Source organism: Equus asinus, chromosome 8, assembly GCF_041296235.1.
Source record: "Equus asinus isolate D_3611 breed Donkey chromosome 8, EquAss-T2T_v2, whole genome shotgun sequence".
In the NCBI taxonomy this organism is placed as follows: domain Eukaryota; kingdom Metazoa; phylum Chordata; class Mammalia; order Perissodactyla; family Equidae; genus Equus; species Equus asinus.
The window spans coordinates 25,521,702-25,591,063 of NC_091797.1; the positions used below are offsets into that span (position 1 = coordinate 25,521,702).

General features: G+C 54.2%; 3 protein-coding genes across 5 annotated transcripts in view; all 3 read left to right on the forward strand.

The window, feature by feature from the left end:
- KIF6 (kinesin family member 6) overlaps positions 1-13,153 on the forward strand; it is a 377,323-nt gene extending 364,170 nt beyond the window's left edge. The window contains exons 20-22 of one of the 2 annotated variants that reach the window (XM_070514982.1): positions 2,308-2,397; positions 4,258-4,364; positions 10,251-13,153. In XM_070514982.1, the coding sequence (XP_070371083.1) occupies positions 2,308-2,397; positions 4,258-4,364; positions 10,251-10,261 (208 nt within the window). In that variant the 3' untranslated portion in view covers positions 10,262-13,153. The remainder of the gene's footprint in view (positions 1-2,307; positions 2,398-4,257; positions 4,365-10,250) is intronic. The other variant, XM_070514983.1, reaches the window with a different exon arrangement.
- A 9,095-nt stretch (positions 13,154-22,248) lies between these two features.
- KCNK16 (potassium two pore domain channel subfamily K member 16) lies at positions 22,249-30,067 on the forward strand. Of its 2 annotated transcripts, XM_070516831.1 has the most exons (6): positions 22,249-22,638; positions 25,678-25,792; positions 26,850-27,016; positions 27,861-28,026; positions 28,338-28,478; positions 29,675-30,067. In XM_070516831.1, the coding sequence occupies exons 1-6, from the start codon at positions 22,426-22,428 to the stop codon at positions 29,785-29,787; spliced, it is 915 nt and encodes a 304-aa protein (XP_070372932.1). In that variant the 5' UTR covers positions 22,249-22,425; the 3' UTR covers positions 29,788-30,067. The 2 variants fall into 2 exon arrangements, with proteins under 2 accessions (XP_070372932.1, XP_070372931.1); XM_070516830.1 differs by having other exon boundaries at positions 28,338-30,067.
- Positions 30,068-30,207: 140 nt separating this feature from the next.
- On the forward strand, positions 30,208-43,889 carry KCNK17 (potassium two pore domain channel subfamily K member 17). Its single transcript, XM_014831021.3, has 5 exons — positions 30,208-30,709; positions 33,730-33,844; positions 37,568-37,728; positions 38,202-38,376; positions 43,124-43,889. The coding sequence occupies exons 1-5, from the start codon at positions 30,329-30,331 to the stop codon at positions 43,432-43,434; spliced, it is 1,143 nt and encodes a 380-aa protein (XP_014686507.2). The 5' UTR covers positions 30,208-30,328; the 3' UTR covers positions 43,435-43,889.
- The last annotated feature ends 25,473 nt before the right edge of the window (positions 43,890-69,362 follow it).

Genomic DNA, 69,362 nt, shown 5'->3' on the forward strand with positions numbered 1-69,362 from the left:
AGTAGTCCAAACTGACTGACACGGAGATTAGTAACAGAAGTGGGGTGCAGTTATAACAAATACCTAAAAATATAGACATGGTTTTGGAACCAGGTAATGGGTAGAGGCTAGAAGAGTTTTGAAGTGCATGCCGGAAGAGCTGAGATTGTCTTAAATGGACATTTAAAGGCAATTCTGGTGAGGGCTCAGAAAGGAAAGAGGAGAGCTATCGAGAAAGCTTCCATCTTCTCAGAGAATATGTGAATAATCACGTAGAGAAGGTTGGTAGGAATATGAATGGTAAAGGCCATTCTGATGAGGTCTCAGACAGAAATGAGGAACATATTATTGGACAATGAAGAAAAGGTGATCCTCGTTGCAAAGCGGCAAAGAACTTGGCTGAATTGTGTTCCTGGTCTAGCTTTTCGTGGAAGGTAGAACTTGGATGTGATGACGTTAGATATTTAGCTGAGGAGATTTCTAAGCAAAGTGTTGAAGGAGCAGCTTGGCTCCGCCTGACTGCTTAGAGTAAATATGAGAAGAGAGAAATGACCTGAAGATGGAATTATTAAGCAAAAAGGAACTAGAACTTAAAGATTTGGAAAATTCTCAGCCTATCCATATTGCAAAACGTGAGAAAACATCCTCAGAAAAGAACACTAGGGGTGTCACCAAGTGACCATTTGATACGGAGGTTAGTGTGGGTGTGAACCCCAGACTTCATCAGCTACCTCAGCTGGCAAACTGACAGACTGAACTGAAGGAGAAGGGGACGGGAAGGAATGAGGAGGGCTGTTGGACTTCTTGGATTCTGCAGGATGGGACCATAGAGTTCTTTTGCCGTGAACATGTACTCTTCTTCAAGACAAGGGAAGAATGGCCCCAAAGGTGATTCAGAGATCATCACAGTTGCCTCCTTCATTTCCAAAGGGGGGCCCCTAGCCTTACTTTCATCAGGTCAGACGGCCTCTGCCCAAAGCTCTAGGGGTGGGGCCACCCAGCAGAACCATGATGGCATGACCCCTGCCCAGCAGAGTCCAGCAGGAAATCCACCTCAGTGTGTCCAGAACACAGGACCTTCACCCCAGTGGGTCTGGAGGCAGAGCGTTGAGCCAAAGAGGATTCTTCTCAAGCCTTAAGATCTCATGGCGTTAGCATTGCTAGATTTTGGACCTGCTTGAGGACCCATCACTCTTTCCTTCTTTCCTCTCTCTCCGTTTTGGGTGGGAATGTCTCTCCCTATGCCTGTCCTGTCGTTGTATTTTAGAACCACGTAACTTGTCTGGTTTCACAGGTCCACAGCTGGTGAGGAATTTCTGTCTCAGGGTGAATTTTACCTTGACTCTCATCCATATCTAATTGAGATGATATTTAGATGAGACTCTGGAATGTAGACTTCAGAGTTGCTGCTGGAACAAGTTAAGACTTTGGCGGCTGGCGGAATAGGCTGAATGTATTTTACACATGAGAAGGACGTGAAGTTTTGGGAGCCAGGGGCAGAATGTTATGAGTTGAATGTATCCTCCAAAAATTCCTGTGTTGACATCTAAGCCCCAATGTGATAGTATTCAGAAGTGGGGCCTTTGGAGGTGGGCCTTTATGAACTGAGGGTGGGGCCCTCATGAATGGGATTAGTGCCTATATAAGAAGAGCTCAGAGAGCTAGCTTACTCTCTTTCCACCATGTAAGAACACAGTGAGCACTTGGCAGTCCACAGTCCACATGAGGACCCTCGTAAGAACTTGAGCATGCTGGCACCCTGCTCTCAGACTTCCAACCTCCAGAACTGTGAGAAAGAAATTCCTGTTGTTTAAGGCACCCAGTCTTTGGTATTCTGTCTAGCAGCCTAAAGACCACCCATGACAGAGGATTCTCAGCCCCTGTCTTAGTCAGCTTAAGCTGCCATAACGAAACACCATAGACTGGGTGGCTTAAACAACAGGAAATTATTTATTTCTCACATTTCTAGAGGCTAGGAAGCCCCAGATCAAGATCCAGCAGAATCAGTTTCTGGAGAGGACCCACAACCTGGCTTGCAGACTCACTGTGTCCTCACGTGGTACCGAGAGAGCTCTGGTCTCTCCTCCTCTTCTTATAAGGGCACCAATCCCATCATGGGGACCCCACCTCATGACCTCATCAAAATCCAATTACCTCCTAAAGGCCCCTCCTTCAGATACCATCAAACTGAGGGTTAGGGCTTCAACATATGGATTTTCGGGGGGACACAAACCTTCAGTCCATAACAGCTCCTAAATATAAACCCTAAATTTCTCTTCTGTCAACCTCCTCCCATACGTTTTGCTTTTGTCGGTTTGTCTTTTGCAGTGATGTGAGTGCCAGGAAAATCCTGCCCTCGCCCTGCCCCGTCCTGCACAGCCAGCAGCAGAGCGGCACCGGCGCCTTCCTGGAAGACAGGTCTGTGGTCTCCTCCTCCCTCTGACACCTGTGACAGCCCCTACAGTAGGCGGAGTGGGCCGAAATCACCAGTACACTTCCCCCACGACTAAAGGTGCCCCTTGTCCTATGGCTGCACAAATAGAACCCAAGGCCAGCCTCCACCCTGGAACCTGGGAACTCCCTGGGATTCTCACCGATGCTGACCCGCGGAGCTGGGGAATTTCCTCCCAGGGTTGCTGGGACCCTTTGTGGGCAGAGTTGCTTCCCATCTCCTTGTGAGCGGGTGTACCTGGGGCCATTAAAGGAAAAAGAGCCAGCCCAGGGGCAGGTCCAGCATAGCCCACTAGCCCCACCGCTGAGACCCCAGGCAGGGAAGGACATGGCATTGACAAGCCTGGCCTCAGGCCTGAGAGCCGTTCACTCCGGCCCTCTGACTAGGTGCCTGCACGCCCTTCTTCACCTGGCCCACCCCACTCTTCCCCCAAGGCTGTCCTAGGGGCAATTGCACCTCCTGCCCCTCCCCAACCACAGACAGAGTGGACAGCTCCACGCGGCGCCCTGCCTCAGTTCTGCTGTAGCACTTCTTGCTGAGCAGCAGCTGAACACCAATACAAAACCCTGTATTATATGCAATGCTCCCTGCCTTCCAACGGAGTGGGTGTTGTCCCCTGCTGTGTGGAGTCTCGGGTGTGAGGATGGACGCTGGGCAAAGTCAAGAGAGTACATTGCTCTAAATTTTCTTAAGGGGGATTTTATATGTACAGGAGTTGATGGAGAAAGAGGAGAGAAAAGGGCGCAGACATCCCTCCCTTTTTTTGTGTTTTTGAGGAAGATTAGCCCTGAGCTAACTACTGCTAATCCTCCTCTTTGCTGAGGAAGACTGGCCCTGAGCTAACATCCGTGCCCATCTTCTTCTACTTTATACATGGGACGCCTACCACAGCATGGCTTTTTGCTGAGCAGCGCCATGTCCACACCCAGGATCCTAACCGGTGAAATCCGAGCCACCTAGAAGCGGAACGCACGCACTTAACCACTGCGCCACTGGGCCAGACCCCATCCCTCCCTTTTTAAGGAGATTTCCTGGAAATTGCACACAACACTTCTTATAAATCTCATTGGCCAGAACTTGGTCACCAGGCCACACACAGCTGCAAAGGAGGCTGGGAAATGTAGGGGCTTTTTAGCTGTGGCAACTTACTCAGCTAAATATTATAGTTCTGTTTTTAAGGAGAGAGTGGAGAATAGTTATCTCTGCCTCAGGAGCAACTAGCTAAGCATGGTGGGGGATGGGGACACCCTGGGGAGATGTCCTAAAGGATATGACATCTAAGTTGAGTGCTGAAGGAGAGACAGTTAGGCCCCAGCTAGAATGGGCTTGGGTGGGTTAAGCTGCAAGGGGGTAGGGAAGCATGATGGGGAGGGGGTAGAGAAGGTGGTGAGAGAAAGCATGTCCAGCCGTTTAAAGGTCTGGGGGAGAGCAGCCTGGGGGGAGGGGACAGCAAAAGCAAAGGGCCTGAGGTCGGAAGGAACTTAGTGTATTTGACTCACAGAAAGAAGGTCAGGTGGCCAGAGCATAGTGGATGGGGAGCCAGATTGCTGTGGGATGGGATCACCCAGGGGTGGAGTTTGAATTTCATTCCAAGAGCGATGAGAAGCCACTGACAGGTTTAAGCCAGGGGAGGACATGACTCATCTGCGTGTGAAAGGATAGCTGAGGCTGCTCCACGGAGGAGGCGGAGGGAGAGAGGAGGAGGCAGCTGCAGTGGCCCAGCTTCCTGGGTGAGACGCAGTCACCGAAAATGGGAAGCACTTTGGGAAGGTAAGCACTGAGTCCAAAGGGAAGGAGTAGTAAGAGTGATATGTGGTTGTCCCCAGCATCCCTGCAAGGCCGATGTCATCCATCCCTCTCACTGGGGACAGCCAGACGGACTCCGACATCTTGGCATTCATCAAAGCCAGACAGAGCATTCTGGAGAAGAAATGTAAGTGTGCCTTCCTCCAGGGCCACCGGCACCCCGCTCTGCTCACCAACACTTGGCTGGGGAGGCGGGGGAGGGGTCTGGAGTGAGCAGTGAGGTGAGAAGGAAGTGGGAAGCTTCCCAAAGCCACAGGACTGGCCTTGCGGCCACTTCACATGTGCCCAGCCTCTGCTTCCTCCCAGAGAAAGCCTCAGAAGGCAGCATCAGAAACGCCAGGATGGGCCCAAGGCACGGCTGTGCCCGGCATAGTGTCTCTCCCTCCTCCAGATCTTCAGCTCCTTTTGTCCTTGTCCCTGAAGCCAGCTCTCCTTTGCTCAGCCTCTCCAAACAGGAAGGGATGGAGTGACGGTTTGGAGACTTGTTGAATCCCTGGCTGGAAATCTCGCTCTCCTGCCGGAGCGTGGTTCTTGCCAATGAGCTGTAGCTGGAAGGGCCACTTGAAGGCCCAGGCCTGAGGACACCGTAACAGTCGCAGAAGAAATATGTGTGATGTGTCAGACACCGGAAGAGAGACAGAAGGCCCTTTCCAGCCTTCATTGCTGACCTCCCCACTCTTCCTCTTGGCAGCTGCCCACATGCCCTTCTCCTGCCTTCCTCTCCCCAGAGAGCCACAAGAAGAGCCCAGGACCCCTTCCCCAGCCCCGCTTTAGTCTTAGCCAGGAATCCAAAGGCTACTAGACAGGCTTAGCATTGCTTTTACATGTCAACAAGGCCCCTTGATGGTTGAAACGGCAGACGGGGTCCTATAATGATGGACACCTGCCCTGCGGGCCATGCTCAGCTCCACGGCCTGCTCTCTGCAGTGTAGGCAGCAGGGGCCTTGCGCATGGGTGGAGCCCCCCCAGGGAAGGATGGCCTGTGCAGAGCAGGCTCTCTCACTGGGATGCCAGCCTGTTTACTGTCCTCTCTTCACCACCAGGATCAGCCACATCAGCACCATTGTCAGGGCTTCTCTGAGGCCTGAGACAGCTGCCACCGACTTGCTGTCACACCTTGACCACATAACTTGCCCTCTCTCATCCTCAAGTTCCCTGTCTAAAAAAGATATAGAGAGAGAAAATTGGATTCGGTGATCTTCAAGGCCCCATCTAGCCCCCAAATACTCTAATGATATGTATTGGACACGGAACAGCCAATTGGTGAACAAACACTGTATTTATTGGGCACCTTCTGTATGTCAGGCACTGTACCAGTACTAGGGCCCTAGCAGTGAACAAGACAGAGTGACATCCTTGACCTTCCAGGAGGAGGGAGGAAACAGATGATGAGCACGTCAACAGATACATAAGATCGTGAGAGGTGCTAATAAGTGCTATGAAATGGCTAAAATGAGTAGTGTCGTGAAGAGCAACTAGGAAGACTGCTTTTAGCTGGAGCTCGGGGGAGGCCCCTCTGGAGAGGAGAACTTTCAACTGATAGCAGAGAGATGAGAACGGAGCAGCCGTGCAGCGTTGTGTGCGTGAGCAGAAAGTGACGAGCCCTGAACGGGAAGGAGCTTTGCTTGGTCACAGGGTGGGAAGGCCAGAGTGGCTGGAGGGCTGAGTGAGGGAGCAGGGGCCAGACCACACAGGCCTGTGGGTGAGGGTAGAGGGCCTGGCTTCTGTTCCAGGTGCAGCAGGGACTCGGTGAAGAATTTCAATGACGGCGTGATATGGTCTGATTAGTGCTTTCAAGAGCTCACTCTGGCCTTTGAATGTGGTGTGGGTCGTAGGAGACCGGGAGGAGCACAGTTGCCGGGCTCCTGGGAAGGTCCAGGCAAGGGGTGAGAGTAGCCTGGACTTGCCAGCAGATTGGATCTGAGCTGTGAGGAAGAGAGGAGAGTCAGAGGGCTCCTGGGCTTCTCCTCTGAGCAGTTAAGATGGTGGTGCCATTTCCTGAAAGGAGAGAGGCAGGGAAGAGTAGACATCAGAGGAAAGGAGCTGGTGGAGTCAGGGTTCTGGCTGGTCCATGCGAAGCTTCAGATGCTAGTGGAGATCCCGGGAGATGTGGAGTCGCCAGCTCACTGAGTCTGGAGCTCAGCGGGGAGGGCTGGATGGTGTGTAAAGCCATGGTACCAGGTAAAATCCCCTTCGAAGAGAGCAAATAGGGTTTCCAGTGCTGACAACAGATCCCTGAGGCACAATGACATTGAGGGAGACGGGCGGATCCAGCCAAGGATGCTGAGAAGGGGAGACAGGCTGGCAGAGTCCAGTGCTGCTGAGAGGTTGCATAAGTAAGAAAGGACAAAACCTTGCCCATCGGCCATTTTGCATATCATGTTGGTCCTGGACCCTTTTCGTCAGGGGACTGGGAGAATGAAAACTCCATCGGACTATCTGAGGAGAGAAAGGGAGGAGAGAAAGCAGAGACAGTAAGTGGAGACAATTCTTCCAGGGAGTTTAGCTGTGAAGAGGAGCACAGAAATGAGGCGAGGCTAAAAGGAAGTCAGGACCGAGGGGAGGGGTTGGGGTTTTGTTTTAAATGGTTAAGAAGACATGTTTCTATACTGAAAGGACTGGGCCAATAGAAAGAAGGAAACGGACGATGTGGAAAAGCAGACCAAACAGAAGGAGAAAATTCTTTGAGGAAGTGAGAGGCAATGGTGTCTGGGACACAGACAAGGGAGCGGTTGGCCTTGGAGCTGGTAGACCCCCTCCCCTGTAACATATTCATAAAAATCAACCATCATTTCTCCTATCAAGAAACCTCCAAGTAATCAGTGTTTTTAAGTTATGCTTCCTCAGCTTTTGTACACACAATAGAGACGTTATCATCCAACCCTCTCAGCAGAGAAGCAGTGTAAACCCATGGTCTGTGTCAGGATGGCATCTTCCTGCTAACACCGTGCCCGATGGCGCAGAGAGCGGGGCTGCAGGGCCTGTGTGAAACGTGGATGGCACGTTACCATGTATACAGTTTTTTCACTGATATTATTTCATCTGAGGCTCTCAACACTCCTGTAAGACGTACAGAGCCAGGAGTATGATCCCCCTTTTGAGAGGTGAGGAAACTGAGTCACGCAGAGATTGAATAACTTGCCCAGCTTACAAACAGCAGAGGCCGGATAACCCAGGCTTTCTCTCTTCACTGAGCCACACTGCCTTGAAAAGCCACTCTGCTCCTGTCCTGGCCTCCACCCTCCGTGCAGCTGGGGAGCTTTGTTCTCCAAACAAACGGCAGCCTGGAAGTCATTCATCAAAACAAACAAAAGTTTGAGGGTTCCATTTTTATTCTGAAGGGAAGGAAAATAATCCTGGGTTCTTAGTGACCATGGGGCTGCAAAGGAAGCTGAAGACAGGGTGACAAAGTGTCCCTGTCCTGCTAGGTCAGGTGCAGCCTCTCCGGGCAGATGCGCGGCAGGTGGCCCAGCCCCAGCACACAGCACTTTCTACACAGGCCACTTATGAGGCCTCCCTGGCAGGCAAACAGCAGGCCGGCCCAGCACCTTCCCCAGCCAAAGCAAACACTTCCCTCACCCGCCCTGGGCCCCCTCTGCTCTTAATTTAGCAGTGCTGTCTGTCTGGGCTTCTTCAGGAGTGCTCATTATGGGGGATTTGTGACTATGGGCCTGGGAGCCCGAGCCCAGAGAGGGTGATTTAACATAAGCCGGGCCCACAGGCTCTCAGACTTCACCCAGGGCCAGGATGACTCTCCTTGATTTAGGATTCACAGAAAAGCTGTGGAAAGTTTAAGTCCCTGCCAGGGGCACGTGTGGACAGGTATATATCCCCCGTAAGGGGCGTTCGTCATCCATGGTGTCAAATCCGCTATTTCTAACTGCCAGGGATGGTTTTTAAATCTGAGAAAATGAAGTGAACCCTCTTCCAGAATGCTTTTTTTTTTTTTTTTTTTTCCCCAAATCTTCCTTAATCCCTGAGTTTGAAAATATTTCTGTCTGGACAGGAGCCTTGGTATGACCCCCATGACCTCGAGGCCCTCTTCTCCAGCCAGTGCCAGGAGAGGCTCTGCCAGAGTGTCCCCGCGGCGCCTGCTGCCTCCACTCTGAGGAACCCCCCCAGCTCTCTCCTCTGTTCAGGAGCCCTCCCAGGGAAGCAGAAAGAACCCAGCACTCAGGGCAAGGGCTGCTTCCGCCCCTGTGACCTTAGGCAGGTCACCTCACAGAGCCTCCCTCTCACGTCTGTTGACTTCAGCTTCCACCTTTGCCCGGGTGGTCAGCCTCTCCTGAGATCACGTCCATAAAAGTTCCTTGTAAACGGCCAAGCGCCAGGAGCTGTCAGCGGGAAAAACTGGCCTCCGCAGATAGAACCGGTTCAACACGGTGAGGTGTGAGATTTTCTGGATGGTCTATTTATAGCAGTACCTTCTATTCTGGGAATCCACAGTCACAAAAATCCCAATATAGATGACAGCTCCACGTGACTGGGGTTCATAAAGTAAAGAATGAACTGGAAATGGCACCCTTTATTTGGGGGCGAGATCTGTGCATGTGAGGAACCGTGTCTTGGAGCACTGAATACTCTGAGCCCTGCTCTGTGGCATTTCTTACCAGCTTCCCCCACCCCTCCCCTAGTCATCACTGCATGCAAGAGTCTGGGGGGCAGTGACAGTCCTGGGGTGGGAGCCGGTTCAGACTCTGTGCTCCTTCCATTGGCAGCACTAACTAATCCTGGCCCAGCCTGCTTAGCAACGGTGCAGAGGAAACTCCATACCTATGACTTAACCAGCAGCCCTGTGCTTGGTGGTCCCCAGGGCCTGCCCTCACCTAGCAGAGCTGTGAACCCGGGTCCAGAGTAACTGGAACACATCGCCTTCATATGCTCTGGTGTGCCTGATGTCCTTCCTTCCTGTCCTAGGATTCAATCAGGACAGCGAGCAGTGTCTTAAAAATAAGGACCATCTCTGGTTTACCAAACAGCAAAGCCAGCCGGGGGTCCTGCACACAGAATTAGATCTGAAGGACCAAGGGCTCCTAGCCTTGAATTGTTTTTGACCTCTTCCTTCCTGTCACCTTTCACATTCAATGTGTCACAGAGAATTACTGATTTTTCCCCGGCACGATCAAGCAGACTGCACCCACACTCCCCACCCACTGCCAGGTCCCCAAGGCCACGCTGGATGGCTACAATGCCTCGCCCGAGAGATCGCTGCCTGCTGCAATTTTTTTAAAACATTATGCTCATTACTCCACCCAAGAATCTTTAGAAATGTCCTTTTACTTTTATTTGATAACCAAACTTTGAGCAAATTAACTGCATGTCACTCATAGCAGTTCACACACTTTAATGTGCCAGTGAATCTAGGGGTTTTGTTAAAATGCAGATTCTGATCCAGTAAGTCTGGATGGGGCCTAAGATTCTGCATTTCTTAACAAGCTCCCTGGGGATGTCAATGCTGCTGGTCCAGCTTTGAGAAGCAAAGAGGCTTGCTGGTAACCTCGCTTTGTCCAGCACCTCATCCGCCCCAGTGACTGGGAAATGAGGGAAGTGAGGACCAGGGCGCTGACACGATTTGCCAAAATCACATCACAGTAGGGGATCGTCCTGGCTAGAACTCAGGGGTCCTGGTTCTTAGTTCAGAGAACCCTTCTCAATGCCCAGCCATGGGAGGTGACAGGATGGGGCCACATGGTCAGGAGGAGCCATCCTGGGATATAATGAATATCTGGAGCAAAAAGCAAGGAGAGACTCTCTTGAAGAATGAAGTAGCAGTGTCGGTTGGAAAATGAGTGCTGATCCTGGCTCAGGGAGATGAAACTTCTGCAAAGGGCAAGGGAGGCATCTTCCTTCAGAGCATGGGGAGTGAATGCAGCCCCTGGGAGTCAGGGCACTGAGAAGCGCACAGCCCAGACCCAGGAGGGGCGGCCTGCAGCCTCCTCCCCTGCCCTTCAATCCAGGGGGCAGTCAGTGCCCCCAGGCACAGCCTAACCAAGAACGTCCTGTCTCCTTTCAGGTCTCCAGTAAGTGTCCAGCTGTGCATTGTGGCAGCATCAATGAGTACAGATGAAGACGCCTCCTCTCACTCTCCCTGTCTTCAGAAGTGATCTGTGCGCTTCTGGGAGCAACTAGTGGCTTTGATTCCAATGGGGGGGGGGGGGGGGGGGGCGGCTGTGTTTCTTTAAGGATGGTGTCCTGGAGGCTGCCAGTGAGGCTGGGGCCTGGGCTTGCAGTGACATCCTTGTTGCAGGCGCTGGAGCTGTTAGCTGCTAAGGGCAAGACGAGGGCTTCAGTACACTCTTGTAGTGGTGTTTCACCCAGATGATTATAAACCTTTGCGATTATAAAGTAGTGCCGTCATAACGTAGTGGCAGAGGAAGCTCACCCTGGTAGAATGCAGGGGAAATGAGAATAGGTTATTTTTAGCTATTTACCAGCCGACTCCTTTGCCCCATCCCCTGGTTTAGAAGCCCAGGAGTGGCTGGGGCAAGCCAGGCAGGAGGTCGGAGCTGAAGACAAGGCAGTGGAACGCAGGGCAGCTTGATGACCCATCCCCGTCTCTTAGACCAGACCCTCCACCATCACCCTCGTGGCCCCGGTGACCAGTAGGCAGTGCCTGAGTCTGCTGTTTCTCCAGGGAGCTGCCCACCCTGCAGGGTCGAAGGACATTGCAGCACCCAGAGAGCGGTGGGCGGCTCCCAGGAGCTCTGCAGGGAGCTTGAGAGGGGCAGTGTGGGCACCTGGGGCCTCACACCCTCACCCAGCCACTTGGGGCTCTGCAGGATTTGGACCGAAACTCCTTGCTCCCACAGGGGAAACCCAGCTGCCTGAGGTCTTGCCTCAGTGAGCCCTCTCAGTGCTCCAGGCCCTGGCTCTGTGATACAGATCTGGGGACATGGGCCTCAGGAGGCCCTGGAGAAGCAAGGTTCTAAGCCAGCTGCCATCAGGGGAGGGGGAATGGGGGGTGGGAGAGGAATGCCACGTGGAAATGAGGCTACCTGAATACAAGAGATGGCCCCTGCTCCTGTCATCTCCATCCTATACGTACAGGACCTCCCCCCTGGAGAGAGGACATGGAGATACTGCAGTATAATTCGCTTATTTTTTATTACCCCCTTTGCAGGACTGGGTAAAAGGATCATGCAGAAGATAGATCACTGCCTTTCAAAGCTAGACAGACCCATAGAGCTCCTGTAATCCACACCCTCATCTGTACAATTAGAACTAAGGCAAAGAGGGGACCCGGGCTCGCTGATATACAGCTACTTAGTGGCAAGTGTCCCCTCCTCGGGAGGCTTTCCCCGACCACTCCGTCTAAAGTGACCCCTAGTGACTCTCTATCCCATTGCTCTGTTTTATTTTCTTCATCACTACCTGACACATCATCTTTCTCTATTGGCTTATTTTTTTATGGCCTGCAACGCCCCCACCCCACCCCACCCCAACAAGACTAAAAGGCCCATGACAAAAGGGATCTATCTGTCTTGCTCATCACTGTGTCCCCAGCACGACTGAGTCAGCACTCAATAAATACTCCTTCACTTAACGAGTGGCAGAGCCAGAGCTCAGATCTCCTTCTCAGGCTGGTGTCGTTCCCATGACCTCACTCTGGCTCTGCGACTGAGGGCCATCAGGACAGGGCCTAGTCTCTCTGGTTCACTTCTGGCCCTGACAGTTCTATGGCACATAGTCAGTCCTCAATAAAGTCTGTAGAGCCAGTGGAAGGCCAGATGGAGTCCCTATAGCCTGGTTCTCTTGGTTCCCCAAGAGTCCATGGGGCACACATGTAAATACACACAGACACTCTCAAGAATCCGGAAGATGGCATGGCATTGGCCAGAGTCCCTTGGAAACAGCGTCAGTGACCTGGCACACCTTGGCCTTCTAGAGTTCGTAAGAGTCTGTTGACTTTGGATCTCCTGCTGAGAAGGTCATCTCCTAGGTCCAAAGGCCTTATTGACAGAGATGTGTGTGCCAACCTGCCTCCTGGAGCAATCACTAAGGCAGGAAAGAAAATGAAGACGAGATAGAAAGGAACAGCTGGGACACTGGTGTCCTGCTAAGAGGATCATGTGCAAAGTGTGTGCAGCAACTGGGGAGGGAGCCTCCCTCTCCGAAAGTCCCCTCCCAGTGAAAGCTGGCCTTTGATGTAGACACGTGCTTGACTGCAGTGCATCTTCCCCAAAGTTTGTTGGCCTCTGAAAATGGAAGAAATGGACGAATCTTCCAAAAAGACTCTCCAGCAACCCACCTGGGGTCAGTGGAACCATGGAGGTCCAGAGTATCCATGTTCACTCCAAAATGTGGAGCTTCCCAAAATATCTTCTGGAAAGCAGCCTGCCAAGTGACTCTAGCCCAGGCCCTCCTCGAATTCAACTGGCTCTGCCATTCCCTTGATAGGAAGTGTTGGGGGGAGGGGAGGTTAGACGGTAGCTTGCTTAGATCTTGCAAAAAGGGATTTTCAGAAAACAGATAGAGAAACTGTGGTACACTGAATGACTAGTCTTAATTCTTTACCCTCTGTAATAGAATTATACATCCAAAACTTGGTCATGGCCTCATGGGGCAGAGGATGCTTTCGTACCCCTTAAATTTGCCTTGGCCCTGTGACCTGCTTTAGTCAATGGAATGTTGGCAGACACGATGCAAGCAGAAGCTTGAAAGGTGCTTACACGGTTGAGCTTGCCTCTTGTACTCCAGTGATCCACCTTGAGAAGAAAATGCCCTGGGTAGGGGCTGCCCCTTCAGTTTATATCCCAGAACATACAGAGAACAGACCTGGGCCCAGCCTACAGCCTGGAGCCACGCCCAGCAGACCTGGAGACTGGAGCTGAGTTTCCCCATCGAGCCTAGCCCAGGTCGGAGGAACCCTGGCAGACGGCTTATCATGAGAATAAATGCTTCTTGTCGTAAGCCACTAAGCCTTGGGGTGATTTGTTATGAAGCATCGATCGTAGCAATAGCTAACTGATACAGAAATTGAAACCCAGAGACAGTACTTGACTAGATGCAGAATTTCTCAGAGTTCATTCTGTCCCTCCATGCTGCCTGTTAAAGGCACCTGAGAGTGGGCTGCATATGAAAAAGGGAGACTGCCACGTATGGCCATGCTGGAGCAACAGGGACGTGATTTACCCTCCTGCTTTAAACAAGTGAAAAGTAGACAAAATGCATAAAACAACGGTTTTTGGACAGTGGATAAAAGCAGTACAGGACATTGCTGCCTAAGAGAAGAGAAACAAATGAGGTGAGCCCTACCATTGCCTCGACTTCCTGCCTGCAGAGAGTGTTTGGGCTGCAGCTCAGGAAGGGGGAGCCAGGTGGACCTAGTGGTTTCCTTGAGTTGAGGAAATGGAGCTGGGAGTCCAGGGAAGCCAAGGTGGCTGAAATTTGCAAGGCAGAGTACCGGAGATGAGTGAGCTCAGCTGGAGAGGGAGAATGCACTCCAGCATCTGCAGAGTCCTCTTGAGTCGTCAGCTAACTGCTGAGCAGCACATACATGTGAGGGAACCACCCAAGGCCCAGGGAAGAACCACCAGAAAGGAGCAAGCAGAACAACTTCCGGAGATAACACAGGGCTGGGAATAGCTCACGCTCCCAGGGGCCACAGTGCAGAAATCGCCTCCCAAAAGAGTCCTTGAATAGAAAACACAGGAGGGTATTGCCTGGGCACTGGGGCCAAATGAGCCCTACCTAGCAAAATGTGCAAAGTAAACCCCAAAAGAGTCAAACTGTTTCCAGTAATTTTCCAAGTAATTTCACTGAGTCCCAAAACAAAGCTCAAAAGTATTTAAGAGAATAAAAGAAAATGCAGTACCAAACAACGTAGAAGTGGCATCCAATTAAAAATTACCAGGCATGAAAGAAGCAGGAAAATATGGCCCATAGGAGAAGAACCAACTGAGAGAAACAGACCCAGGAATGACACAGATGACAGATACAGAACACAGGGACATATTTTTATTTATTTACTTTTTTAATCATTCATCATCTGACCACATTGACAAGTAAGCTCTTTTTTTTTTTTAGAGATTGGTACCTGAGCTAGCATCTGTTGCCAAACCATTTTTTTTTCTCCTTCTTCTTCCCCTCAAAGACCCCCAGTACGTAGTTGTATATTCTAGTTGTAAGTGCCTCTGGTTGTCCTATGCAGTGCCATGTCTGCGCCCAGGATCTGAACTGGTGAAACCCTGGGCTGCCGAAGCGGAGCATGTGAACTCAACCACTCGGCCACAGGGCCAGCCCCTGGGACACATTTTTACATGCAGTGGGTGTGTGTGTTAAAAGAGAGGCAAGAATTCCCCTTGTAATGCCTTAAATATAAACATGACTCATACCTCTAGTCATTCTGTTAACAAGGATGTGTCATCCACTGTGCAAAATTCTGATGATCAGAGGTAACCAAGACAGAGAAAGTGCCAGCTTTCCTGGAACTTTCATTCAAATTCGGGAGACAGACAATAAAAAAATAAAAGGGAATCTGAATTAAGAAGGAGTTGGGGGTGAGGTAGGATGAGGCCAGCCCTGGGCTCCCTGTCAAGGCTGGTGAAGAGTGTGAGCCAGGGCGGGTGTGGAGAGGCCCCCAGAAGAGGAGGGCTCAGGATGGGGATGGCAGGCTAGGGGCTGGGTGAAGTGAGGAGGCCGGGGGCTGAGCTGTTGAAGAGGAACACAGAGCATGGCATATAGGGGTGTTGTGGGGATTTGGGCCGTGTCAAACTGTGGGGGAAGGAGTATTCCATGATGTGTGTGTGTGAGGGCTGCCAGGGCTTTAAGGCACAGCAGGTGTGGAAAGGTTGGCTCTGACTATTGGAAGCTGAACATGTACGTGTGAAATGTGGGAGGGGGAAATGATGTCTCCTTTGTTTCACACAGGCTCCAACTCCTGTGTGAAATGTGGCCTTTGGATCCGGCCCTGGCTGCTTCTCTCCTGGCAAGGGAAGAGGCAGCAACCTTCCTTAGGGCTAACTGCTTCGTGTTGGGTTTCCGTGGCCGAGTGCCGGCCAGCAGGCTGAGCCCACTGATGCACATTGAGGGGGAACTCACAGCACAGAGCAGGAGAAAGCCAGTCAGGCTCTACTCCCTCTCAAGTCACTCAGCTCCTTGTCTCAAGGAGGCAGCCCTTTCCCGGACCAGCCCCGTTCCCCGTCTCGTCCCAGGTCTGAGGGACTATTGTCATCTTCCCTTCTCTGAAATATCTTTTGATTTTGCCTTTTCCATCACTGTCCTTAGACCCAGACAAGGAGATCTCCTCAGCCCCATGCCTCAGAGGGCCCTGCACTTGGAAGCGCCTTGCTAGAAACTTTCTACGTCTCCCTCCGGTGGTGGGACCTGCCATGGCCAACAGTGTCATCCATGCCAACCACCGCTAGCCCAGACCAGGTCCCATGTGAACCTCGGTTCCCTTTTTGCCCTTCAGAGGGCTCTTCAACTCACGCGTGGGGTTGGCCACATGCCCCAAGGTGCTCCAGGATTCATGCCTGTGGAGTGGTCCTGGGGCCTCTTGGTCGGTCCCTGGTTCCGGGAGAACAGCCTGATGAGCAGAGCATTCCTGTGCATGGTGCAGCCTTCCTTTGAGGGCATTGCTCGAGATTTCCTTTGAGGGCATTGCTCGAGCTCGGGCCACCACAGTGGTGCTGACATGCTGACTGGAGTGACTCTCACAGTCAGACGTAGGACAAAGAATCTTCACGTGCACTAATTAGACAACAAACAAACCCGTAAGTCGCTCTTCTCTGCCATATTCTAAATCTTCACCAATAAATCACTATAGCTCACATGGACTCGTGAATTTGGTACATTTTTTAATCAAATTGCTTATATAGACAAGGGTCCACAGAAAACATTTGCCAGGACCCCACACACCCAGGAGCAGCCGTGGCCTCTACTCTCAGCTCCTCAGTTCATTGTCTCTCCCAGGCCCTGGGGAGGCTCTGCTCCTCCCTGGGGCCAAGGTGAAGTCCGTCTTGGTCACCATCCCTCATCTACCTGCTGGCCTGGCTCTTCCCAGGCTTCTTGCTGCTTTAGCTCAGTGCCTCTTGCAGCTCTGAGTTTTTTCCTTAGTAGTAGAGGTAAAGAAAAGCTTCTTTAATGTGGGGTGTCCTGTGGATCCCCTAACAATCCTCTTGCCTTTTGCAAATTTAGGGGCTATCGAGAGATATGGGCATGGACCTCCCACTCCTGTCCTTCTCCGAAGGGCGTCTGCCTGATGCACCAGGACAAGCTGACCCACTCCTTCATTAAGTTCCACAGAGGAGCTATTTCCCTGCAGGAGTTACAACCCTGGGGCCTCAGAAAAGGGGGAGAGAACTAAAAGTGCCAGACACTGGCAGTGCCTTGCCCATCTCCCGCTGGCCCCCAGGAGGTCACGTGCGGCTGCAGTGGACAGTGCCCATCCACACCAACAGCTTCCAGTCTCCAGCACCTTCGTATCTCTGCCTGAAGCTTCTCATGGGCCACAGGAGCACTATCAGCCCAGGGCAGGCAGGCGGGCAGTGCAGGAGTTAACCACCCAACTAACAAGGGGCGGGACTTGGTGGGTAAACACCCCAGCTTCCTTGCCGCCCTGTGGGACAACTCTAAAGTGTGCCCTAGAGGGTCTCCCAGGGGTCCCCAGCGAGGTCAAGCCCCAGTGGCCCCCTGCAGTCACCCCCTCAGTAACGCACCCCGTATGGGCCGCCTTTCCTCCCCATCTCGCTTCCCTACTCTCTTGGATCCTTCTGAGGGTCACCCCCCAAATGAGCTGCTCACACCCACATTTCGCCTCAGGGTCTGCTCTGCGGCAAGCGCAGCTCAGCAAGGGCACTACTTCAGAGTCCTGGGTGGGCGCTCCTGCAGTCAAGCCCTCTGGGCTGGTGGAAATGAGAGCCCCCCAATTTTAACCAGAGCCCCGCTCTGACCTGCATTCACCTCGGGGCTTAGGGAAAGATTTCGTGTGAGAATGGAATCCTGCCTCTCCAAAAAGCAAAGGAAATTTCTGAGCAAAATCAATAAGAGATGTGGGGGGGGGGGGGGCGGCGTGTGCGAGTGAGTGAGTGTGTGTATGTGTGTTTTGAGCCTTTCCCTCGGGTCACCCTCAGCTTTCCCCATCCTCTCTGCTGATCACACAGTTGGGCTGGACATCCCCTGAGATCATACTCCTGGCCATGAGGGCAGACAAAGACCCCTGCAGACCTGCCCCACCCCTGCCTCCACCCAGAATGCCCTCCTGTACCCTCCACTGTGCGGACACCTCCAGGAGCCCAGACAACCCCATGCAGAACTTGTCGCTCTGGCCCCGTGGTGCCATCTCTTAGGTGGACCCGGTTAGGCGGCAGGATCTGAAACCAGGCTCCCTCTCTCCGCTGGCCCTTTCCCCTGCAGATGGCGTACCCAGGCCAGGTGAGCCTTATCTGCTCCCCTTAGTTCCGGTTTGGAAGGGGCCCCCTCTCATTTGTGCCTATTGAGCGACTCCCTAAGCGAATACCGATGTTGGACGGTGGGGTGGGCAGCCTGTCCTTTCCTTATCTCAGGGCTCATTCGCATGGAAAGGGGCCCGTGCCCAGCTCTCTGTTTACTCTGCATTCTCTGCCCATTGTACATAAAATTGATCTGGGGGGGTTTTGTTTTTCTTCTTTTTCCTCCAATCTCCTTATTAGTTCAGGCTCAGAAAGTCCCTTATCACTGCCGGATGTCAGGCCACGCTCTGCCATCAGGCCTGGCCATGGCAGACTCTCCATTAATTGATTTTGCCCTCCCACCTCGGGAAGCACAAATTGGCTCTGCCCATTAGCAGCAATAATTCCCTGAAAGGGATTATAAATCATGCCCCGTGTCCATCCACAGCTCACAGTGGGATGGTGCCCCCATGGGGAGGTGTCAGGAGGGCAGATGGAACATCTGATGGGCAGGGAGGCCCCTGCGGGCCTGCAAGTCCTCTCCTGAACCTCACCCAGTGAGGCCGCCGCCAACCCGGAGGAATAGCTGGAACACGTCCCAGGGCACAGAGGCGCTGGATTCGTGGGTACTGACTGAGCAAAGGCGGGAGGGAGGGGACGGGGCTTCCTCCAGGTGCAGAGCGCTTTGAGGACCTCCTGAGTTGACCCCACCCACCAATTCCACCATATGTTACCATTCTTTGGCTCTGCAGCCTTGAGGTTTTCAGAAGCCCCCCATTAAACTGGACATGCTCCCCAGAAAGACTCTACCCTAAACTCTAGTCCAGTAATGCCTTGCCAGCCTCCAGATGGTCTGTAAAAACCTGAGCGTGAGAGGAGGAGACAGGGGCGAAAGCAGAGCAGAAGGAGCAGCAAAAGAGGGGAGCAAGCGTAGCCAAGAGAGGTGGGAGGAGGCCCCAGTTCTGGCCCGCTTGGCCAGCATGTCGGAGCTTCTCAGTGGGTCTCTAAATGAATGGAGCACTTGGCCCACAGGGAGCCTGCCTGCGACCACTCCATGCCCAGGGCCTGAGGAAGGGAGGGCTCCAGTGATGGCTGATGCAGCCCTCCCTCCACCCCAACAGGTCGCACATGTCCCCCTGGCCCACTGCCTCCGCCCTTTCTCCCATGCAGATAGTCCATTCTCGCTCCCTCTCTTCCTTCCACCGTAGAACAGCCACTATTACCTGTGGACAGAGTCCAGACCCGTCGAGGGTACTAGGGCTAAGAGGTTGCTAAGACCTGCCTGAGATCCTCCAGACATCAACGGATGAGCTTTCTAAATAGGACACAAGAGAAACCTTCACATATGGAGCTTCTCCAGGGCAATAAAATAGGACTTGGTTATCACATGGCCTTGCAGGTAGAACTGCAAGCCCAGCTTATAGCCAGGAACTAGCGGGTCTGCAGGGCAGAGATGACGGCCGGCACGCTTGCCCACTCTCGCCAAAGCACGAGGAAAAACCAGTCAAGGGTGAGTTCTGTGACTCCAGGTGCTTTCTTGTTCCTCCAAGACAAGCCCGCATCCCAGCATGGTGCTGTCTGGGAAAGCTCTGGGTGTGAGGAGGGCCTTGTACAGGACGGCTTCAGACCTCCAGGGGTCTCAGGGATCCCAGAGCCAGCAGGATTGCAGAGAAGGCAGGTGCCACCCCAGACAGGGCCCCACCTCAACCCCAGGATGGGTGAGGCACCATGGAGGGCCCCTCGGCCTGCCCTTGGCCCTTCTGACAGCATCAGGGTTTTCCTAACACATAGCCCCCACTTCCTGCTTGCACCTCGACTCCCGTTATTTGTTGCTGTTCTGGTTTGCACCTAAGAGCAGATGAAGAACCCTATGTCACCACCACTCCCTTGAGCCCCCTTGTTTTTATTTTCCATAAGACCTCCCCCTCATTACAGAAACCATTGTCACTTGTCCCGGACATACTAGCCACATGTCTGCCTCCCCATCACCCCTTCCAAGGGACACCTCTACCTGTGATGCCCCCAACCCCCAGCTAAGGCCCTCGGCTGAGGGCGGGCCTGACCCAAGGACAGCCCATCCTCAGCCATGAGGTGGCCGCATGAAAGGGGGCCTTGCACTCTCAGCCTCTGAGAGGACTTGAGCCAAGAAATACCAAGAGAAAGAAGCAGAGGGCAGTGGGAGCTGAGGCTGACCAGATGTCAGGGTCAGCCTGGGGCAGAACTCCAAGGCAGAGAGACAGGGGCAGAGCAGAGGGATGAGGGGAGGGGCGCCCCTGAGGAGAGCAGGCAGGCACACTGATGGCGGGTGGCTAAGAGTAAGGACACAGGCCCGGATGTACCAGAACTCTGGCTGCTCCTGGCTTCCTGTCACCAATTACCTGAGATAACTGGAGTGTGTTCCTATTCCTTCCAATTCCAACAAGCCTTGAACAATTGAAAAAAGCCAAAACTTATGTAACTATTGGGAAGCGACAGAATATCTAACAGCGGCTTAAACAAATAGGGTTTATGTTTCTAACATTTTTGAAATCTAGAGATAAGTGTGTGCAGGAATCAGCTGAGCATCTCTATGATGCTCTTGATCTTTCCCTCACCGGCACGAGACGGCTCAGCAGGTCCCATCACCTGTGCATTCAGGGCAGACAGAGGGGGAAGGGTGGGGCTGGCTGCCCTGAACCCTCTGTCAGGATGGAACAATGCTGCCCACACCACCACAGCCCACTGCCCAGCTCTAATTGGCCAGAACGGGGTCACATGGCCACCCCAGCTGCAAGAGAGCTTGGAAACTGGGTGCAAGGGAGACTGTCAATCTTCTGATCCCCTCCCCGTTTCTGTGCCCGTCTCCCCCTCTTTAATATATTGTTGCTCCCATGGCCTCGCCTGCACCTGGGACTCCTCAGGGGACTGTCCACAGGCTACTGGAGTCATTTTGCCTGCAGGTGCACAGAGCCAGAGATACCCTAGTGACTGGCTGGTCTGGGCCTATGAAAGCCTGGCTCCCCTGCCTCCACTTCGGACTAACCAGTGTGCTTTAGCCACCAGGGCCCCCAGGAACCAGGCTGAGCTGGGACTGGGGTGCCTCATTTGGCCTGCTTGCCCCACGCCTCATGGGTCTGCACGCACTCCACTGCTCCTACACAACGCCCCTCTCAGGGCTGCTCCTGGGGGCCTGGCCTAAGGCAGCACAGAGCAGGAGTACCAGATGGGCGAGACCGGTCATGCCCACTGCCAGCAGCTGACGTGTACAAAGCGGTGTTGCAGGCAACTCCTGGTGTCCACTGCCACAGCTCATTACAGGTGATGTCACCAACACAAGCAGAGAACCAGGAACCCCACACACTGCTGGTGGGTCTGTCAAATGGCACGGCCTCTGTGGAGAACAGTCTGGCAGTTCCTCAAAAAATTAAACGTAGAGTGACCAAATGACCCAGCAATTCCACTCCTACGTATATACTTGAGAGAAATGAAAACTATATCCCACAAAATCTGGCCCGCAAATATTCAGAGCAGCATTATTCATAATAGCTGGAAAGTGGAAACAGCCCAAATGTCTATCAACTGATCAATGGATAAATAAAATGCAGTACATCCAGACAATAAAACATGATCAGCCATAAAGAGGAACAAAGTACTAATCCATGCTACGAGATGGATGAACCTTGAAAACATTATGCTAATTGGAGAAGCCAGACACAAAAGGCCACATATTGTATGATTCCATTATATGAAATGTCCAGAATCAGGAAATCCATAGAGACAGAGCAGGTTAACGGTTGCCAGAGGCTGAGGTGGTGGGCCAGTGGGTGGAGGTGATAGCTAAGGGGTACGAGCTTTCTCTTTGAGGTGATAAGACATTCTAAAATTGATGGTGGGGATGGTTGCACGACTCTACAAATACACTGAAAACCATTCCATTGTACACTTTAAGTGTGTGAACGATATGGTATGTGAATTACATATCAATAAAGCAATTGCAAACACATACACACACAAGCAAAGAAAAGAAAGACAGGAAAACCCCCCCATTCTACCCATAGTCACCGTCAACCCAGGCCAGGATATACTGTTAGCCCTTTTTGATTCACCCATACGTCTCCCCAACGCATTCTCCTCTGAAGGGAACTGCTAAAGCACTTCAGGCAAAGAAAATTATCAGCAAAAGCTATGAAGCAAATGCATCTAATTTATTAGGCGCGTCAACCTGATCCCATCCCTGATGGAGACGGTCGTTTCTCTATTTGCTTTGCCCTCATTTGTCACCCAGCCTACTCATCCTCGGGTTCCCCCAGTCGGCAGGTCAATTCTCCTGGCCCCATTTCGTAGCCAAGGCAACTGAATACAAGGTTTATTCACACCATTCTGATTTCTTCCCAGCTCCGAAGGTTGGGGGCTTGAAGCCTTCCTGGTGAAAAGCTGGAGGCTGTCTAGGGGTCCCATTTGGGCCTGCAGAGCAAAGGGGAGCATCAGAGTTAGCCCAGAAACACTCACCCAACTTGAAAGGCAGAGGGTGAGACACAATGACCTCAGGAAGACCCGGTAGGTCTCTTTGAGGGGTCTGTGCCTCTGACTTGCTGCTCTCCATGGAAAAAAAAGCCGGGTGGGTGGGGGGTGGCAGGCCTGTTTGCGCTCAGTGGCACTTAGTGCAGCCAAGCTGAGCCGCACTGTTCAAACAGACTCCCCAGCCTCCAGACACCTGTGCCGAGGAGGGCGAGGCAGGCAGGAGGCTGGGCGCAGGTCCCTGGGCGCTGACTCCTCACCTTCTTCCCGCCTCTCCTCCCATAGCCAGCCCCACAGCCCTGGCAGAGTCCTGGCTACACCATGCCCCGCGCTAGGCTCTTCAGCTGCTGGGGTAGCAGGCTCCTGCCCCTGCTGCTGGCCTATATCTGCTACCTGCTGCTCGGCGCCACCATCTTCCAGGCGCTGGAGAAGCAGGCAGAGACTCAGTCCAGGGACCAGTTACAGTTCGAGAAGCTGCGCTTCCTGGAGAACTACACCTGCCTGGACCAGCGGGCCCTGGAGCAGTTTGTGCAGGTGAAGGGGAGATGCTGGCGTGGGATGGCGGGCAGAATGGGGGTTCTCATGGCAGGTGCAGAGCCACCCGTAGGGCTGATGCCCCATTTGGAAGCAGAGTGTGGTGGGAACAGGGAGCCAGATGAGACCTAGTGCTGGATTCTAGCCCCAGGTCTACAACTGGATGGCTTTGTGACATTGGGCAAGTCACTTAACCTCTCTGGACTCAACTTTCTTCATCTATAAGATGAGAAGAATAATCATATCTGTGCTGCAAACATTTGGCAGCCAATTAAAAGCACTTTCTAAGCTCCTACTTGCTGCATAAATGTGCACTGTGCGTCAGTGTTATCAATGCTGTGCAAATTTCCTTCTCCGGCACTCTGCACTTCCCCTACTCAAATCCAGGGCTGCTGCTCCTCCTCTTTTCTCTACAGCTCACATCCTTGTGCTGACCACACTCAAGGGCTGTGTGTGGGAGACAGAGATAAATGTCAGGAGCAGCCACCATGCTGGCCCTCCCCAGCCGGGTTCCACCTGGAGCTGGGCTTGGTGAGCAATGGCCGGGGTGACTGGGCTCCAGCAGCACTGTGTCCATGCAGGGGAGTCTCTATGGTGGCAGGGCGGGTCACCCCCTGCCTGGGCCCCTTCTGCTTCCCTGCACAAACTCTGGGACCCCAGCACCCTCTCTACCAAAAGCAAGGCAAAGCCTGGGTGTTGTGGGGGAAGGTGAATGCATTCAAGACTAGGGATCTAGTGAATGACAGCACCCACCACAGAGGATCAAGCCGGGTGCAGACTCATCATGATGATAATTGGCATTTATAGAGCATTGACAATGTGCCTAAAACAGTGGGGCACAGGATCACCAGGACGGAGCTAGACCAGTCATGATCCAGCCCCTGGGGCCAAGCATTTTACATGTGTTTCCTCATATTTATCTATTACTATCATTATCTCCAGTTCGTAGACGGGAACTGAGGCACAGAGAGGTGCAGTATGTTGGCCAATGCTGCAGTTAGTGGTAGATACAGAACCTGCACTCAGGCTGTACTTTCTTCGCCATGCAAATTAGCATAAGTGTGGGGGCAAGATACAGCCTGGAGGAGCAGTTCTCAAAGTGTGGCCCCTGGCCCACCCACATCAGCATCACCTGGGAGCTCCAGGTGATCCTGAGGCCCCCTCAAGATGGAGAACAGCTGGCCTAGAAGATGATAGGCGGGCTGGGCAGTCAGAGAGAACCTTCTGGAGCTGTGAGAAACCTATCCAGGCCCTTTCTTCCAGGAAACGAGGCCTCCAGGCTCAGGCTTCACTTCCTTCCTCCCCCGCAGTACAGGGCTGAGAAGGATTCAGGAGACTCCCAAGACCCCAGGAGGCAGGGCAGAGGCCCTGGAGGCCCTGGAACCTCCTCTGTCTCCCAGCCCAGTGTTAGATGTGAAACCCAGGAGCCGAGGGTGTGGGGAGGATTGGGAGCTGGGCTCCAACTAGCTCTGTAAATAGAGGAATGAGGCAACAGGTTGACTGCAGCCCCAGGGTGGCGCCACTAATTAACTGCTCCTGGGGGCTTCCCCAGGGGAGCCAGGACACCCCTGCCCCTGATGTCCTCAGCCTCCTTTGGAGCGACCATTACTGGCCAGGGAGTCTAGCTGAGAGGCAGAAGAATGCTGGGATGAGATTCCGGAAGAACGCACATTACTGTTAAAATCACAAGGAAGAAGAAAAGTTGTAAACAGTACTATAAAAAGCTATAAAAGCAATATTGAAGACTGACTCCATGAGGAAACAAGGCCTTGCCCGGGTTCACGGGACTCGTGCCTGACTCTCTCCACCACACGTGGCTTCTTGGAGAAGGACGGAAGGTCAACATTTGGCACCCCACCCTCGGTACCCTCTCTGACATCAAGGCCCCTCCTCAGTGGGATGGGGGGGCCTCAGCTTGGCTGAGGGGGACAGCCCAGGTCCAGGGCAAGTGCTGCTCCCAGGGTGAGGGTCTCCAGGGAGCGGTGCATTCTAGAATGTTTGGTCCTGGCCTCTCTGGGTGTGTGGGAAAGCGAAGGAGGCTAAAGTTCACATTTGAAGAGGCCAAAAGTGAGGAGCAGACAGGCTGTGTCAGGATGCCTGAGCAGCCCTGGCCCATTGGGGCCACCCCCACCCTGGCCGGAACACGCTCACCCGGCCAGTGGGAACTGGTTCCCACAGGAACTAGAGGCAGGAGCTGCCCCTGCTCCACCGCCTCCTGCTGCCTTTGGGCCTCTATCAGGTGACAAGGCTGCGCTCCTGCCCTGGGACAATTCACAGCAGATGGGGAAGGAGCCCTGCCCATCTCCAAGAGGGCTGGCTCAGGGACAGGGGGCTTAGGCTGCAAGGGTTCAGGTTCTGTAAACACACACTCAACACACACATACACACAAAACATGCACACACATTACATATAGTACTCATGCACACGTCACATGTATACAACATGCCACCCATATATGCCACCACAACACACACACACACACACACACACGCACAAGTATCATTTTTGCCCTGGCCTCTGATGGAATTTTTCCTGTAGGCCTGGGCTGGGAACTAGAGGGCAGCAAAGAGCAAGGCTGCCCACTCCTCTGGAAGAACAGACAACACTGGGTTCTCCGTCCCCTACCATCAGCCGCCTGAGCGGGCAGCCCCATGGCTTCCCTGTGGTCCCCAAATCCCATGTTCCCAAATAAACCCTTCCAGGAACATCCAACCTGAAATCTTCACATTGTCCTGACAATCCATTTGCATCTCACCCTCTTGGCCATGGGCAGCATCTCCAACCTGGACCACTCCTTCGGCATCCTCCACCTCACCTCCTCAAACCCACTTCCCCTCCTCCAGCCCACACTGGCCACTGGAACAGGCAGTGGACTTGGAATCCAATGATCTTGGCCAGGTCCCTTGGTCACTCTGAGTCTTAGTTTCCTTTTCCGTGAAATGGGAGTGAGATGACACAAAAGCCCCCTGCTGAGAGCTTGGCCAACAGCAGGTGCCATCAACTCCCTCTTCCCCTCATCCCCGGCTATCCCCCCACAGGTCATCATGGAAGCCTGGGTGAAGGGCGTGAACCCCAAAGGCAACTCCACCAACCCCAGCAACTGGGACTTCAGCAGCAGCTTATTCTTTGCCGGCACGGTTGTCACCACCATAGGTAAAGGGTCCGGTGGAGAGGGGCTTCCTCAAAGTCTGTCTTGCTTTGGGTTCTCCAAAGCAGATGCTGAGACAAGGATGTGGTTTATCCAGGAGGTGGTTCCAGGAAGCATGAGTAGAGAAGTGGGAAAGTGAAACAAGAGAGAGAAAAGGCAATAAAGTGTACATTGATGAGCAGGCCACTGCATAGGGCACCTGGGCTCGCTGCCACCGGGGACCCTACAAGAAGCCAGTAGAGCCCATCCTCAGAACAGGCGCTTTGAGAGGCGAGAAAACAGAGGTATTCATCTACCCACACCTGCCCTGGCTGGCTGAGAGCTGATCTTGCATGTAACACCCCAGCATTAGGGACCTGCCCACACACCAAGTGCCCTCCTGAAGCCAGAACAACCTCTCTGGTAGAGAGAGATGCAGGGACTTGGGGTGCAAAGTCATCTATGAGCACAGAAACTGCTCCCCCCAAGCTTCGTGTGATATCCCCATGTTCCAAGGGGACCTAGCACTGATGGTCTGCTTTGCCCCCTCAGTCAGAAAACACATCCACCTCCTGCAAGGAAACCCCTAGACCCCTGCTAACCCTGGTCTCCCCCAGCCATTCAATTCAGTCCAATGCCACACACTTTCCTTAAGCTCAGGTGAGACTTAAGGCAGAGTAAGGGAGTGGGGGGTATGGGGATATGAACTTGGATCCAGGCTCAGCCCCCAAGGAGCCTCCAAGCCAATGAAGAGGGATAAGGTAAGCACACCAAAAACAATAACACAAGGTGAAGTAGATAAATAGATAGGAATGACACAAAGCACTATGGGGAGTCACATCTATTCGGGAGGAGGAGGGAGGGCTTCCTGGAGGCAGTGTCATTGAAAATGAGCCTTCAAAGACAAGCAGGATTCTTATAAATAGAGATCATTCTAGCAGAGGGTGGCAAGAGCGTTCATGGGAACAGGGGAACCTCCCCTTGTCCCCCCAGAGGTGATGGAAGACTAAGTCGGCTAGAGTCTGGTGGGGAGGGAGTTCTGAATTCTCTTCCTTAATTTGCACACTCTCCCTCCCCCTGCAGGATACGGGAACCTGGCGCCCAGCACGGAGGCAGGCCAGGTCTTCTGTGTCTTCTACGCCCTGGTGGGTATCCCACTCAATGTGGTCTTCCTCAACCACCTGGGCAGAGGACTGCGTGCCCACCTGGCCACCCTCGAGGGGTGGGAGGACCAGTCCAAGCGCTCCCAGGTACGGGCCCTCCCTCCCTACAGCCCTGCTGTGACGGAATCTATTGCAGGTTGAGTCCTCCAGAAGCCAATACAGAGACCAAATTCGGCAAGCTGGGTATTAGGGGTAGATGCCTGTGGAAGCAAAGGGCAGAGGGAGAAGCTGAATTTCAATGCAAGCTGGACAAAGATGTGGCCAACCCCTCGAGGAGCTCTGTAGTGTGTGCAGACGATCGGTGTTGGCCCACAGTAGGCTGAAAAGGCCAGGACTTTATACCCCTGCCTCAATCAGGCACCAGGGTGGCCTTCCTGGGAAGGGTGTGCCCTTGGGCCAGGCAGGTCTCTGTAGCTGAAGTGCCCCCTGAAGGAGCTGACAGCTGGAGGCCACCTGCTGACAGCTGGTCAACGTGGCGCCTCTCCGTGGTCATCACGGAACTCCAACATCCTTTCCTGTGGTTGAAACAAACTCCAGGCCACCCAGCATGCCCCCAGTTCCCACCTCACTGGCCAGTCCTTTGCAAAGCCAGGCACGCTAGGAGGGGAGGAGTGCAGAGGAATTTGGGACAGTTCAGTGACATTCCTCTATCCCAGATCTGAGTCCCTGAGAGGCCTGTACAAGTAGATTCCCAAGCCAAAAGGGGTCTCCAATTTCCAGCTTGACCCCCGAACGCAATCCCTCTGGCCAGATCTTTGCCTGAGCCAGGCAGGATTATGCACACTTGGATACCAGCCCCACCCCAAAGGTCTGCGGGGCAGGGAGGGGACCCAGCTCTGACTCAGCCCCACTCCCAAATTTGCCCCAGGCACCCCACCATACAATATGGGGCCTTCCAAGGGGACTCAGAGACGGATTCCCTCCCTCCCAGATACTGCAGATCCTGGCCCTGACTCTGTTCCTGATCCTGGGGTCGGTGCTCATCCTCATCTTCCCGCCCATCGTCTTCAGCCACGTGGAGGGCTGGAGCTTCAGCGAGGGCTTCTACTTTGCCTTCATCACTCTCAGCACCATCGGCTTTGGAGACTATGTCGTCGGTGAGAATGAGGCAGTCACATAGCTCAGGGTGGAGGCCACCAGGGCTCGGGGTAGGGGGAGATGTCAGTAGGTAGGGGAGGGAACTACTGAGGATCTGACAGCCCTCGTTATTTGGGAAACTGATTTCTGAGGCTGCTGTGGATTCTCACATCATCCTCAGAAGTGGCTGGTCTGGGACCTGTCATCTTTTCCCCCAGGAACCTCCATTGCTGATCCTTGTTATGGGGGGACTGGTGGGGTCCCCTGTGGAACCTGGGGGGTACTGCACCCTCAGACCTCTGGCATTTATCATGTCCCTCTTCCCTACCAGGCACAGACCCCAACAAGCATTACATCTCAGTGTACCGGAGCCTGGCGGTCATCTGGATCCTCCTGGGCCTGGCGTGGCTGGCACTGGTCCTCCCACTGGGCCCCCTCCTTCTGCACAGGTGCTCCCAGCTCTGGCTGCCCAGCAGGAGCTTCAGCATCAAGGAAAGGGGAGCCCCGGAGGCTGATGGGCTCCCCAGACCTCAGAAGATCCCCGTCTCTGCATGAGGCCCCCAAGTGGCCCCAGGAGCCCCTCCCAGCTCCCATCTGCCTTCTGGATTTCCTATACCACCTACTCCTCTCCCAACCCTCTCACCCCCAAGCTAGGGCTGGTCTCAGGAGTTCTCTGGAGAAATAAAAGAGACAGAAGTGTCCAAGAAAGTAACAGGAAGGAGATGCAGAGACAGGATCAAAGACAGACATGTGCCATCGTCCCTGCACCCCAGCCCTTTTTCCCTCAAAAGTGGTCTGGAAAAGTGGAATCCAGATATGTATCATTGTGGTCCAATCTCCACTGCCATCCACACACCCCCCTCCCAGGAGACCTGATAGAGGACAACAGATGAAGAGAGACTTTATTTTTGCCTTATTTGCTATGTGCACAGCATGCATTTGTTAGGCCCCCACTGTGTGTCAAGCACTGTGCCAGGCTCTGGGGTACGACAGTGAAAGTGACTGCCCTCCACGTATGTTTAGTCAAACGGAAGGAGTAACAAAGCAGAGAGGACACCCCAACCCAGTGCCCAAAACACTATGCCAGGGGCAGACTGGGGCGTGCCTGAGAGCCCTGGGAGTGGCTGGCAGGGAGGATTAAGAAGAGGGGAGAGCCGGGCAGGAACTTGGAGCAACTTCCTGCAAATAGGATATCGGCCCTAAGATGCTCACAGCCTGAGAGGTAGGCAGGCTGCCTCGCAAAGCCTAGGGGTTCCCCTGCCTAGAGGCCCAGGGCTACCTGTGAACAAGGCTTAGGCGCTCTTGGGTGTCCCACCCACTCTCCCGGGCATGGCCTCCCCTGACCGCCTCAGGGCACCCCTTGACCTCATCACCTGCCCTGGACTCCTGTCTCCTTAAGAGCCTTTCCAGACACCCCCTGGGAAAACAGAGAGCCAGAAGATCACAGGAGACTTCTAGGAAATGAGCTTAACGGAGGCTCCGCCTCCCCGGGGAATGCGCTCTGCAGCCCTGGCCTTTCCCCTGCCAGACTGCAACATCTCTGGCCAGAAGGCGAGGAGAGAGATAGACCAGTCCGTCCCAAGGCCCAACCTCACCAAGAACTGCAAATCTCAGCCCCTACCTCTCCCAGCAAGGCAGGCCCATAAATGGCCAGAGACCTCCAGACAGGACTGAGGCAAGGCTGTGAAGCAGAGAAGGCTCCAGGAAAAACCTACAGCCCAAGCGGGATCCAGGTTACGCCCCAGGACTTCCTGATACGGAGGAGAGGCCTGGGAAACTGAGGACCCCATGGACTCCTTACATCCCCTGGACCCTTCCTCCAATCTGGGGGAAGGAGTGAGTCAGAGGGCCTCTTCAGAAGCAGACAATGGACAAGCACTCTGGTCAAGGTTCCTGTGCCAACCAGGCTCACGGACAAGTGGTGATGAGCTGGGGTCCCTCCTCTTTGGGTACCCAAAGGAAAGGGTGGTGCGAGAGACCCAGGGAGGACTTGACAGGTAACAAGTCCTTGGCAATAGTCCCAAGGTCCAAGGACTTAGGCCAGGACCCTAAGACAATAAACGTGGCTTCTACTTTCTCTTCCCGGAGTGTGAGTGCGGTCTCCAGAGTCCCTCCCACTGCCTGCTACAGGACACGCGGGGGGGCCCTGGGCCCCTTTCCTCTCTGCGCGTGCGGTCACCCAGCGGCCCTCCCCTTCTCCCTGAGCGAGGCCTGGGGGGTGAGCGCTCCACACACACTTGAGGAGGGGCCAGATGCCCACAGCCCGGGTCTCTTTTCGACCCTGGGATTGGATCCCGGCGCGGGGTGGGGCAAGGCTGTCCCATGGCCCAGCACGCCCCTTCTGCTAAGAAAACTGGGCACAGGCAGGCGTTGGCTAGAGAAGGGACCAGCCGAGCTCCTAGCCCTTCCTTTCCGCCTCAGTCCTGGTCCATGGCTCCCGGCTCAGGCCACCCCGCCTGTCCCTCGATGTGCAGAGCGCGAGCACGGACGGCGTCCGAGGGCAGGGCCCCGAGCTGTGCGGTGCCGGGCACCGTGCTCCTGCCGTTCGTCTACCCGGCTTACCTGGCGCTGGGCACCGGCGTGTTCTGGGTGCTGGAGAGCCCCGCGGCGCATGATGCCGCCGAGAGGTTCCAGCACGACAAGTGGGCGCTGCTGCGGAATTTCACGTGTCTGGATGGCCCGGCGCTGGACTTAATGATCCGGGTCAGGGGCGAGCGGGGCTGTCCCGGGCGCGACGGGATGGGCAGGGGACCGCAGGGTGATCGGGCAGAGGGCGAGAGGGCGCTTAAAAGAGAGGTGGAGGGGATAGACGCGGGGACGACAGGGGGCGCGCGTGGCCGGGTAGGGGACGAGAGAGGTGGGCTGGACCGCAGGGGAAAGGGCCCAGGCTCCAGCGAGAGGAAAGCGCAGCGCGGCCCTCTGAGTCCTCTTTTGGGGGCCCTGCGGAGAGATGCGTGGCGCCAACATCCGAATTTGAGTATGAGGACGACAGGGGCTCGCTTAGCTGGGTCGGGAGCTGGAAGGGCCGGCCCGCTCGGTCAGAATAGGGGCACAGCGCGCTTGGCCGGCTTGGGAGGCGGCGGGGCGCGGGTCCAACGCGGACCGCGCGGTGCTGTGTCGGGGTTAGACCGCGAGTGAAGGACGAAGGGTCACATCTGGTCCCTTCCCAGAGAGACCCCAGGAGCAAATATGAGAATTGGGAGCGAGGACGGCAGGAGGCGCTGGGTGTCTAAGGATGAGCAAGACCGAGGGCGGGACCGGCGGGGTCTAGGGGAAAGGGGCGCGGGGAACGTTTGGCCCAGCGGTGGGTAGAATGGGGCTGAGGAGCGCGTGTCAGAGTCGGGGGTCAGTGGGGGGGGGGGGGGGGTTGGGGGCGGGGGAGAGCTCGAAGTGCTCAGACCCGGGTCCGAGAGGAGGGGCGGACGCAGAGGCGCTGTTTGGCTGTCCGCCTTACTCCGAGCCTTCGGACACCAGGGGCTAGGCGCGCCCACCCAGCCGCGGGAGGATGCAGAGGTCACTGAGGACAGAGACTGCTCGGAGGGTGGGGACCCAGCGCGGCGCGGGGAGGAGGGGAAGCAAGGGAGGGATCTTCCGGGCGGGGCATGGAGAAAGGATAGAGGCCTCCTTCTCCGACTCTGGGCGGGCGACGCCCAACTAGGAGCTGCTGGGATTCGGCGGAAGTATTAAAGTCCTAGTCCCTACTAGGTCCCTGGGCCCAGACAGCTGCACCCCTGGCCTGAATCCCCACCCCGACCCCTCGCAGTCCCGGTGCCTCCGAGGAGAGGGACGGGACATGTGTCCGGGGCACCTGAGCACAGGTGGTGTCCTGAGCCCTTGGACTGAGCCAATTCGGCAGGGCCTGGAGCTGGGCAGGGCAAAGACCACCTCTGCTAAGGACCTAATACAGCGCCTCCACCCCCCACCGCTAAAATTCCACAAATACAGCCGACCACCTGGTCCTGGGGGCTGTGTGCTACCCTTGCAAAGGAGGTGAACTTTACTGCAGGCAGCCTGGGTGGGGGGAGGTGACAATGAGGGTGATGATAATAGTAAGAAACACTCCCCCAGTATAGCACTCACTGCTTGTTGAGCACTGTTCCTAGTGTACTAACCTGTGTTAACTGGTTTCATCCTCACCTACCTCACATGTGGGTACCATGACACTCATCCCCATTTTAGAGATGAAGAAACCGAGGCTCAGAGAGGTTAAATACAAACACACATGTACACAGGCATGGGGCTGTTACTCGCCATGAGGACTGCCTCAGTGTGGATCTGTGGATGGGGGTGGTTCCCAGCTGGACTTCCATCTCTGTACACTTCCCCTCCAGACCCCTCCTACTCCACGCCCACTTCACCTCCTTCCTCAACCCTCCTGTGGCTTCAACCATCCCCAGGAATAAAGATGTGGTGCCTCCAACCCAGATCTCCCCGAGGGGTACCAGGGAAGTACATGCAACTTCCTAGCAGCCCTCAAATTCCCCCAAGGTCAAGGGCAAGCAGCCCTCCTCCTCCCAGCCCTGCTCCTCTACCTGTTCCAGATCTCTGTCACTGGCCCCACACCCACACACACTCACACTGGTCTTAGATGCTTCCCTCACTACCCGCACCAGACGGAGCCTGAGGCCTGGGCTTCTGAACATCTCCTCTGTGTTCCTCCTGGACCACCCTGTGCCAGGATGCTGGCCAGGCCCCTCCATCACTCTACACCCCTGTAAGAATCTCTCCCCTTCCAGTCTGCCAACATCTTCTATGCTGCCAGCTGCCACAGAGCCCAAACACCTGATCCTGTCTTCTGTTTGCTCAGCGGCCTTGGATGCAGCCTGCCACTGGCTCCTGGGCAGGGCAGAGCCAAGCATGACCTGGCCCACAACCATCTTTCAGTCTCCTTATTCTACAACCGAGGCACAGTCACACCTCCCAGCCTCTGCTCCTGCTGACCCATCTGCCTAAATGCCCCTCACCAGGGGCAATCCTATCTGGCCCTCAAGGAGGGCCCAATGAGACCATCACTCCCTCCATGAAGCCTTCTGCCCCCACCCCCATCAGAACGAACACCTTTCCTCTCTACTCCAGCTGCCTTAGACTCGTGATAATGGTGACGATGGCAACCACTAACATTCACCGTGTTCAGGTACTCTTCTAAGTGTTCACACGTAATACCTCGTTTAACCCTCACAACAACTCTGTGAAGTGGGTGCCATTAGGATTCCCATTTTATAGATAGGAAAACTGAGGCACAGAGAAGTTGAGCATCTTCCCCAGGATCGTGCAGTTGCGCTGACTTTGTGTCCAGAGCTGCAAGGACTGCACTGTGCTAGAGTTAGACAATTTGGCTCCGTCCCACTGAGGACTGAGGTCACGTCTCTTTCATCTCTGGGTTCCCTAAAGGCACCACGCAGCGGGCCTGGCCAGTGCTTGTTGCAGGAATGGGAGCGAGCAGAGGAGAAAGTAAATGGTGTTCTTCCAGCCAGTGAGATATCCTAGGCTGACCTGGGCTCAAGTGAGGGGAAGGAGCTGTCCCTGTGGTTCCTGCCCCTGGGGAGCCCCTGGTTGGAGGGGGAGAGCCTCCTTTCCGTGGACTGGCTGCCATCAAAGAATGGTTGTGAGAATTGTCCACGGGTTTGTGTGTGTGCGTGTGTGCATGCGTGTATGCACATGTGTGTGGCTGTGGGTGCAGTCTCCCCCACAGAGCCCAACGGTCACTGCAGCCTCTCCTTCAGGGCATCGTCCAAGCGTACCAGGATGGGGACATCGTCCTCAGCAACACCACCAGCATGGGGCGCTGGGAGCTCATGGGCTCCTTCTTCTTTTCCGTGTCCACCATCACCACCATTGGTAAGGGCAGCATGGAGCCAGGTGGGTGGGGCTGGGGAGAGTGGCCTCCCCCTGAGAGATGGGGAACCAGTTGCTTCTTGGAGAGGTTATCAGGACCTCGAGACTCCAAGTGTGGTCGGACCCAGCAGCGTGGACACCACCTGAGAGCAGAATCTAGGGCCTCCCGGGCCTGGCGGAAGATCTGCTGAATGAGTTTCTGCATTTTACCAAGGCCCCCAGGAGGTTTGTGTGCAATGCTCAAGTCTGAGAAACTCTGCTCTAGGGGACTTCTGCCTCGCACAGCCTCTCGGGGAGCAGAGGCGAGGGAGAGTTGGGAAAGAAGGAGGGGCAGAAATCCAAAAAAAGACTTTCGACCCCCTGTTCTCAGCCTTGGGGAGAGGTGGCCATTCCTGGAGGCCTCTCCTCAACTCCATCACCCCTGTCACTATCCTCTCCAGGCTCCCTTCCTCCCTCACATGGGGACACCTGAGCCAGATCTCCCTCCCGTGTCCCTAACCGTGCCCTGCAGAGAGCTGAGGTGGCACTTGTCCTGAGAGGGCACCTTGGGGCTGTGGTGGGGGATGGAGGGGAGCAGCCTAGATCCCTCTAGCTCTGAAACCCAGGAAATAACTCAAGCCAGGTGGCCTGATCCCCACCCAGCCCCTGGACCTCTGCCCCGGCCCCCGCCCCTGCATGACACTCAACTGACCACCAGGTGGCAGGCTGATGCCACTGATGCCTCACACTGCCTCCTCCACCAGCTCTTGGCCAACCAGGATCCTCTCCCAGTGACACCAGTATCCCAGCCTCTGTCCTCCCCAGAGTGGGGCTAGGCAGGAGCACCCAGAGGACACTCCATCTAGTCTGAAGTCAGCTAGTACTTCTTGGAAACAGGTCTTGGGGCCACGCGGGAGCTGGGCCTGTCCTCCACCTTGAGACAAGCATGCTTGGGAGGTCCCTCAGATTCCACGGACCCTGCCCTCTGGAAGGACTGGCCAGCATGGTGTTTATTCATCTTTACACCGCAGGGTCTAGAACAAGGCACAGCAAACAGTGGGTGCTCAACTAATGCTGACACTTAAATGAATTCCAAAAAGACCCATCCCACCAGCATTTTTTGAGTGCCAGGGCAGTAGGTGATGTTGCTGCCGTCAGCACGGGTCAGGCCTGCCAGAGGGTGAGGGTCTTCAGTCTCTGAAACCCACACCTCATATACCCTCAACCGCAGACCGGTGACTTTGGCCCACTGAATTCGGTTTCACAGCCTGTCCCAGCCTGGACTATTTCCTTGTCGCTTCCTCACTACCCGGTTCTTCCCTAAAGCTCTCTGAGCCAGCTCTGAGTGGGGAGCAGGACAGAGGATGGGAGACTGGCCTCATTCCCCGTGCATGATACGGTAGGATCCAGCCGGGGTCTGCTCGTCCCAGGCCCCGTGTGGGGCTGTTTTCCACCAGAGATCTCACTCTGTCCATACAGTCCAACTCCAAGGACAGGGCTTGTTATTTTCATGTCACAGATGAAGAAACTGAGGCACAGAGAAGTTGCACTACTTCCTCAAGGTCACATAGCTAGTAAGCAGCAGAGCTGGAATTTGAAACCCAGCTGGGGACCCACAGCTGGAGGAGGGGTCGGCAAGGAGCCAGGCAGAGGGGTAGATGGAAACCAAGAGGTTTACTCTCTCTGGATGCCAACAGGAAGGAGAGTGTCCGCCTTTAGAGGAGGGAAGCTATGACAGCCAAGAGGGGAAGATGGATAGGACTCGAGATGCCTCTGATGTCCTCAGACCAGAAGCTGGTCCAGTGGAATTCAATCATTCATCCGTTCATTCATGCAATAAACATTTATTGAGCACCTTCTATATACTAGATGCTTAAGGGTTCACATTCCCATCTACACCTCCTTTGCCTCCTTTCGTCCCACACCACACTGTGTGGTGGATGTCAACATCCCCATTTTACAGACAAAGAAACAGGCTCAGAAAGGTCAAGCCACTTGCCCAAGGTGCCACAGCCTGCAAGGAGCAGAGCTGGGATTCAAACCCAGGAAGTGCCTCTGATTCCAAAGGCCGAGCTCTGCACTTGCCCGAGCTTCGGCCTCTCTCGGGACTGAGCTCCCTGAGACCCCTCAGCATGGCAGGGGTGGGTGTAAGCTGCAGTTTCAATACAGTCCACGTGAGTGTGGAACAGTGGGGTGGGGGAGTGCTGAGCCAGCCTGGAGGGGCAGGGATGTTAGGCAGTGACAGAGGGCAGGGTGCAAGGCATCTGTTCACCTATTTACACGAGCATTCCTGTATTTCTCCATTCATTCACTCATTTGTTCATTCCTGTACTCATTCAACACACATATGGTGAGCGTTCAAGTGTCAGGTCCTGTGCCCAATGCTGAGAATATAAAGATGATTAAGACCCAGCCCTGTTCTTGAGGCTCCCTGGCGGGGGCAACCACCATGAAAACAAATGCTGCTTACAGTGGGTTATCCTCAAAGCCGGCAGGGTGCTGGGGAGCCGCTCCATGGGATGGTCTGGACTCAAAGGGCCATTTACAGGTGGGCAAGGACGGGAAGCGTCTTGGCAGAGTGACATGTTCAAAGGCACAGAGGCATGAGGTGGTCTGGGGGTTTGGTGGGGCAGGAGTGTGGGCGGAACTGGGAAAGCAGGGGGACCAGATGAGCTTGAGCTCAGCTAGGTGAGAGATTGGGCTCTCCCCAGCAGGTATGATGAATAATAAAGGGTCCTAACCTGCGGGGTGATATCATCAGGTCTGCGTTTTAGAAAGACAAGACAGTGGTGGTGACCAAGAAGGGAGAGACAGAGATGAGGGGAATGAAGGAGAACCCGGGACGATGGCCAGGGTGCCAGAGTCCTCTTAGGAACACCTCCTCCTCTCCTAGCCTCCCCTCCCCTTATCTTCATGACCAGAGGCCCCAGCCTCCACCTCCCCCAGGTTACCTGATGGTCCATTGTCTGCCCTCACTCCTGGAGGGGTTTGGGAGCAAGCCCAGGTGTGTTCATTGGGGTCCTTTGGAAATCAGATATCAAGACAGAATCGGATGTGCAAGAGATTTATTGGCAGCATGAGGGGGAGGGGGAAGTCTGAAGGACAAAGGAGAAGGAACAGGAGAGATGGTGACAGCCTCAGCCTGCAAAGCAGGTCTGACACTTGAGAAGGGAGAGAGGGAAGGAGGGGCCTTGAGTGGGATACACTGCAGGCTCTGGGAAAGGCTCTGCCTGGCGGTGGGAGCCCCCGAGCAGGACTGCCCATCAGAGGAACGCTGCATCGGGCAGGGCTTGCCCAGCTTTGGTGCCCGTCCCTCCAGCTGTGGGCTGGGAGCAGCCTGGAGACAGCGTGCCCTCAGCTTGAAGGGTGCAGTGGATCCTGGAGGTGCAGCGGCTGGAGACTCTGCACCCTCCCAGGCTGCTCTCCTGCATCCCTCTGCCCACACAGAGAGGGAGGAAACGAAGAGAGGAGAGACGGGATGCTCACCCTTCCTGGGTTTGAGCTCATGCTCACTGCTGAGCCTCCCAGAGCCTCAGTTTTCCAGTCTGTGAAATGTGGGGAATAATCCCCACTTGGAATGGTGGTTGTCAGATTGGACCAAGGGGATGAATGTATAGGGGCCCCTGCACCGCGCTGGGATGGGAAAGGGAGGCCTCGATAAGTACCAGCTGCCACACCTGGAGTGGGTCAGGAATGCAGGCTCCTGGGGATGGAAAGGTCCCCTGAAGCACCCCCGTCTCACCTCAGGCTACGGCAACCTGAGCCCCCACACCATGGCCGCCCGCCTCTTCTGCATCTTCTTCGCACTCGTGGGGATCCCGCTCAACCTCGTGGTGCTCAACCGCCTGGGGCACCTCATGCAGCAGGTGGTGCACCGCTGTGCCCGCAGGCTGGGGAGCGCCTGGCAGGTGAGGGGCTGCAGAATGGGGGCAGGAACAGGCCACCTCGAGAAGGAGGCGGCTCGTGGGAATCGGGGTCACTGATGGCGAGGGCAGCCCCTGCCCAGAGTGAGAAAAAGACGGCTCTGGTGGGAATGGGGGTCCAGGAGGGTGAGTTGCTGGTGGGAATAGGCGTTAATTCTGGGAATCGGGGTTCCTGGTGGGGATGTGGTGGGGTTATGGGTCACTGCCCACAGTGGGGGTCTTAGTAATAAAGGGGCATCAGGGGAGGAGATGTGGTGGGACCCAGAGGCCAGGAAGGGGCAGCCCAGGTCTTGGCTGGGAGTCTGGAGAACACAGTCCAGGTGGAGAGGAGCGAGGGCAGCCCCCTTCTTGCTGGGGCAGTGCTTGCTGCCTCCAGCTCAGTACCCCCAGGCTGTCTGCTCCCGGCTCCCCCACACTGGGCAGAGGCTACATGGGGCTGGACGCTGTGTGCACCACAGGACCCGGCCAAGGCCCAGTGGCTGGCGGGCTCCAGCGCCCTCCTCTCCGGCCTCCTGCTCTTTCTGCTGCTGCCCCCGCTGCTCTTCTCGCACGTGGAGGGCTGGAGCTATGTGGAGGGCTTCTACTTCGCCTTCATGACCCTCAGCACCGTAGGCTTCGGTGATTACGTGATTGGTAAGAGCCCCAGCGGGCGGCAGGGGTAGAGGGGGGCATGTCCCCTGTAGTCAGGCCCTGTGGGGGTTGGAGGCTCAGAGTCCAGAGGACACGGTCCTTGGCATGTTCAACCTGCCTTTGCTGTGTGATAGGGCTAAGGTCACCCAGCTAAAAAGTAAGCCACAACTCCTGGCCATCTTGACAAGGGCTGGGAGGGCTCACAGGTCCACAGGCTCCACCATTGTTCTTAGAGCTCCCCAGATAAGGGAGTCCCTGACCTCCCTCCCCCGTCTGTCCTTGTCCTGGGATCTCTCTGCCTCACTTCACCCTCCCTCATGAAACGCCGAGCTTCCCACTACCCAGGGGCTGGGGCACGTATTCCATATCACGGCCCACAGTGATCAGGCAGGAGAGTCTAGGAGACTCAAGAAACCCCAGCCTCCCCCAACCCCCACCAGGGAACAACGGGCGGCCAGACTCTGAGTGCCAGCCAGGAAGGACTGTGGGGTCCAGAGGGCCCACTGTGGGCGAGATAAGGGCCCCAGACCTTGCATGTTAAAGCCGAGGCAGATACCCACCAGGTGGCAGTGGAGGACATTCTGCAGGGTGGCAGGGATGGCTGGGCCCCCCCCGACCCCCCCCCCCCCACCCCCCCTCCCCCGATTCAGCCTCATCATGCCCCTCGGCTCCCACCCCTGAGGGTTTAGCATAGGGCCAGTGGGCCCCGCACCAGCACCACGCTCGGATTCCCGGCCCTAACTTGCCGGGGAGGCCCTGCTCTTCTTCACCCCTTCGGAGACAAAACCCAGCCTGGAATATTGAAATGAGGTTTTACCAAAGTAACAAACAGCTGACTCTTCAGGCAACCTAGAGGACGATTGTCACCCCTGAGGAAGAAGCTGAAGCACAGAGAGGCCAAGTCATTTGCCTGAGATTGCACAGCTAGTTAGATATGAATTCTGATCTGTTTGACCTCAAAGCTCCTCCTCTTTCCTCACATACCCCCTCTCTAGGCCTCAGGGTTCCTGTCTGTAGAGTGAGGGGCCTGGGCTGGGTGCTCACTAAGACCCCCTTGGTGCCTTCTGGCCTGTGGGCAAGGTCCCCTTCCCAGAACCTCTCCTTCTCCAGGAAGAAGGCAGGGCCTGGTGTCAGGGCCTCCTGCTGCCCCTGCCTGATTCCTCCATCCTGGGAAGGAGGCTGTTGCTCTGGGAGGAAATTCGTGGGAAGGTTTCTTCCAACCGAGTCGTGTTCCCACTCCTCCATTCAGCATGGAGAGATGTGTCTGAGGAGAGCAGAGCCCCGCAGCTCCAAGGGCCACCTCTGCCCCCTCACAGCTCAGAGGTTGATTCTTAGATCTGTCCTCTCCTCTGTTCCCACTGCCATTTCCCTAGTCCAGGCAGGGCTGTTTCATATAGCCAGTTGGGCAGGTTGGGCACTGCACAATCCTAAGCGGTTGTCATTCACACAGAGCACGTTGAGGATGGCACCCATGGAGTTGTGCAGCCTTTATCCTTGTCCCCCCTCGGCTCTTACAACCTTTAAGAATGATAAGTGCTGGGCCAGCCCCTGTGGCCTAGTGGTTAAGTTCGGTGCACTCTGCTTCAGCAGCCCAGGTTTGGTTCACCTATGCCACTTGTCTAGCCATGGCCATGCTGTGATGGTGGCCCACATACAAAAAGAGGAAGATTAGCAACAGATGTTAGCTCAGGACAAATCTTCCAAAGCAGAAAAAAAAAAAATTTGACAAATGCTATCATGTGACCTGCCCAGCTCCTCTGAAAGCCTTCAGTTTTTCCCATAGTCTCAGGTTGGAGTCCAAACTCCATGACCACGCCTACGAGGGCCTTCCCTGTGACTGGGCCCTGCCTCCCTCTCCACTCAGCTCTCCATCTTCCATGCTGCACTCGGGCCATCATGAAATCCTCTTCTGACCAGCCCAGGGCTGGGTGATGTCATGGTACTGCGGCAGCCTCCCCTCAGGGGATGAAACTCAGGATTCGCCCCAGTGATGGTCCTAAACCCAGAAGGTCTGGTCCTTAGAGGGCACCCAGTGAAGAGAGGGCAGGAGAAGTGGAAACAAGACCCCCAGCTACGGTCCCTCAGTACCCACTGACCACCAGGGCCCCCAAAGTTTGGTCCTGGGTGGGGATAGCTGGCCGTAGGCTGCCCGGGAAGGCTGCCTGGAGAAGCATCTAGGAGGTGGATGGGGAAGCTCGATGAGGGTGTTATGAAGCCCCACAGCCCCATGAGACAGGGCAGGGCCGGGGGGACCCCTCTAGATGTGGGCACCCCAGAAGTGGGAGGAAAGGCCTCTGCCACCACCCAGGGAGGGGCAGTGACCTCAGCTCGGCCGTCTCTGGGGCAGTGAGGCAGCTGATCTGGGTCCTTGCTACCCTGTGAGCCCCCGGTAGGGAGCGGCAGGGCAGGGGAGGCTGGCGTACCTATGGGGCACAGACCCCCCAGAGCCCCCTTCCACCCCACACCCTGACCAAGGAGGCCTGGCCCAAACCTACACGGGCCCCTTAAGCCCAGAGGCACTGCCCGGGCAGACCACTCCCGCCAAGGGGCTGTGGGCCGAGCTGCCCCTTGCGCCTCATCCCGGAGACCTGCTACTTGCTCTGGGTCCCTGTGCGGTCATTTCAGTGCCTCCTGGCAAGTGACCACACTGAGAGCCCCCGAATGTCCCCTCTACCAAGGGGAAGCTGAGGCCCAGAGAGGCGAAGGAAGTTGATTAAGGTACAGAGCAGGCAATCCAAGGGCAGGTTTAGGATAGACTCCCAAGCCAGGGCTCCTCATTTGCATATGTTCCAGAATCTTCCATAGCTGAGAGGGGATCCACCCTCACCTCTATTCCCATGTCTCTCAGCCTCGCTTGTCCTCCAGAGACAAGGTCAAACCCTTTTCTTGCATGGGAATGCTGAGGTCCACCACCTGGACTCGGGGTGTCCATGATCCGCATGTCAGCAGCCACAGGGGTGTTATCTTCACAGCCACTCCTCTTTGCCCCCAGGGCTGTGGCCGGAGCAGCCCTTGGCCCCAGCTGTCTGCTCCTCCCTGGCCCCAGATCCCCCGCTTCCCCCAATTGCATTTGCGACTCAGTTGAGCGCCTTGCCAGCTGCCAGGTCTCCTGCCACTTATGATTTCTGCAAAAACAATGAAATCAAAGGGGAGAAGAACTCCTCCTCCCCTCCGTCGCCAGGAGCAGGCCGAGCTGGCGGGCAGCAGGCGCAGGAGCTGGCTCCCCGCTGATCTCATTTGGGACCACCAGCGGAATGGCGGCCCCGTAACCCAATCAGCCTAATCCAATCCCGGCTCCTGCCAGGTGGCAAGGTTGGGTCCATGGCTGCAGGCTCATCCCCGAGCTGGGGCCCAGAAGAGGAGCCCGGCCCTGGGAGGACAGGGCAGAGAGGTTGTCCTGGGCCAGCAGGACAGGTTGGGTGTTGGAGAGAGGGCTAGTACAGGGAGTGAGACAGAAAAGGGTGTCAAGGAAACAGGAGGACGGTCTCTGCCCTTTGAATGATCCCGGTCTGCTGAGGGAGGCAAGACAGACCCCAGGAAACGGACAGAAGGAAGAACTAACTTAAGGAGCAAGCCCTTGTCTTGACAGCAACCCCCATCCATCCCCTCCCTCGGCTGTTACTCATCCTGTCCTGACCGTGTTGAGGGCCCAGTGCAGGGATCCAACAGTGAGCAAAACAACCGCCCAACGACAGCGACCAACGCACCAGACTGCATGCCAGGCCCCATTCTGAGCACTTTCAATGCATTAACCCACATGATGGTCACAACAGTCCTAGGAAGTAGACACCCTTATCACCTCCGTTTTGTAGATAAGGAAGCTGAGACCCAGAGAATAAGTAACTTACCCAGCAAAAGCACATGTGCTGTGAGAGAGTGTAACAGAGGGGCCCATGCTAGTCTCTGGGGAGGCAAGTCTGAGCTGCGATCTGAAGGATGAGGGGAAGTTAACCAGGCCAAGAGGAATTGGAAATCAAGATCCTTCTGAGTTGGGAGGACAGCAAGCGCAAAGGCCCTGGGGCAGGAAGGGTGATCGATGGAGAAGTGGGGAAACAACCAGAGTGACTGGAGAACAGCACTCAAACGGGAGAGATGTGCAAATCGAGGCTGAGGAAGTAGTTAGGGCGTTGGGTTAAGAATTTAGGACTTCCTCCTAAAAGCCAAGGAGGAGAAATTATTTTCCCTCTTTCACAGGGGAGGGACATTCAGACAGATGACGGTCACACAGCTGGTAAGAACTGAGGCAGGGTACAAACTCCATCGGTTCCATCTGTTCTTCCTAAAGCTCCTGGCAAGCTGTGTCCCTTCAGATAAGAGCAAACCAAACACAGAGACAGGCAAACAGCAGAACGGGCATCAGGCTCTCTGGGAGGGCTGGTTAAAACACAGATTACCTGCCCCACCCCCAGAGTTTCTGAGTCCATGGGTCTGGGGGGCGCCGATCATGTGCATTTCTAACAAACTCTCAGGTGATGCTGATGCAGCTGGTCCAGGGACCCCACCTGGAGAGCCAATGGGGTAGAGCTCGAACAGAGTCCCTCAGAAAGACAGAGAGGAAATTTAGTTCCCAACCCAGGGTGGCAATCCAGGGAGGCTTACTGAAATCCCAGGGAGGGGACCACAAGGTCAGCAAGCTGGGACCAGTGTGGACTTCCCACGTTCTGCATCAAGGCAGGTGTATCTGTTTCTGCTTTGGGGATGTGGCCCCGGCTTCCCCCGGCCTCCATCCTCTGACCTGCCTCTCCCCCAGGCATGGACCCCTCCCGGAGGTACCCGCTGTGGTACAAGAACACGGTGTCCCTGTGGATCCTCTTTGGGATGGCCTGGCTGGCCCTGATCATCAAACTGCTCCTCTCCCTGCTGGAGACCCCGAGGGGACTGTATTCCTGCTACCACCATAGCTCCAAGGGGGACTTCGAGCCCCAAAGCTGGAGGCAGGGCCCAGATGGGGAGGCAGAGCCCCACTGCCCCCAGCCAGGCGGCTCTCCAGAGGGACTTACGGAAACCACGCAGCATCCAGAACCCTCTGCTCAGGTCTCACCCTGTGGAAGAGACAGCTAGTTATACTCCAGAATTTGTTCCATCTTCTTCCACTAACCGGACCCTGATTTTAAGCCTGGCACATGATGACCCAGGTGAAAGATGACATTTTTCATCTTCCTTTGAGACGAGGTGCAGCTATATGATTAAATTCTGCCTGATAGATACATAGAAAAGTATCCTGTGTGACTAATGGCTGTGACTTTCAGTGGGGTGGGGGGCAGGGAGAAGCAGGCAGTGTGTGGTCCTCTTCCTCACTTCTTCTTCTAGCTGGCTGCAATGTTGATATGGTGGCTGGAGCTCTGGCAGCCTTGTTGCACTATGAGGTAGAGGCCATATTTGAGATTGATGACACAATAAGATAGAAAGAGCCAGGATCCCTGATGATTGTAGAGCCACTATAACAAACCTGGACTGAATACCACCAGACTTCATTTATGTGAGAGAAAAATAAATGTTGATCTTATTTAAAACTCTCTTATTTGGGTTTTTTGGTCACTCACAATAAAACTAATTCTAATGGACACACACACCCAGAGACTGGAGCACACAGAGAGAGAGGCCACCGCCTCCCCAGGTGAGTTTGCCCAGGACTGGAGGAGAGAAAGGACTGAGGGCGGGAGTGCAGGCACCCTATGCCTCCAGAGGGCCTCCAGGTAAACTCCCTGAAGACTTCTGACAACTCTGAGGATTGTTACCGCCAGCAGGAAGCTGGTCCCAGTTCGGCTGCTGAGTCCCTGCTCCACCGCTTACTCACTGCACAGGAAAGCCAGGGGCAGAGCAGTGGGCTCCTCCTGCCTCCCCCGCCCCCTGGCATTTGAAGGCTCCAACCATGGTTTGCAAAGCCAGGCAGGTTTTGCAGAGGTCACATCCGTTCGTAGAGGACTTCTGTCTCTCAGAGTTGCTACTAAGACAGCTCATAACAGTGTGGCCCCCACCACACCAAGGCCCCCAAGCCCAGCAGGAGCCCCAGGCAGGACCAGCCAGCACCTGAGGGTCTCCCGAGACAGCTGGCTTCTTGGCCTCAGTGGGCACCTGCGACTCTGCTCCTCTCTCCATCCTACGGGTAGCATCCCAGGGACCCAGAGGGCTCCATGTGACCCCTCCCTGGAGACAAAGCCCTCATCCTCAGGGTCCTCCTGGAACTGGGTCGGAGGCTGCCTTTTGGCCAAGGAAGAAGGAAGGCTGTGACACCATCCAGCTTGCGCCATCTGGCCTGGCCCTAAGTGGACCAAGGCCCAGCCCAAGAGCAAACAGCAGCCAGTGAACAGCAGGGCCCGTGCCCACTTCCTAAGGCCCACGGGCTGGGCAGAGGAAAGCGGCCGTGGGGACAAGACGGCTGGAGGTCTGGAAGCAGCATCCTTGTCCTCAGAAAGAGAGGACTCCAGAAAGAGAACCTCGCTCAAAACAGAGCGGGAGAGGCCGGAGTACTGGGTCTCCGCGGCGGTCCCAGCTCTGTCTCGCCTCGGGCCCCTTTCTCCTCCGGCCTGGGCTCTCTGACAGAGTCTCTCTCCCCATCACAGCCTTCCTATGCACACCCCTCCTGCTCAGAATGCCCGCCCCAGGGGAGCCAACCTGAGAGGCTGGGGGCGGCTGCTCAGAAGAGGGCTTCTGATTGGCCGGCGGCTCAGAGGAAGGCTTCTGATTGGCCAGTTCCTTGCAGAAGTCTGCTCTGCAGGCGATGAGAACAGTCGCGGGAACTCTGAAGGACAAACTCAGACAGCGGGGAGGGGTCGCGGGGAAGAAACGTAGGTGAATGGTGAGGGCTCTTGGAGTCGGGGGAGAAGAGGAAGGAACCAGGGTGGGAGCTCCCCAGAGAGGTCTGGATCCGGGAAAGGCTCAGGAACGGAGAATTAGACCTCGGGACAGAAATCACAGAACAGAACGGGAGGTCGCTCCCTCGCAGACGAAAGCGGGGAGAAGTAGCACTGAGGACGACAGGATGGGGCAGCCTGAGAAAGCTGCCCGGCAATGTGCTCATTTACACAGCCTCGCCAGACCACCAAGGCCCTGAGGAGGAGGGAGAGGGGCTCCCCAGAGCACTACGGTGTGGCTGGGAAGAGTGTGCAGTTTGGAGCCAGCCTGCCTGGCTCACCCTGTCTGTGACCCCGGACCAATCACTAAGGTCTCTTTGTATCAGTTTTCTCCTCTGCAAAACAGACAAGAGCAGGATTGATCCCGGGGGGGAATGGGTGAGCCACCTCATAAAGTAGCAGGAGCGTGTGCGTCAGCCCGGAGGAGTCGCAATGTGCATTTCAGAGCTGGCAGCCAGCAGCAGGCCCCAGGGACCCCGCAGGAGGCAGACGCTGTGCAGGCCAGCGGCTACGTGGCAGGCAGAGCCTCTGCTGACCCTTCTCGGGCCTTGGGACTGGCCAGGAAGGCTGGGCTGAGCTAGCGGTGACGCAGGACTGAGCCTGCCCTTGGGGGCTCCCAGGATGATACCATCAGGCTGCTGGCCAGGATGAAGGGTCTGGACACGCATGACTCACAGGGGAACCTCCCACAATGCCGAGGGGCAGGCGGACCCCTCACACCCCCTGCTGCCTCTGCCGTCCTTCCTGGGCGGGCTGCCCAGCTCTGTGGCTTCAGTGCAGCCAGAGCAATTGCAGACTTGGTGTCACATGGTGGTTCCCTTTAATACAGTGACATCTTTTATCTTCATCATTAATATTTCCCAACATTTTTGGGGTATTTTGTGTGTGTCAGGCACTGTTCTAAGTTCTTGACTTATACTAAGTCATTTACTTTTCCTGTCAACTCTGAGAAAGGAGCTATTATTTTTAATGCTGTTCTAAGACGGGAGGAAATGAGCTGTCTGATGGATGCTAAGACCAAAGGTAGCCACCTGTCCCCGTGGGCAGTCATGAGGGTTGCTGCCGGCCTGGCTGAGAGATAAGTGCCTGGGCTGGGGGGCGAGGAGACACTGACTTTAAGCCCTATAAGATCTTGAGCAGCCACTCCCCTTTCTATGCCTCAGCTTCTTCCCCTGTGAAAGAGCAGGCTGGCTTCGTGGAGCCTGAATCCTACTACTTACACTCCCTCAGCTTGTTTCTGGATTGTTCAAATGGACCACGTTTCTGGGAGGGCCGTTCCTGGCCCCACCCATCTCCTGGGGCTGTCTTAAGTGTCTGGATCCAAGCAGGTCTGTCTGTCTCTCTCTCTCTCAATCTTTCATTTTAGGAGCCAGGCCAGAGAAGGACTTGACTCAGTGGAAGCCGAAGGAGTCCTCAGTCTGGGGTAACAGCGATGCTGAGACTCCCCGTCCCTAATTCCCCTCCACCCTCACCTCGCTGCATCCCCACCCCTGGGCTCCTGCCGGGGCAGCACTGCCCTGAAGTCAGCCCCGCTGATCACCCTTCTCCACCCTCCCCAAACCACTCACATGATGGGCCCTGGGCCTCCCACCACACCGTGCCTCCCGCCTCCACCACCATACACACGCAGTGCTGGGCCCCACCCCACTGACCCTCCTCCCCGCAGGACACAGCGCTGGATCCTGTATCTCCTGCCCTCCTCTGCCCTTTGCTGGTGGAAACTCATCTCCAGTTAACATTTTTCCTTGAGGCCAAGGAGACAGCAGCCCCCCGCCCCCACGGCCCTCTCAGCACACACAGGGTCTTTGCTCAAGATTCTCAGCCCACCCCCACTCCAGTCACAAAACCTCTCCCAACCCCTCAAGGAGCCATGGCAGCCCGAGGCCTGGAGGCAGGAAGGAGCCCAGAGCTGAGTACTTCCCACCTCAGTTAGAGCTCTTGTGAGGAGTCGGGGATGCTCCCCTGCAACCAGCACATTTTCTAGAAGTTGAAAGCAAAACCCTGCAGACTGGCTCCCCACCAGCCACTGCTGAGCTCCCTGCCCCTGCCTGGCCCTGGGGTTGGGATCCTGTTCAGCCTTTGCTGGCATTCCAACCTTTCCACATCTTTTCAGACCAACGTTTACCTCATTTATTCTTCCCTGGACTCAGGCAGATGTGAATCTCTATCCTGACTCTATCGCTTACTTGCTGGGCAACCTTTGAGAAGTCACATAACCTCTCTGAGCCTTAGTCTCCCCATTCCTAAAATGGAAATCCTGATACCAAACTCAGGAATGTTTTGATGAGTTGGGGGGAAGGCAGCTGAGTAATGGATGAGAAAGCCCCCATGTTGCATCTGGCACATAACAGGGCTCAGAAATATTTGTTCCCTCCTTTTCTTTTCTTCCTGGACTGAAGCTCTAGCCCCCTCAACCCTCTTCCATCAGGCAGCTCGTGGAGACCTGCTGTGCCCCTTCCTCTGAGAAGACCTCCTGGAGCAGCCTGCCCTTTGGCCTCCAGTGAGCTTGGGAGGGGCAGGAAATGAGGTGGGGATGGAGGGAATAAGATTGCCAAGGCTTTGGGAGGCGAGGCGAGGAGACAGGCTGTAAAACGAGAGGGTCAGTGTGTGTCTTGGAGGAGCGGCTCCCAATCCGCCCACTGGCCAGGGTCACTGCCTTGGGGGTGAGGCCAGAGAGGGGCGGGCAGGAGCCTCCAGCAGGACTCGGTTGTTACTCTCCTTGGCTCCCTCTCCCCACCCACTCTCTGAGGTTCTCTGAAGCCCTGAACCCCGCAGTGGGGGACAGAGGCTGACCCCCAAGGACTGAATCACCCAGGCTCCTTCAGTCTTTGGCTTCTGACTTGATTAGATCCAAGATAGGAAGTGATGGGAGGGCCAGGGGGAAATAGTCAGGGCATTCCCGGCCTCTCCCTGCAGGCCCTGGTTTGGCAGTGGCTGTGTGCCTCTCCTAAGGTGCAGTCCCTGTCCTGGTGGCCCCTTTCCCAGGGCAGTGACAAGGGCTGGGTTCTAGGAACAGTGCCCTCTCTTGGCTGCTCTGGCCTGGGAGTGGTACCGATTCCACACTATTGCCAGGCCCTGGAGCCGCGCCATCGCTCAGGCCCGCCACACTCTGGACACGGTTCCTGCGTTATTCTCTGCAATGAACCCTTGGAAAATGCCATCTGCTCCCAGCAAGGACCCAGTGGATCCAGGCACCCAGTTCCTCAATCTCCCACCTGCTCCCTTAACCACACCGCAGCCCGGCTGGGGTTGGAGGCTCCAGGTACTGCGTGAAAACCGTGGAGGAATCGAGGTGGCCGCCCCATCAGGGAGAACCTCCAGCTCTCGCTGTGGGGAACAATGGAGTGGAGACCCAGCCCCGGTGCCAGGCGGGCCCCATCACCCTCGCCTGTCTCAGGCTGGCTGGGGACAGCGGCACAAGGGAAGAGAAAGGCTCCCCAAAACCTCTTGGCCCTGCAGAGAAGTCAGGAGGAAGGGACAGACCCTGTCCCCAGCAGGAAACTCCTTTATCAGACGGGGAGCTCCATGACATGAGGAACCACGGCTCCCCATCCGACTGGGTGCTCCCTGCGTGCAGGGGCTGAGTGCCACTCATCTGTTTTCTTTTATCCCCGGCACCCAGCTCAGTCACCCACAAACATCTCCTCACTGCAGTACTTAGGGACACAGAAATGTAGGAACGTGACCCCTGCCATCTGATAGGGATGCAGATCTGTGAAAAGGCCCACAGAGCAGTGCAGCTCACGCCAGGCGGGCCCAGAGCACATCCCTGGAGCACCCACCTGGCTTCAATGCCGTCTTCCCACAGGCTCCTGTGTGACCTTGGGCAAGTCACTTCACCTTGGGGTGACCAGCTGGTCCTGGTTTTCCCGTGACTGTCCCGGGAAAGTCCCTCGTCCAAGGAAACTCCTTAGTCCCAGAAAGTGGGCCAGTTGTCCACTCTACTTACCCTCCCTGCCTCAGTTTCCTCATACGGGAAATGCAATGACAACAGCCATGTCTGCCTCATGAGAATGGCTGTCATATAGATGACATGAGCTCAGGAGAATGCAGAGCTCAGAGAGCGTCTGGCCCAGAGTTAGTGTTCTACCACTCGCCTTCCTTGTCTGAGTTCCCCCAAAGCAGATCCTGGGACGGGATTTGGCTGCATGTCGTTTTTTTGGGAAGTGGCTCCAAAAAGCACCAGTAAGGACGTTAAACAAGAAAGGAAAAGGAACCCAATGCTGAGAGGTCATGGGCAGGTGACTGCCCTGGGCGGTTGGGGCTCCAGCCACCGCAGAACTGGGGAGCCTGGGCGGAGCATGTCCCGGAGTTGCCCCCGCCCAGGGGCAAGGGAGCTGGGGTTTGTAATCCCCAAATCCCATTTCTCACTGCCCGAGGGCTGCTCTCTGAGCAGGGAGGTGCTAATTCCCCAGCACACGTGGCCGGAAGCCTGCAGAGTGCATGGGAACGATGAGAGCAGAGCGGGCATGGCAGGTCAACATCTGCCACATGCATGTTAACCATGCTTATAAAGTGTGGGAGGCATGGGAGCCAAAGGGACACCTGCCCAGCTGTGGGAAAGGGGGTCAAGGCAGGAGGAGATACTGTCTGGGTGAGCTTTGAAGCATGAGTAGTTTTCCAGGCAAAGGAGGAGTCAGGCCTTGCACATGAGTAAATGTTTAAATGAATGCCAAACAAGTGGAAAGTGATGCAAATGCTTGAGCTAGAGGAGCTGACTAGATGCTGGAAAGCCATGGGCGGTCAGAGGAGGAGGTGATGCGGTCAGTCCTGTGGGTATCAGGAAAGGCTAGATCAAGGCATGAGGACCTGAGTTGGTCTCTAATCGACAGGTAAAGAGAAGAGAAGGTAGACCAGGGGGAAGACCCTTGAGAGCTAAGGCAGAAGCAGGAATGGCAGGGGTAGAAAGGAGTGCCAAAGAAAGGGAAGGGAAAGGGAAAGGAAAGAAAGAAAAAAGAAGGGAAAGGAAGGAAAAGAAGGGAGGAACTGATCTTGGGAGAGGAGGAAAAGAGACATAGAAAGCTCAGCCACAGGAGCAGAGGAGAACCATGGAGTTCTGCATCACAGAGGTCAAAGGAAGACAGTGGTCATGTGGCAGCATTGAGTTCTCAAGTGCTGCGTCCTGCCCAGAGTGGAGGCATGAGCCATCCAGGAAGGCTTCCCAGAGGAGGCGAGCCCTGAACCAGCCAGGAGCTGCTGTGAGCCCAAGAACAGGAGCTTCCTGGGAAGAAGGCTGCAGGGGCCCTGAGAGGGGAACGAGCTGAGTGCAAGGCGCTGCCAGCGAGCCAGGAGGGAGGGCGGCTCCTGCGGGTATTAGCGGAGCTGCGCAAATATTGTTGTTTTGACTGGTTGTTGGGATCGGTTTATTTTCCCCAGGAACCACAAGTGTGCTGTGCAGGTTCATTTTAGAACACGACACCCTGGGAAGAGCAACAATCTCTGGCCTCGCCTTTCCCACTTCTCCTGGTGAGACACACACACATACGCGTCCACACACACACTCAGCCATAAAAAATAACCCAAACCACAAACGCTTAATCCACCAACGTCAAGGGTCTGCTGGAAATATCTCTCTCGTTGCAACAGGAGAATATCGCACTTTTTGTGTGTGAAGCACTTACGACAGTGCCTGGAATACCGAAAGCCCCTTAAACGTCTTTACCATGGTTTGGAGGCTGAGTCGCTCAGCAGCAAAGAGCATGGACACTGCATCCTCATCATCTGGGTTCAGAGCTCAGCTCTACCGCTTGCGAGCTGAGTGACAGTGGCCAACTTGCTTAACCTCTCTGTGCCTCAGTTTCTCCATGGAACATAGGGATAATAATAGTAGCTCCCTCACACAGGGCTGTGAGGATTAAATGAGTTAATGCATAGAAGGAGCTTAGACCTACTCTGGTCTGGCTCAGAGTGAATGTCATAGACAAGATAGCCTTTATTCTCTTCACCATCACCTCCCGCCTGTGGAGGGAACCAGAAACAGCCAAACTCCCCGAAGCCTGTGCCATAGGCTCCCCTCCCCACCCCTACCGGCTCAAAACCGGCCAGGCCTTGGACACTAGTTCCCCGTGACCATGACGGAAGGAGGGAGAGAGAGTGAGAATGTGTGATCCCGCGCATTCAACGGGAAATAGATGCCCAAAAGGCTTGATTCCAAGAGGGTATGAATCTCCCCTTTTCACCCCAAAACTACATCCAGGGGCTGAGGCCTCCACTACACCCCCTCTAGGAGCCTCCTGGGGAGAAGACAGCGCCATCTCCCCACCCGGAGGAGATTCTTCCTGCCCCGACTGAGCTCAGTTCCGGGGTGGGAGCCGGCCGGTGAACTGAAGCTTGGACCCGGCCAGAGTGAAGGCTCCTTTCGTGGTTGAGTTTGTCTGGGGACAGAGTGGGTGAGGGCCACCGCGCCCCATTTTCAGGGTGGGTTTGGGGTGGTAGCTGTCACACTGGAGTGTACGTCCATGTCCCCTGGAGGGCTTGTTCCAACACAGGTGGCTGGCCCCACCCTCAGTGTGTGTGATTTCTAGGACAATTGGCTTTTCTGGCAAGTTCTTATTGCTGAAGCTGCTGGTCCAGGGAGACCACCTTGAGAACCGCTGGTGGAGGAGCTGGAGCCTAGCCAGACCTTTGTGTGAACCCCAGTTCTAGTCCTAGGAGCTGTGTGACGTTCGTCAGGTCACTTAACCTCTTGGGCCTCAGTCTTCCCACTTCTAAAATTAGGACTTCCACAGCATCCTCCAGATGGGTGTGAAGATTCCATGAGGACGTGGAGGCAAAGTGTCCGGCACAAGGCCTGGCCCCCAGTAAGCAGACACTGTGACTACTGCTATTATTCCTCCAGGGGCTGGAACTGGTGGTTTTCCTCCACCATCTGCTCTTCCTCAGTAATGCACCCCGATCATTAGATGGGCACATGGCTGCTCAAAATACAGACCACGTTTCCCAGGCTCCCTTATGGTAACGTGGCCTTGTGATAAGTACTGACTGATGGGGTGTGTGTTAGATATGATATTGGTTTGCTACTGAAACAGAGAGATGTGAAATGGTAGTGACCTAAGTAATGGAGAAATGTATTTATTTCTCATATCGAAGACTGGTAGGTGGTCTACGGCCCTTCTGTCTTGTTGTGCTATCATTCTTAATATAAGAGATTCATCTCATCAAATAGGAAGGCTGCTCTAGTTCCTGCCATCACATCCACATCCCAGTCAGTGGGAAGGAAAGAAAGGGGAAAGGAAGATCATACTTCTTCCCTTTAAGGTCACAAATAGTAGCTGTAAATATCATTTCTACTCACATTCTACCTGCCAGAAGTTAGTCACATGACCACATCTAGCTGCAGAGGGGGCTGGGAACTGTAGTCTTCGGCTGAGCAGCTGTAGGACCAGTTAAAAATGCTATTACTATGTAAGAAGGGGAGAATGGCCACAGTGTTTACAACCAGATAGAGTCAGAAATTGTGTGTACAACTTCTGGGAATTGTCATTAAAGGAAGGGACTATTCCTTTAGATGTGATGGTTGAAGCCTAAACGGCCCTCTTGGGCCATGAGGTGAAAGCTGCATTAAGGAAGTAGATTGACTGTGCAGGAGGGCCTGAGTCCCCAACAGTGGGGCCCCGCCGTACCAGCCCTGGGCTGCTGCCCTGTGGACTTGGTTTACCCAAGAGAGGAAGAAGTGTTTATGTTATGTCGTTTAGCCCACGGTTATCTGGGGTTTTCTGTCAGTGGCAGCTAAACCTAGTCTTGTCTTTCTTTTTTTTTTTGAGGAAGATTAGCCCTGAGCTAACATCTGCCAATCTTCCTCTTTTTGCTGAGGAAGACTGGCCCTGAGCTAACATCCGTGCCCATCTTCCTCCACTTTATATGTGGGATGCGTACGACAGCATGGTGTGCCAAGCGGTGCTATGTCCGCACCCGGGATCCGAACCGGTGAGCCCCAGGCCGCCGAAGCGGAACATGCGCACTTAACCGCTGCGCCACCAGGCAGGCCCCAGCTAAACCTAGCCTTAACTGATCGTCTTCTCCAGCTGACCGAGCTCCTCCTGTCCCTGGCGCTCCAGCTCCGAGTCCCCAGATTGTCAGTTGCCACGTGTTTTGGGAAATAGGAGGGAGGGGGCAATCATGGGAAGTTCTAATATCTTACTGAGCTTTCCGCTGTGTGCCCCTGGCCCGAGCTGCTTGCTGTGGGAGACGAGAGAATGGCCCCAACTCTTCCTCCCTCGCTGGATCCCTGCCCTTTGCCCTGTGACTCTGCGATGCCCTCCCATGCTGCTCATACAGGTGCGGTCATGTGACTCGCTTTGGCCACTGTGGTGTTAGCAAATGAGACGCCAATGAGGGCTCAAAAAGTGCTCATGAGTTTGGGCTTGTTCTCTCCCTCTCTCTCCCTCTGGAAGTCTCTGTCTCTGTCCCTCTCCGCCATAGCCACGAGAACACTTCTGGACTAACCTGCTGGAGGAAGAGAGACGTGCGAGGAGCCGGCCATTGCATTTCAGAAGCAATAAGCAAGCCTCTGAGGACGGGAACGGCACCCTTAGTAGAAAGTGGGGAAAGAAATGAAGCTGCAACTTCCTCAGCACCTACGGTGTGCCTGGATGTGTTCACTCGGTTCAGCGAGGTGGCCATGCTGGGGCCAGCGTTCTAACCAACCTCCAGCCTGACTCCAGAGCCCTGGGCGTTCACAGCAGCCTTCAGGGCCCCCAGAGACAGACCCTGACCCTGCTTCCTCACCTGGTCACGTCCGTCACCCCCACCAGTGCAGGACCTGACCCCACAGTGTCTCGCTGTGAGGCCAGGCTTTCAGGTTGTGAAGTCCAGGTGTCTTAGTCAGCTCGCGCTGCTGACTAACAAAACACCATAGACTGGGTGACTCACAAACGGCAGGAATTTATTTTTCACAGTGCTGGAGGCTCAGAAGCCTGAGCTCAAGGCACCAGTGTCTGGTGAGGGCCCACTTCCCGGTTCATAGATGGCCATCTTCTCCCTGTGTCGTCACAGGGTGGGAGTGGGGAGGGAGCTTTCTCGGGCCTCTTTGATGAGGGCACGATGCCATTCATGCAGGCTCTGTCCCCATGGCCTAAGCACCTCCCACAGCCCTCACCTCCTTGTACCAGCCCCTTGGGGGTTAGGATTTCAGCATACGAATTTTGAGGGGACACTGACGTCCAGACCATAGCACCAGCTACACTTTGCCACCTCATCCTATTGCCCCTCTCAGCAGGTTGGCATCTGTGTGCTGCCCTCTCCAGGATTTCCTCCTGCCCACCTGGACACACCTTTCCAGTGTAGCAGGATAGTATGTCTGTCTGTATTTTTTTCCTTCTTTCATTCTTTCCTCTTTTCCTTCCTTCCTCCTGCCTTCTGTCCTTCCTTCCCTTCTTCCTTCCTTCTTTCCTTTCTCCCTTCCTTCCTCTCTTCCTTTCTGAAATAGAGGACAACTGACCTTTGTCAGGCAAAGGGTCACTCCGGGGAACATTTAGTTACTCAAACACTCGGGTGACTGAGCATCCATTGTTCTGAGCTTAGGGGAGGGGGTGGGTCAATTTGTACAAACCTGTAGAGATATTCAGGGAGAGGGACGTGCTGCACCAGTTTACAATAGCGACCAGTGGCCCTGGGATTTGGGGGCAGACTGGACCGAAAGGTTCCGGGTCCCTCTCACCCCATGCTTAGCCTCAGGATTTAGCCCTTTGGGAATGAGTAAACCCCTGGGGGTCTTGTCAGTTGCAGATAAGGGAGTCCCAGAGGGAGACATTGGAGCTGCCATAACAGGGCAGGCGGAGACTGGAGCCGGTAATTGGAGTCATATCTGCCACCCCAGACCCCTGGCTAGCTCATTATCTGTAATGTTGGTTTTGCTCAAGGTTCATCCTTAGGCCTTCTTCTTTTCTCATTCCACATTTTCACCTGAGGCCATCAAGTGCCTGCCAAGATTTCAGCCACCGACTACAGCTTGACCTCTCTCAAATTTTTATCTGTAAACCAGATTTCTCCTTTGAGCTCCTGGAGCAAAGCAGTCAAGCCATCACCTGCCAATCGTCTCATGGTTCAAGATGGCCACCTGAGTTCCCCTCATGTTGTCTCCATTCAGGAGAGAAGGAAGAACGGGGAGAAGAGATGCTCCACACTCCCGGCTCCTTTTAAGGAGATTTCTTAAAGAGCCAGGCAATACACTTGCTTACATTTCACTGGCTAGAAGTTAGTCACATGATCACATCTCACTTCAAGGGAAGCTGGGAAAAGGAGTCTTAGAGCTAGGTGAGAAAGTGCCCAGGGCCCCACTGGTCTGGCCCCTGCCTACCTCCTCAGCCTCGTCTTCTCCGTCGCTGTCATACTCTGCCTTCTTCGCTGTGCAATAGGCATATTGACCTTCTCTTCGTTCCTCAGACAAGCCCAGTTCTCTGCCACCATGAGGCTTTTGTATAGACTATCTCCTCTGCCTAGAACACTGTGCAGCCTCTCCCCTCACTCCGTCCCACAGACTCAACTCCTTCTTACCCGTCGGTGCTCAGCTCAAATGCCATCTCCTCAGAGGCCTTCCCTTCAAATGCACTCAAGTCTCCCTGAAACCTTCATTCATGGCCCTTACCATACAAGTTTGTAATTATATACTTATCTGGGTGTTTATTTCAATTCAAATCCATTCAACTCAACAAAAATTTTTGGAGGACCTACTCTATGTCAGACACCCTTCCACAGCACCTCCTCCTTGTCCCAGTCACAAGCCCACAAGGGGCCCCTTTCTCATGGTCTCTCTGCATCTGCCTTTGTCCTTGAGGGGCCAGGACAGGCCCAACCAGTAGACTCATGGACAGATCGTGACTGGGATAGCAAAGACTCCCTCCCACTCTATCCTTTCCTGGGCCTGACTGGCCTGGCAGCAGGCAGGGCCAGTGGGGTGGGTGGGCAGAGCCTGGGCTGAGCACCTGGAGACTGAGTTCTGGACCAGCTCTGCCACCCACTGGACACGAGGCCGTGGGCCACTCACTATCCCTCTCTGGACTTCAGTGTCCTCATTTTTAAAAAGAATAAGTCTCTCAGCCTGACTTTCGATGAATAGTCTCCTAATAAATGGTCAAGGCCTTTATGAAAAATCTGCAAAGGGAAATCCTTTGGGTTTCATTCATTTACCATTCATTCATTGATTCATTGACACATTCTGAGGAGCACCTTCTCTGTAACTGGCATGGTCCTGGGGCTGATGAGTCACAGGGGACCCAGAGAATGACAGACATGGGGTCAAGGAGACAAACATGTCAACAGGCGATCCCAGTTCTGTGTGAAAGGGGAGATTTCCACCTACAATCTTATATCCTTGAGACATGCAATGTTCTTTATTTCTTTATGACTTAATCTCTACTTCAAGTGCCTCCTCAAATGGGGTGAAAGGACAATGTATTCATTACCTATTGCTCCCAACTTCTCTTCTTCCATCACCTCCTTTCAATCTCTCCTCCTTTCTTCTAGCCCAGGGAAAGTATTTTCAAGTCGTGGAAGGGATGGAGGGTGGGAGAGTCTGGTTTCTATGGTTACATAACAGAATACCCCAAAACTTAGTGGCTTACAACGATCATGTTGATTTTGCTCACAAAGCTTCAATTCAGGCAGGGCTTGGTGGGGACAACCCTGCTCCACCCGGCGTCAGCTGAGGTAGCTTGAAGGCTGGGTGGATCATCTGCAGAGTCACTCACTCACGTCTGGTATTCTATGTCGGCTGTTGGCTGAGACCTAGCACGTCTGCATGTGGCCTAGGCTTTCTCACAGCACGCCGGCTGCTTGTCAAGGGTGAGCATTGACAGCGGGAGAGAAGTTGTACTGCCCTGCACGACCTAGCCGAGGAAGTCCCACGGTGAAACTTGCACCACATTCTGTCCTTGCAAGCTGTCACAAAATCCCACCCAGTTTCAGTGGGCTGAGGAAATAGACCCCACCTCTTCCAGAAGAGCATGTGGGAAAGAAATATGGCTGTGCCCATTTTTGGAAAATACAATCTACCTTTGGAGAGGAGTCCTGTTTACCTTTTTTATTTTTTTCACTTTTTTCGTCATGGTAAAATACACGTAACATAAATTTACCTTCTTATCCATTTTTAAGTGTACAGCTCAGTGGTGTTAAATACATTCACATTGTTGTGCAACCATCATGCCCATGCATCCTCATAACTCTTTTCGTCTTATAAATCTGAAACTCTATACCCTTTAAACAATACCTCTCCATTCTCCTCCCTCCACCAGCCCCTGGCAACCACCATTCTACTTTCTGTCTCTAGGATTTGCCCACGCTAAGTACCTCATATAAGTGGAATCATTCAGTATTTTTCTTTTCATGACTGACTTATTTCACTTAGCATAATATCCTCAAGGTTCATCTATGCTGTAGCTTATTGCAGAATTTTCTTCCCTTTTAAGGCTGAATAATATTCCATTGTGACTATATACCACATTTTGTTTATCTATTTATCCATCAATGGATGCTTGGGTTACTTCCACGTTTTAGCTGTTCTGAATGATGCTGCTATGAAAATGGATATACAAATATCTCTTCAAGGCTCGCTTTCAATTCTTTTAGATATACGCCCAGAAGCGGAATTGCTAGATCACATGATAATTCTTTTTTTTTTTTTTTGAGGAAGATTAGCCCTGAGCTAAAAACTACTGCCAATCCTCCTCTTTTTTCTGAGGAAGACTGGCCCTGAGCTAACATCCATGACCATCTTCCTCTACTTTATACGTGGGACGCCTACCACAGCGTGGCTTTTTGCCAAGCGGTGCCATGTCCGCACACAGGATCCGAACCGGCAAACCCCAGGCCACCGAGAAGCCGAACATGCGAACTTAACCACTGCACCACCAGGCTGGCCCAATAAAATTCTATTTTTAATTTGGGGGCAACTGTCATACTGTTTTCCACAGAGACTGTACCATTTTACATTCCCATCAACAGTCCACAAGGCTCCAATTTATCCACATCCTTGCCAACACTTGTTGTTTTCTGTCTTTTTTTTGATAGCAGCCATCCTACCGAGGTATGAGGTGGTATCTCATTGTTGTTTTGATTTGCATTTCCCTGATGATGAGTGATATTGAGCCTCTTTTTCTTATGTGCTTACCTTTTTTTTTTTATGTTTCTCCCATTTTTTTTATGCCCTTATCCTTGCAGTTCTCCTAAGAGCCTGGGGTTTAGAACACAAAGATCAGGGACTTTCTGCCTCCTGCTTTGTCGTGGCCCACCCCTGAGGATATAGGACACCAGTTAACATCTCACTGGTATCCTCCAGCTGCCGTGAGAGAAAGTCCTCTGAGAGCACGAGGAAGGGAGTCTCCCCCAGGCCTGGATTAGGGGAAGCTGAGTGGAGGGAGCAGCAATGTGAGGATGAGCAAGAGTCAGACAGGTGCAGGGAGGAGTGTGAGGCATGGGGCTGGTGGGGGGACAAGTGTTCTACATTGAGAGGGAACAGCGTATGCAAAGCCTCTGAAGGAAGAGTGAAAAGAGATGTCAGAGTTGAAAGAGAAAGGAAAGAGATGAGGATGGAGAGGCAGGCAGGCCAGTTAGACTTTATCTGGAATCTAGTGAGAAGTTTTTGAAGGATTTTGAGCAAAAGAATGAGAGAAGATTTTGAGATGAGGTTCAAAGATTACTTTGAAGAAAGTGTCAACAAAATGAAAATACAACCTACAGAAAGGGAAAACATATTTGTAAACCAGTATCTGATAAGGGGTTAATATCCAAAATACAGCAAGAACTCACACAACCCAATAGCAAAAACAAATAATCCAATTAAAAAATGGGCAAAGGAACTGAATAGACATTTTTGCAAAGAAGATATACAAATGGCCAAGAGGGACATGAAAAGGTGCTCAATATCACTAATCATCACAGAAATACAAATCAAAACCACAACGAGTTATCACCTCACACCTGTGAGAATGGCTGTCATCAAAAAGACAAGAAACAACAAGTGCTGGCGAGGATGTGGAAGACAGGGAACCCTGTGCCCTGTGGGTGGGAATGTAAATTGGTGCAGCCACTATGGAAAACAGTATGACAGTTCCTCAAAAAATTAAAAATAGAATTACCATATGACTCAGCGATTCCACTTCTCAGAATATGTCGGAAGGAAACAAAACCACTATGTTGAAGAGATATCTACATGCCATGTTTGTAGCAGCATTATTTACAATAGCTCAGACATGGAAAAAACCCGGTGTCCATCAACAGATGAATGGGTAAAGAAAATGTGGCATACATAGACGTAATGTAATATTAGCCATAAAACAAAAAAAGAAGGAAATTCTGCCATTTGTGACAACATAGATGAAACTGGAGGGCATTATGCTAAGTGAAATAAGTCAGACAGAAAGACAAATACTGTATGATCGCACTTGTATGTGAAAACTTTAAAAAAAATTCATGGAAAAAGAGATGAGATTTGTGGTTATCAGAGGTGGGGGCTGGGGGAGAGTGGGACCGAAATAAAGGTGGTCAAAAGGTACAAACTGCCAGGTATGAGATAAATAAGCACTGGGGACGTTAACACGAGGACCATAGTTAACACTGCTATACGGTGTATTTGGAAATTCTTGAGAGAGTAGATCTTAAGAGTTCTCATCACAAGGAAAAAAAATTTTTTTTTGTCATCTATATAAGATGATGGATGTTAACTAAACCTATTGTGGTGATCATTTCACAACATATATAAGTCAAGTTATTATGCTGTACAGCTTAAACTTACGCAGTGCTGTATGTCAATTATATCTCAATACATCTGGAAAAAGAGTAAAATGAAGTGGATTTGAGAAGCATTGGGAGACAGACATTTGGGGTCCTGGAGTTAGCTGGGCATAGGGGAGCAAGAAGGGACCACTCCCCCGGCCCTCACAGTGCCTCGTCCTCAGGTTTTGCTCAGATTCCGGCAGGGCGGCACCATCACAGCCTCTGCCAGGAGCCACCACGTCCCATGCGCTTGCCTGTTAAGTGGCCGGAGCCATGAGCATGACAAGGCCTCTGGGACCAGATGTCCACACCCCAAACTGTCCATGGATTCAGTAAGGGCCCTAATCCAAGAATGAGGTCCCTCTCTGGTCTCTTCTAGGGGGAGGAAGAGCTGCTCTGCCCTGCACACAGGGGAGCACATCCCCGACCCTTCACCCATCCCTGTCCATACCCTCAGGTGGCCGAGTGACCACTGACCTTCAAACCGGAATACCTGGGTAAGGGAGGACAGAAAGGATGGAGGGCCTTCTCACACAGCCGAGGTCGGGTGGTGAGTCTGCCCTAGGACTAAATCCGAGGCCACCTGGGCCCCTGGGTCACTTGCCCCGGGCTCCCACCGCTGGCACCATTGTGCCCTGGACAGCAAAGCCAAAGGATAAATATGCCCCATCTTCCTGCAACACTCATTTGACTCCAAGAATGTGAGGAAATAATATTATTTTTGTATTAAACACAGATATGATGGAATAGCACACAAAATTTGTGTGTGGGTTTTAGATAAACAGAAGACTTGAGATCCTAGCGGGGCTGGGGGCTGGCTGTTTCAAGCCAAGGCCCTTGGAGGAATGTGGTCTGGCCCCTTCGGGCCCCACTTTGGTGGAAAAGTTTCAGAAAGCTCAGCGTTCTCTGACAGCCACGGTCCCAAGGGCAGGCTCTGCAAAAAGCAGCCGCTGTTGCCAGGAACAGCTGTGTGTGGAAGGGGCTGCCGGGTCACATAGGAGTCACCTTGATGAGCTGCTCCCAGGGCAGTGACCTCAGGGTCACTGACAATGTGAGGGATGGTGGGAATGCTGGCAGAATCTCTCACTGACTGGTGTGGGCCTCTCCTGGCCACGGCCAGCCAGCAGCAATTCCTTCCTGCTATATCTCCTTCTAGATGCTGCACAAGCCGGTTCTCTCTGGGTCTCAGCTCCCAGTGAAGACAGAGCCACCGTGAGCCCAGCTGGACTTCAGTCAGCCATCGGTAGGAGGAGGCAAGAGGGAAGACGGCCAGCCCTTGTGCTGACGGTTTGGTCTCTGGTTTCACCGGCAGTGCCCCATTCTGCCACCTTTGCTCCCAGGTCAATGAGTACTAAAGTCTCGTGGTTAGAACAGGGGACCAAAGGGCTGGGGAGGGACGGACACGATGTAGGATGAGTGGAGGGAGGAGAGGAAAGGCGGCAGCCCTTTGTGATCTGACTGGGAGACAGGAAAGGAAAGAGGAGAGAGGAGCCCAAGAGAGAAATGAGAGACTTCATGTCCTGGCATCTTCCTTTGATGTGAGAAGAACCCCAGGAAGGGACACCCAGGCCACCTAGTCTGTTCCCGACAGGGCCCAATAGTACCTCTGAAGAGGCACCCAAGGCCCTTGGCTACAAAGGACTTGCTGCAGAAAAATGAGAGCTGGACACAACCTCAGGAAGCCCCGAATAGGAGGGGGAGACACGGCCTGTCCTCAGGGAGCCCCGGTCTGAGGGGAGACACGGCCCGCCCTCAGGGAGCTCTGGTTTGAGAGGGGGAGACATGGCCCTGTCCTTGGGGAGCCTCATGCTGAGGGGCGTCTGGTTAGGGCCCTGCAGAGGCTCTTGCTCTTGCCTGGCTCACATAGGTACCTCTGTGGCTTTGCTTTGAATTCCTGTAAACAGAAATGGGGAATCCCAGGAACTGAGACACTTTTAATCACTCTCCTTTATTGCCCTTCCCGGGGTGACTCAGTGGGAGGAAAATTACAGCTCCTGAGTGAACTGAAATGAAAACTGAAAGGGAGAGTGATGAGCAAGCCAGGCACCTCCTGGCCCTGCCTCTGCAGCCGGCCTGGTTCCTTCACCACACAAGTGGCCGCTCTCAACCGGTCACAGACAGCCACTGAAGCCACTGACAGAGCCAATGGCAGGGGGCGGGGCGGGGGGCATCAGCGGGGGTCAACCTGGGACTAGAGGATGCCCAGTCCCCCAGGAGCCTTGGCAGCAGGGCTGGGCCCTAGTCCCGGCAGGGCCCAGTGCAGAGGAGCGACAGTCTGCGGGGTCTGAGGGGGGTCACTCCACGGTCCAGGATCAGACTCCTGCCCTTTCAGGCACACACCTGTTCCCCTCAGCTGGAAATCCCTCCCTTTGCCTTCAGTATGCCACCTCCTGCTCTCCTTCAGCCCCATCCCGCCCCTCAAAGCTGCCATCGCACCCTCTGTCTGAGTCCCTCTGGGCACTTGCTGTCACCTGACTGATTTGGAGTACGCGGGGCTTGTGTCTTTTCTTCTCAGCTAGACCCTCAAGCCTCAAGAATAGTGTTAACTACAGCAGAATGGGCCCAGTCCTTAGAAAAGCATGAATGAATGAATGAATGAATCAGTGAAGGAATGAATCTGGAACCCAAAGTTTTCTTGCCAGAAACAAGAGGTTTGGGGGACACCCAGTCCCACTACCTTTTCCTGGGAGGGTTGGAGGGAAACACCTCCCTGAGCTGAAAGGGGCCTTAGAAATTTCCGGAACCTGAGGCCCAGCAAGGGGAAGGGGCCTGCCCAAGGTCACACAGCTTGCCAGGAGCAGAGCCAGGGCTCGAACCAGGGTTCACTGTCTCCCTCCCTCTCTCTGACCTTCCACCCTTGTACCTGGCCCAGCAGGGGACTCTGGGCCAGGCTGACACCTAGAGGGAGATACGCCATTCTGTTCTCCCTCCAGCGAGGTAGGGCGTCACGGCCATGGCAGTGGCTGACGGGCTCCACCTGAGGTGGGCACATTTCATCACCAGGAAAGCCTTGCCAGGGCTTGCAGCCTCTGCGGCCCACAGAAAGCAGGTTTTGCAAACCCTGAGCCACCTGCACCCCCATCCCAAATTTTATGCAAGCACCCAGGACATTGCAGCCCCTACAGTGAGGGCTGGGCTGTCTGGGGCCCTTCACCCACCAGAGCAGCTCCTGAGCTCACTCTCAGGGGGGTCCTGGCCCACACTGCTCTGGAGGGGTCTAGCACAGTGTTCCTACTGTCCCCTAAGAGCATCAGTGTTTGGAGATGCTCATAAAAATTACTATTCTCACTTACTCTGCCTGTCACTTCACAAATATGTCCTCACCAAACCCTCCTACAACCCAGTGAGGAGTTGGTGTTGCCCCCATTTGACAGGATGAGGACACTGGGGCCCCAAGAGGCACAATGACTTGCGCAGGTGGCACAGCTGGTAAGCGGTGAAGTTGGGACTGCCCAGGTCCAGATCCTCGCTCTTCACCGTCACGCTGCCAGTGACCCAGTGGCGACGACACCACTTGCAAACTCTCAGAGTCCTCCCAAGGAGAAGGGCACTCAGCACCCTGAAAGCAGGAAACAGGCTTCTGGATAAATTAGAGAGTGGCTGCAGGAGCTGGGGGAGTGGGTGGCGGGGGGATGCCTTTGCTCGGCCAGAATACAGGTGTGTACTGGAGTCTCCCCTTTGCCTGCTTCCCCTGCTGGTGAATGAGGGGCAGCAACTAGCTATTGAGGTGGGGGTGGTGTGGCGGCAGCCCTGGCCGGCACCTGTGAGGCCATATCTGGCCCCAAGCAGGGCAGGTCATTTCAAAGTTCTTTGGAGTTTGAACCAGCCGTGTTTGTCGGCCTGGTGCCCTGAGGGTGACAGCCTCTCAGAGGGGCCCCACGGCTCCAAGCTTAGATCTTTCCTGCTCAGTGCTGTCATTAGAGACCCCATGAAGACACAACCACCCACCTACTGAGTTTCTAGAGAGGGCTGGGCAGGGTGGGCTAACAAACGTTGTGGAAGGCGGAATCCAGGTGGCCCCATGGATGACCCACTGTTCCTAGAACAGCCGTTTGTCTCTACTGTGTGCCAGGCCCTGAGGGACGTGAGGGACCCTGAGGGGTCACTGCCCTTGATGCGAGGGGGCAGGTTGAGTGGGACCACAGGAGCCGGAGTCAGAGGCTGCCCCGCCCCCAGGATGGAATGATTAACCTGGGGATCCCGGGAGGTGGAGATAGGGTTTACTGGAGAAGGGCTTAACTAAGCTGGATTTGAAAGGCAAATCAGAATAATGGGGCTTCCTGCCCAGGTGGATTAGTGTGAAAACCAAATGAGGTGATGGAGGGGGAAAGTATCTTGCGAAGTGATTAAAAAACAAACAACAAAACCAGACAGTTTCGAGGGCCTGTTATGTTTCCACAGGTGAGGAAACTGAGGCTCGGAGAGAGGGCGTGATTTGCCCAATGGTATAGAGGCAAACACGAGACTTGAACCCATACCTTCTGATTCCAGCACTGGGCTGTGTCTCCTCTACACTGACTTCTCCAGAGAACGAATTCCATGGTAAAACTGCTTTTCTAGCTATCTTGTTTTACGAATTGTAATACACAGTGGGGATCCTTCACACTATAGTATAAATTAGTGGTCAGCATGCTTTGCAAAGAGACAGTAAAAACAGGGCAGTGAGGGAAATGTAAAAGTGGGGAGGGAGGTTAGGGAGGAAAAGGGACAGTTAGGGGATATGTAAAGCTTGGAGCCAGGAGGGTGGTTAAAGTACCTAGACAATGGGGGACAAGGAGGCTTGTCTGGAAGTGGAGGAGAAAGCTCAGAAAAGAGAGAGGAGAGTGCCAAACACAAACTTTACCAGATTATCAAAAGGTTCAGTGCTCAAACCCTTCCTGCCCAGGATGAGAAGCTGGGCCTGGTGTTAGATTGCAGAGTCCTCTCTCCATAGCCCCTCTCAGCCTCCAGCTCATCTGAGCACCACCCTGGAGGCAAATGAGACGTCCGTCTCCATTTTCCCCTCCTCATGCAGAAGGGAAGAGAGGAATAAGTGAGAATCTGAGATGATCATTCAGGCTTCCCGGGCCACCCTTACTCCCATCCTGAATGGAGTTAAAGAACCTTGCTGGATGTCTTTCACCGCTTACTAGAAGTCACAAGCACTAGAAGTCACGGCAGTGCATTCTCGTCCATTATGTGAAAATGCTGAGTCTAGAACCTCATCCCCAAGTTAAATAGACTCTGAGGATAATATATTTTTTTCAAATCTCTGTTGACGTCCTCACCCTCCATCCACCTACATCATCAAGCCATGGAAAACAAATTTGGAGAAAGCGAAAAAAGGCTAAAGAAGAAAATTAAAATTGCTCATTATCCTGCTCCCTAAGTGAAAAAATGATGGTTAACTCTTTGGTGTATTTCCTCCCAGTCTTTCTTCCATACAGAGAGGTGGGAGTTTCACAGAGCACGAGACGGTGTAAAGGCTTTATATGCCACCTCCTGCCTCCCAGGAGGAGAAGCGAGCGGTCTTCTTTCTAAAAAGCCCTCGGGGCACCCACAGAAAGGCAGGTCTGCTGATCTTCCTCGTGCGCGGATGATCGAGGTACCAAATCATTTGCATGTCTTGATCCTTCAGGCTGATTTATATGAATGTCCCTGGGACAGTGACCAAACTAATCCCGTAAGTACAAAGTTCTTTCCACCTCCTACACTCCCCATCAAGCTCTGCCTGGGTCTGGGAATGTAAGGATTCTCTCTGCACTTCAGTCCTCCAGCTTGTCCCTGTCTCCCAAGGAGCTTGGTCAAGCTCATGCCTGTGTTCGCTGTGGCCTCAGAGTTGGAGTCCTCTCTTCTTCTCAAAATGAATAGTCTCTGTCCAGACCTGGTCCCTTCGAGGCAGTAAGGCCAGTCACTGCCAAGCACGCCTCGTGGCCCCGATGCCCATTGACTCCATGTTTCCAAGTGTTTTGACGCACAGACTATGGGCATCAGTGGGTGATAATAGTAGCTGCCACTCTACTCAGGGGTAGGCACTGTAGTGGGCTCTTTACATTATTGTCTCATCTAATCCCCACAGCCCCCATCACAGGACATTCCTTGATCCCACTCTACAGATGGGAAACTGAGGTTCAGAGAGGTAGGGTGGTCGCCTGAGGATGTCTGGCATGACAGTCCAAAGCCATTGACCTTTCCACTCCTCCTGTGCCCGCTTTGTGCCCGGCAAAAAACAGAGTCATATGCAGGTGCCAGTGGGAACTATTGCTCACCCCAAGATAGTCCTGCGTTACCACACTGCTCTGATATCATTCCTGCCAAGGCAAAAGATCGGGTTTTTCCATTAACCTGAGTGGTCTTATTTCATCTAAAAGCATAAACTCCATGAAATTATTTAAACCGTGGAAACAGCTCTTTCACCTCCATTATTGCCTTCAAGGGCGCCTTGGGAACCCCAGCTTGGGGACATCCAGGAGGGTCAACATATCTAGTCACTGGCCTCCCACCAGACGGCCAGACATCTTGGGGATCTTCCCCCCCTTCAGTCGTTTATTGGTGATTTATTGAGCATCTGGCATATGCCAGGCACTGGGGTCGGGACCGAGCGTGTGTGTATATCTCTCGTCATCTGGATGTACCTGTTCATCAGGTCGGGCTCTCAAGGAAGCAGCATTAGGCAGGGGAACGTGTCACTAGGGAGTGACTTTTGTGAAAGGAAACAGACAGAAGCAGAATTGGGCAGATCTGACAGGTCTCACCAGCCCAACAGGAAACTCCCGAGCAAAGATTGGCCCTTACAGGAGCCGTGCCTGAGCTGGGCGGCAATGACCAGGCCCTCAAGGCCAAGACTAGAGATAAGTGAGTGAGGTGTCTGGCGCACAGCAGGAGAGGAGGAGTTCACAGGACCTGAGCGCCCGCACCTCCTTCCATTTTGTGTCTAGGTGCCTAGTCTGCTCAACCCCGTCCCAGCCCTGGGGTCCCCGATGAGGGTCACAGTCCTTGCAACTTGAAGGGAGGTCTGCCACGTTCTTCCATTTAGCAGATATTTATGGAGCCCCTCCTGGGGGCTGGCTTTGGGCTGTGAGATGAAACAATCGGATCCGGCTCTGCCCTGGGGCCTGCACATTCCTGGGTCAGTGCCTCACTGTCTGCAGGTCGGGGTCAGGGTGACCACCTGCCTGTGTCGGAGCAGACCTGTGTCTCTGGGCGTGTCCACCTGTGTGCATGACGCTCAAGAGGCAGACACAGAATCAAGGGGGCCCTTGAAGGGTTGGGGAGATGTTCAAAGAAGCTGCAGCTTCGGAAGAAAGATGACTGAACCAAAAAGGAAGGCAGGGGCTGCTGGGCAAGTGGCCTGACAGGCGCGCGGAAAACCCCCAGCAGGAGAAAGGGAAAGTGAGTCAGGGAGGCAAGCCAGTGTCTGCTGGGGCATTTCCATGCAGGAATAAATAAGAAGCAGGTGACGGTGTGGAGGGCTCACGCAATCCTGGGCTGGCAGCTGGGCTAGGGGCCAGGAAGGAAAAATTTCTACTTCCTTAAGAACTAGGGAGTGGAGGGAGGAGAAGGAGCCGTGAAGGGAGTCCAAAGACCAAGGGCCAGGGCTGGTTCCCAGGAGAAGGAGCAGGCTGGCAAGGGGAGGGCAGGGGGATGAGAGCCAGGGCAGACCACCTGTCACTTCTGTCAGTCATCACTGACTGTGAGCCACATGCAAATGGTGTATTTGAATAATAAGAAGTGGCAGTAACATTTGTGTAGCCTTTACATAATGGCCCCAGGACTCCCCGTTCCCAAACTGAGTCCCTTGCCCAGGCCAGAAACCTGGGAGTCACACTAGATTCTTCTCTCTCCTTTGCCCCCTTGGCCCATCAGTCCGCAAGACTAGCCTGCTTTTTGAGGACTCTGAGAATCCTGCTCTTTGCCTCGTCCCCTTTGACCTGGCCTAGACCACTCTCCCCTCTGTCCCATGGTGTTAACAGTCCTTCGCCTGCCTATGTCCCATCTCCCTGCCCCCTCAGATCCATTTTCTTTGCTACAAAATTTGTCACAGCACTCTCTTGCCTAAACCCCATAGTCTTCGAGACAAAGCCTTTCTTTCTGTCTTTCTTTCTTGCTTTCTTCCTTTCTTTCTTCCTTTCTTTCTCTTTCTTTCTTTCTTTCAATTCTTCCTTTGGCCTTTAAGATACGACCCCTACTCTGCCTTGCAGCCACCTCTGGTCCCCTCCTCCAGCAGCACCCTGCAGCTCCTTCATCCTCAAACTCTCCCTCACCACATACACCCCCCAGGGCTCTCTTGCTCCTGGGCCTCCCCACTGCTGTTTCCTCTGCCTGAATCACCCTCATGTGATGAATTCCTGCAGTGACCTTTAGGTCTCAGCTCTGGTACTGCTCCCTCCAGGAAGTCTTCCCTGGATTCTCCACCCCCACCCCAAGGTTAGGTGTTCTTGCCCAATTCTCTGCCAGTGGCATTGGCCTGGTTACTGTTACTGGTTAATTATAGTGACTCCAAGAGGCACAAGCCCCCTTCTGTCTTGCCCATGTTGTACCCGCAGGGTCCAGCCCACATCACCAACAAATATTTTTGAGCATCTACCTAATATGAGGTACCACAGTAGACCCTGGGGAAAAGATGAGGAATTAGCGAAGTTTCTGTCTTCACTGAGCTTACACTGGTTTTTGCATATTTGTAAGTTATCGTGGGGAGCGAGTATTGGTTTTATAATGGGAAAATAAAAAGTGGGGGGAAAAGAAAGAAGTGAGGGAGGGGAGGAGGGAGAGAGAGAGAAAGAGAAAAAGAAAGAGAAAGGGAGGGAGAGAGGAAAGAAGAAAGGAAAGAAGGAAGGGAGAGAGAGAGAAAGAAAGGAAAGAAGGAAGGAAGGAAGAAAGAAAGAGAGGGAGAAGAGAAAGAGAGGAAGAGAGAAAGAAAGAAAGAGGGAGAGAGAGAGAGACAGGGAGGAAGGAAGGAAGGGAAAGAATGGGCCCTGTCCTGTTCCTGCCCAAACTCCTGAGTGAGTAAACCAAGCTCTTCACAATTCAGGACCGGACTTCATCCAAGTTTTTTGACTCACTTCTTTTCACTTTCCTGCACAAACTTTATATTCCAGAGAAATGCAGTTCCCCAGGGCACCATGCTCTTTCCCACCTCTGCACCTTTGAACATGCTGTGTCTCCTGCCTGGAACGCTTTTGCTGACCTTGTGGCTCATTGTTGCCCCTCAGGACTCAGCTCTTGTGTGTCGTCGTCTCCCCAGCTCACATCGGATGCTTCCTCCTCAGGGCTCCCATGACACAGGTACATACCTCCCTGGTGGCATTTATCCTGTCGCAGGCTAACTATTATCTGTGTGCCACATCTTGCTCCCACCAGACTGTGAGCCCCACGAGAGCAGAGAGAGGCTTATTCTCTTGGCTCCGTAGAGCACGTAGGCTTGTGCCTGGCCCAGAGCAGGCAGTG

Coding starts and splice junctions, on each gene's coding strand:
- KCNK16 (XM_070516831.1), top strand. CDS start 22,426: ATGCCCCGCGCTAGGCTCTTCAGCTGCTGGGGTAGCAGGCTCCTGCCC. Junction 27,017..27,860: donor ACCAGTCCAAGCGCTCCCAG/GTACGGGCCCTC, acceptor CCTCCCTCCCAG/ATACTGCAGATCCTGGCCCT. Junction 28,027..28,337: donor CTTTGGAGACTATGTCGTCG/GTGAGAATGAGG, acceptor CTTCCCTACCAG/GCACAGACCCCAACAAGCAT.
- KCNK17 (XM_014831021.3), top strand. CDS start 30,329: ATGGCCCAGCACGCCCCTTCTGCTAAGAAAACTGGGCACAGGCAGGCG. Junction 30,710..33,729: donor CGCTGGACTTAATGATCCGG/GTCAGGGGCGAG, acceptor CCTCTCCTTCAG/GGCATCGTCCAAGCGTACCA. Junction 33,845..37,567: donor GTCCACCATCACCACCATTG/GTAAGGGCAGCA, acceptor GTCTCACCTCAG/GCTACGGCAACCTGAGCCCC.